At 32.2% G+C, this 72,089-nt stretch overlaps 5 protein-coding genes across 9 annotated transcripts in view; 2 read left to right on the forward strand and 3 right to left on the reverse strand.

Moving 5' to 3' along the window:
* Positions 1-1,209: 1,209 nt before the first annotated feature.
* On the reverse strand, positions 1,210-3,392 carry LOC108205351 (uncharacterized). Its single transcript, XM_017375286.2, has one exon. It carries the CDS (start codon positions 3,050-3,052, stop codon positions 1,397-1,399), a length of 1,656 nt encoding a protein of 551 aa, XP_017230775.1. The 5' UTR covers positions 3,053-3,392; the 3' UTR covers positions 1,210-1,396.
* A 5,343-nt stretch (positions 3,393-8,735) lies between these two features.
* Positions 8,736-12,239, reverse strand: LOC108213136 (IQ domain-containing protein IQM2). The gene is made up of 9 exons (XM_017384881.2): positions 12,103-12,239; positions 11,141-11,610; positions 10,917-11,031; positions 10,763-10,828; positions 10,579-10,667; positions 10,379-10,469; positions 10,040-10,279; positions 9,825-9,926; positions 8,736-9,726 (listed from the first exon to the last, which is right to left on the reverse strand). The coding sequence occupies exons 2-9, from the start codon at positions 11,584-11,586 to the stop codon at positions 8,950-8,952; spliced, it is 1,926 nt and encodes a 641-aa protein (XP_017240370.1). The 5' UTR covers positions 11,587-11,610; positions 12,103-12,239; the 3' UTR covers positions 8,736-8,949.
* Positions 12,240-29,134: 16,895 nt separating this feature from the next.
* Positions 29,135-35,685, reverse strand: LOC108205259 (glucan endo-1,3-beta-glucosidase 4). Of its 4 annotated transcripts, XM_017375142.2 has the most exons (7): positions 35,481-35,685; positions 35,330-35,386; positions 34,792-34,889; positions 32,803-32,907; positions 30,740-31,987; positions 29,633-29,660; positions 29,135-29,528 (listed from the first exon to the last, which is right to left on the reverse strand). In XM_017375142.2, the coding sequence occupies exons 4-7, from the start codon at positions 32,864-32,866 to the stop codon at positions 29,363-29,365; spliced, it is 1,506 nt and encodes a 501-aa protein (XP_017230631.1). In that variant the 5' UTR covers positions 32,867-32,907; positions 34,792-34,889; positions 35,330-35,386; positions 35,481-35,685; the 3' UTR covers positions 29,135-29,362. The 4 variants fall into 4 exon arrangements, with proteins under 4 accessions (XP_017230631.1, XP_017230632.1, XP_063935219.1 ...); XM_017375143.2 differs by lacking the exon at positions 34,792-34,889 and having other exon boundaries at positions 35,481-35,680; XM_064079149.1 differs by lacking the exon at positions 32,803-32,907 and having other exon boundaries at positions 35,481-35,677.
* A 3,895-nt stretch (positions 35,686-39,580) lies between these two features.
* LOC108204722 (probable CoA ligase CCL12) lies at positions 39,581-51,195 on the forward strand. 2 transcript variants are annotated; one of them, XM_017374303.2, is made up of 14 exons: positions 39,581-39,957; positions 41,546-41,675; positions 41,762-42,021; positions 43,337-43,538; positions 43,831-43,871; positions 44,836-44,964; positions 45,071-45,144; positions 45,270-45,490; positions 45,745-45,839; positions 45,916-46,132; positions 46,399-46,524; positions 48,353-48,451; positions 48,908-49,114; positions 50,768-51,195. In XM_017374303.2, the coding sequence occupies exons 1-14, from the start codon at positions 39,692-39,694 to the stop codon at positions 50,879-50,881; spliced, it is 2,181 nt and encodes a 726-aa protein (XP_017229792.1). In that variant the 5' UTR covers positions 39,581-39,691; the 3' UTR covers positions 50,882-51,195. The 2 variants fall into 2 exon arrangements, with proteins under 2 accessions (XP_017229792.1, XP_063935239.1); XM_064079169.1 differs by lacking the exons at positions 39,581-39,957; positions 41,546-41,675 and having other exon boundaries at positions 41,877-42,016.
* A 13,424-nt stretch (positions 51,196-64,619) lies between these two features.
* Positions 64,620-72,089, forward strand: part of LOC108204846 (DEAD-box ATP-dependent RNA helicase 11) — a 10,123-nt gene continuing 2,653 nt past the window's right edge. Inside the window, exons 1-6 of the mRNA XM_017374488.2 lie at positions 64,620-64,727; positions 64,948-65,892; positions 65,991-66,074; positions 67,939-68,181; positions 68,704-68,871; positions 70,802-70,915. Coding sequence (XP_017229977.1) covers positions 65,158-65,892; positions 65,991-66,074; positions 67,939-68,181; positions 68,704-68,871; positions 70,802-70,915 — 1,344 coding nt within the window. The 5' untranslated portion in view covers positions 64,620-64,727; positions 64,948-65,157. The remainder of the gene's footprint in view (positions 64,728-64,947; positions 65,893-65,990; positions 66,075-67,938; positions 68,182-68,703; positions 68,872-70,801; positions 70,916-72,089) is intronic.

Raw genomic sequence — 72,089 nt, forward strand, 5'->3', positions numbered from 1 at the left:
AACAGGTGCTTTCAACTTCTTTCAATTAGCAAACTACTCACTATACCGATTAATATACACCCACATCTTTCCCCCTAACATAATCAAAACACTCCCATTTATTTACACCAATGATTTATAGGCCCAATGCAGCTGTTAAATAGATATTCCCCTGCGGACCTAAAAGAAGAATCCAGAGAGAATTAATATGAGTACTCGCAGGAAGCAGAAACAAAAAGAAGATGCAACACTAGGCCCTGTAACCTGCCGAGACATTGTACACAATTTTAGCTTTACATTCCTTCTTGATCTTTTTTCAATAAGCTAACAATATTTGCTGCATTTCTCTGCAGAGAAGCAGGTAAACAGGGTATTATAGGTGTCCTGGGGGTGCCTGCATTGCAAAAGATGGTATACTAAATCACTAGTTTTCTAATTAATATGTCCCCTTCGAAGGCACTTCAGTGCAGGGACGAACCTAGAATTTCTCAAACAGCGAGTGCCTTTCTAGGATTTGAAAAAGACTGACAATATTCTCGCACAAGCAATCACACCAACTATAGTATCACGGGGGTGGGTGCCTACTAGAAAACAACTACTGTCTATAGTCCCAGATAAACACAGATTATTCGATACTACTAGTGGTTATAATTTCTCACTACCATACTTCGCAGCAAAATATATCAGAAATAATAATAATAATAATAATATTCATATCCTGTTTCAAAAAAAATAAAAATAATATTCATTTCCACCACTCCAATTTTTAGAAATGGATTTCCAACACCAAACATGGTGCTGAGGCCTTACAGAATGTATAAATAATAACCAACACCACAAACACTTTCCACCTGCACAGCTAAGAATTTGAAACATATTTTCCAATATTTCCACATGTACTAGTTCAGAATCTTGTCAAAAAACTCAAGACATAGAATTCAAAACTTTGCCTATTTTTTCCTTTAATGGTCAATGTCATTGTAATTAATTTACAGTAGCAAATCTGAAACACAAGCAAAAATATGGTAGGTGCCTTAGCCTTACCCTAATACACACACACACACACACACACACACACACATGACACATGTATATGCTGGAACCTGAATACCAAACTCACTCAAAGCACTCAAAGTTGAGGAATATTAACCATGCTACATGCTCCGGATATAAACTATCTTTCTAGGACAGCATTCAAAAATGAGGGACAATATTGGAGAAGAGAAGTAGTTGACAGAAGTGAACCATCATGTTGCAATTAATGAACAAACAAATAGTACAACAAAGCATTAAAAATTAAATACAGAAAATTTGTGCAGATCAAATGTTACTATTATATAAGTGAAACAACATACGAATTTGGCAAAATAATATCTAAATAAACATACAAAACCAAAAGAAGATGCCCCTGACGTTTTCAGCATGTATTAATTCCATCCTTGCAATCTTTGGTCAAGTTATAAAATGTTTCCACCCGCGTCTTTGCCCTATAGAGTACCTCAGTGTCTACTTCAACTCTCATATAACCATCGAAATCAACAGGGTGGCCCCCATTTAACATCATTGTTTCATTATACCATTCACTTGTATTTCCCCATAATTTCTTGTAATCGTCAAGCAAATGAACTTTGTAGTGAGACCTCAATTTATCGAAGTGATTATAAAATGGTTCGTTGGTTGCAATATACAAGTTCCTCCAAGGTTGAATAACCCCTTGCAACTTTGCGACAAGGGCATCTGGCATTGTATCAGCATCCAAATGCGGCCATTTTTCCTTATTCTGTGCTTTCTCTCCCCGAACAACATGAACTGCATCAAAATCCCAGTCCATTTGTCCACTAATCTCAGACACTATATTCATCAGTCTCTTTGATTTCCACAGAGCATGCCATGGCCTCTGAATATGCTTTGCAGCTGGACCTTCACAAACTCTGTACCAATAATTTTCTGGCTCAGGAGCATCAAATTGCCTCCAGATAATCGTGCTCTTGTCATTCTTCAGTTGCATTGGCGTGACTTTATGACTCACAACCTTTCTAAGAGGAATTTTCTTCTTATGAGACTTATTCCATCTTCTCCAATCTCTAAGGAAGTCGCTCTCCTCTGCAATTGATGTCACCTCTTTCAAATGTTCAAAATCATAATAGAACCTAAAATCCTTTCCTTCCTCATCCTTGTGACTTGTTGAATGCGTTGCCGACAAGCACACACTCAAATCCATCACAAAAGTTCTGTTCAAGTACTGAGCCTCCCCAAGAGCACATAAAAAGCTCCATATATAATGATTCATTTCTTTACAATAATCTCCTCCACGTGAGTAATACAAGTACCTTCCCTTTCGAAAATCTGTATCTGACCCCAACACCGGAATCGTATCATTAATCTCATCATCACGGAATGGTGCAGTAACCTTACCTCTGTCACCTCTACTAGTGCCATTATCTCTCCTTCTAGGTCTACGGGCGTTTAACCCGGAATGCCAACCTTTGGCACCCACAACTTTATAGGTACAATTCTCACCATACCCAATTCTAAACCTCCGAAAATCCCTATACTTCCTCCAAGACTTCTCTTTCTTATTCCTAAACCTCCAAGCAACATCACATTCACCAGATTTACCCCCATCAACCGGCACCTGATACTCCAAAAACACGATCGACTTAAACAACCTCATATTAAACTTCTGAATCGCAATCAAAACACCACGATCAGAACAATTCACTACATTCACATCCTCGCAAGCCCGCGACAAGTTCTGAACACTCTCCGCCGACTTCTCAATGATTGCATCAGTAAGCGGGATCGTCATCGCAGCAGGCGATGCTGATGGACTAACAGCAAAATCTTCCCCAGTTTTAAGAACCGATGTGTCGGTCTGGAATGTAGCGTTCTCAAATTGAGTAAAGACCCTAGTTAAGGCTCTAGAGGATTCCCATGGATCAGGTGGTTGGTATACAATGGCAATCACAGTACATATTAGAACTGAAAACACAAAAACTGAGAAACAAACATTGCTTATCACTTTGATCAGGTTTTGCCCAATTGGGTCAGTTGTAGGATTCAGCTCCTTCATTGATCCAAGACCCAAATTAAATTCAACTCACAAAACACACAGTAGGCACAAACAAATATATAACAGTGAAATCAAGTGTACATAACAAATGGGTTTGTTTTACTTACCTCTGAAAGATTGAATCTTGAAAGTGTGTTTGAGCTAATTGGTAGGTGTTTGATTTTTTAAAATTACCTTTTAATCTGGAGAATTGAAATTGATAAGTGCCGAATGGAATTGTTTGAAAAAGGTTGGATCTTGAAAATGAAGTTTAGGGGAGAGAGAGAGAGAGAGAGAGACTCTGAAGTCCCGAGGCTTTGAGTAGAAGTGAAGCTAGGCGACTGGTGAAATATCAAGATCAAGATTACGAAATATCATCGCTCGTCGAGTATATTTTTATTGTTTCGGTTTAAGTAAATCTTATATAATTAATATTTTTTAAATAATTTATTTAATAAATGTTTCTAATTATTTATTTAATAATTATTATAAGATAAAAATTATTGTATTAATAAATTTCCAACAAATAACTTTTGGACATAAATAATTTACATGACTTAATAAATGAAATAAAATACCATAATATATATAAATGTGACTTGTATTATATTATGAGCTATTATAAAGAGTAGATTAAAGAAATATAAAAAACATTACTGTTTTTGAGTTTATTTTTTGATTTTAATATCTTTCGAAGTATTTGTGAAAATACATTTTATAATTAAATTAGTTGTGATTCTTTTTACACAATTTGTAATTTAATACAATTTTTTCCCCGCGAAATAAGAAGTAAGTTTTTCCTTTTTATTTTCACAAACAAATAATTTTATTAACAAAAATCACGATCGGAACTCAGCCGGGACAAATCCCGAACTGTTAACCACAATCTGATCGTGAAATAAAGGATTAACTAAAATAATCGTTTTATTTTCAGATATCCTAACACATAAAATATTCAAATTATCTGATCCGAAAAAATATTATACTGACATACCAAATAATCCAACTTACATCACCTATAAAATCAATAGTATAATAATTAACCTTCACACAATCATGATATGTAGCCCAAAATTCAAAACTATCACTGATATTGAAACTACAAATATCCCCGAAATATGAAATTTTTGTTGTGAAAAATGAGTTCCCGCGATATTCACTACCGTCTCAGAATCCATGTGAGTTTTATAAACACCCAAAATACCATATGATATTTAGAGAAACTTCCGACAACGAAAGCATGTACAAAGCATGAAACATAATATACTAATATCCCGGAAATATGGGCACGAATAATAACTCTGATAACAAGGCATTCAACAAGATCTTATATATTTTGGTAAAATTGAAATATAAAAAGGAGGAGGAGAGATCGAAAATCACTTAACAAAAAAATGATGAAAAACGGAAGGATTCTATGTATATAATCATATTACTTTATTGACAATTTATATAATCATATTATCTTATTGACAATTTAAAGAACCTGCCCTTTCTCAACGTATTTCTTTGGAAAAAGACTTCGATTTTTCCTCTTTTCGGATGGTAAATATTTCTCAGAACATGGAGGGATGAAGATTTAGTAGAGACATAGAGAAAAACCTTTCTTCCATCAAAATGGATTTTCACTTTTTCAGTGACGGACGAAGTAAATTGTAGTTATACGAAAGTTGATCTTGGTTGGACCAAGTTTGTATTTGATTCTAACATATTTTTATCAAAAATAATATAAAATTATAATTTTACAATTTTGAGAATGTTTTTGTTTGAGTTAAATATTTTTAATTTGTTTATATTTTATTTTTATTTAAATTAAGTATAGTTATATTATAGAAATATTTTATCCTCTATATATAAATATAAATAAGTATATATAAAAAAAAAGTGGAACGAACTTTTTCTGGAAGCCCATGTGTCATCGAAAAGGATTCACGTTTAAGCCCTAACTGATGCTCTTGTGCCATGAGTTTACACAATCGTGCTTCTTTAATTAGGTTCATGGGCCATCCCAAGTAGCCCCTCTGGGGTCATGACCCTGGGCTCTGGTAACTGGGCTATCTAACATATACTCCCTCCGTCCCAATCAATTCTATACAGTTTCTTCTTTGGGATGTCCCATCATTTTTATACATTCCCAAAATAGCAACTTTTTATAATATAAAACACTACTACACCCACTACATTCTCCCACTATCTCCATTTTATAATAATAAAAATACTATTACACCCACTAACTTCCTCCACTATCTCAAATCTATTATTAAAAAATATATGGGTCCCACCACTTTACCCACTTTCCATTTAACTTTACTCATTTCTTACACTTTTTCTTGGTCTCCGTGTCCAATCCCAGTGTATATAACTCACTGGGACGGAGGGAGTACCTATCACCCATATCTTGTCTGATGGAGCCATTGGTAAATGGTAATCCACCTCAATGGTATATATTTGGGAAGGAACCTGCACTCACATTAATATTGTCTCAAAATATAGTTATATAATTTATTTTTTAAAATATTCAGAAAAAATATTTAAAAATAAGATTTTAGAACTATACTTAAGAGTAATAAGAGTATTAAAGTGAATGCTGAACATTGATAAAAAAATATATAGAAATGAACGGGACGGAGGAAGTACCATTTGAGACGTGTTAGATTATTGTCCTCCCATTTTGTATGAACAATCTACTTTTTTGAATCTCTTTTGAAAGTATTTATTTAAGTTTTCGACAATAATATGTTTATAAACTACACTTATTTAACATTCATCAACTTTTTTTTGTTAAAATTAAAGTTTTTTATTAAAAACTGTGCTAGACGGCTAGTCAAAGAGAATCATATAAAATGGGACCGATGGAGCAGTGTTTTAAAATTTGGTATCATTGGAGTATCTCCTAGAGTCTCCAAGTTGGCTCTTATATATAATACAAATTATATAAATCTTATGAAAAGTTAGTTCATATTTAAGAGCGTCAACTCCAATAATAATTTAACTTTTTTTTATTTATTTTATTAATATATGAACAAAAAAAGGGAAATTGGTGGATGAATAAGAGCGAATACTTTTTTTATTAATAAAAATAAATTAAGAGTCTTGTTACAACTTCCAAAAAGAGAGGAGTTATTGGCTCGAGTTTGTAGAAAGGTTTTAAGAGCTGTATTTGAAACAAATTTCTTTAATTTTTTTCACTTAAAATTTATATAAAGAGTCCGTTGAAGATACTTTAGCCGGCTCGAAATAAAACGCTGCCGCTCTCATTAATTTGGGGTGGGGTGGGGTGGGGTGGGTGGGGGGGGGGGCCAAGCTGAGAAGTTACTGACTAGAGCAACTCCAACAATTTCTTAATCCATTACTCAAATTTAATATAGAATATCGGATTTTAATAACTTAAACATCAATACTATTTTCATCTGCAACAATATTTATTATATTCATTTCTTATATAATATTTCCTTCATTCCATTTTAAGCATTTAGTTTGACTTTTGAATGGTGAAATTGACCAAATTTTGATTGAAATTTACACATATAAATAATTTTTAAAAATAAAAAAAAATTGTGTCATAAAAAGTGCTAAAGTGCCATGTGTCATGACGTGGCATGACAAGTGCCATGTGTCATGACGTGGCATGACACTCTTGTTGGCTCTCCATCGGAGTGGAAGGAGTGCCAAGAAAAGTTGCCAATTTTTGGCACCATCCTAAAATCGAAAAAAATGTATAAATCATCCTAAAATTATTTATTTTCCTATCTTGTTATAATTATACTTGTACAAATATGTGACAACTTTGGGTGCCAACCATTGGAGCAAATTTTGATGTAAAAGTTGCTAAAAGAGAGAGGAAATAAAATAGTAATATTTTTGATAATTAGCACAGCTCATCGGAGATGCTCTTATGTTGCTAAGGGGTGAATAACAGTCCAGATCCACTAGAGGTTACATTATTTGCAGCACATAAATCACCCAATTAAAATTAGCTACATATCTGTCACGTCATTAGGAGAAAAAAAATTTGAAAGAAGAATTTGAGGTACATAACGTTACTCGTAAAATATTAATTTGTTTTATGACTTCGTAATAATTATGCCAAAAATTAGCGTTCGTCAGAGATACTCTTACGCTGCCGCTCTAAGAATTGCAAGCACAACCTCATTGCCATATGATGAACAACAGAAAATCAACTCAAAGATTTTGTGTCAATCTTATAATGGGTCTGTCAACTACTAATACTAATCCTCTAAGAGACATGGCGTTGGGTCAGGCTGTATCTGGTTTTGTGTTCGGTTAACAACTTCCTACTATGTGCTTAAGTGACTAAATGCATGAACTTGTAGATTATGTTCTGTTTCGATGCTTTCTGTATTGCAGACAACGTTTTGTTCCAGATCTGCATGCCTCTTTAACTTGATAGATCCATAACTAGTGCATAAATCATGCATCTTAGTTCCAATAATGTGATTTCAGAAATGATTGTCTAACATTGTAGATTAGATTCCATTCAGTACATGTCTGTACTTTCGGCAACTAATGTACTGGAGCAATGGTCCTGGTGGAACTTCAGAACAGGATAATGTGCTCTCAGCATTGACCATGCAGAGGTAGATTAACTTGTGATGCAACTCTGATCACATGTTCATAAATCATGACCATTATCAGTTAAGTACTATACTAATCAAGTACATCGACAAGTACGTATATGATCTGTTATGGTGCGTTGTTTTCGCATTTGTTTAGTGTGGAATTATTGGTGTCACGCGATTAATTAGCCGTACCAGTCTTCAACAGGCTGGAGTACTATTCTTTAACTGATATAATCTCTATTTCTACTGCACTACCAAGAGCGGTATAGTCTGCTTACATATTATCCGTGTGAGACACAGACCGGACTAGACTTAACAGACTGGACCGGAGGGGGTCAAGCTTTAGACCTAGCTTGGTTTGTTTACAAATTTTAACCCCCTCCAAAACAAACTGATCTATATGAATGTGACAACCCGGGTCAAGTCCCGAATTTCAAATCTGAAATTGAGCTGAAATAAACTGGCTCAAATACAACAAACTTGGGTAATCCACAAGCACATCACAGCCCAAAAAATATCATGATTTTGTTGGTGCAATTGTTAGTCTTACTTATGTTTATATACTAAACATAAGTAATACTAACAATTATCGACATGCACCAGGGTGTTACAATCACTTTTGATTCAAGTGTACTAAAACCTAAAACTAAGAGACCAGATCTTACCATGCCTCTATCATTGACCGAGTCATAGACCACAATATGTAACTTAAAGACTCTAAACTTATTGCCCATATTGACTAATTTGAAGCAGTCATGATGCAGATATCAAAATACACCGAGGCTCCAAGAAATCTTGATGTATAGTCAACAAACAAAAGGGTCAAAACATTTTGTCACCCTGACTTTACAGGAGGATAAGAAATAATACAATATGCCAGATTTCTCATACTTGTACCTCACACATTACCTACCATAAACAAGCATTCAACACGGTTTGCCAGGATTCAAAGATGGCAGAAGAATGAAGTATAGACAACAGCATGGCAACCCTAGACTGATCTCGAGGTCATGACTGAAAAAACTATTAGCGGTGCCCTACTTGTTAATCGCTTGCCTTATACATCAGCGTAAACCATAAAATTTGATAATATTGCTAATGATGTAGAAATATTTACATAAGCATCTGTTAAAATTTAATTTCTTTCATTTGAATCAGTTGGTACAAAGGAATACAAATTACATCCGATTTGTACTAGAGGGAAGTATCAAAAAATGTGTACATGATTGAGATTGACAAAAATAATCAAAGAATTTCCTATGTATAATGAATGATAACTAATTTCTACATTAATTTTTCTATTAACATAATATAATCAATTGATGAACAGTTTACCAGTCATAAAACTTCACAAGGTTCAGAGTCTGAATTTCTTGAGTGTTCTTTACAAAGACGGGAGCTTCTGGGGGTGGTAGTGCCCTGAATTAGCCCGCTGAAGCTGCTTGATGCAAACTCCTGAAATGAACTGCTATTTGATCTAGAGCAGGGAGCGCTTCTTGGAGACAAGTTCACCTGCTCCAAAGCGTGAGACTGGAGCCCCGAGGGATAGTCTCTTACGCAGCCAATTCGAGGTCCAGCTCCAGTACTCCATTTGCAAGAGAGCTGCTTTCCCAGTTGAAATGATTTCATTCGTTTACGAGAATTTATTCTTTCTAGTATACATTCCTTTGTAACAGCCTCTTCAATCGGTATACTTTCTTTCTCAGTGAATATGTTTTCATTTGCGATCTTCATAATTTGCTGATCATCAAATGATTCTTCCGCTGTCTCATAACCATCCAATTGCATTGGTAATTCTGAAGGAGAGTCATCAGAGCTTAATTTAACTGCATGCTGGCCACTCTTTGCTATCACACTCAAATCATCCCCGTTCGTTATTTCAGTACCAGGCAATTTTACAGAGAGGCTACCAGACAGATTTAGTGTGGGAAGTTTCAGAGTTGGAGAAGCTTCTTTCACCATTGAGTTGGTTTTTCTTAAGAGAGACTCTTCTGCATCAATCTCTTCTGTAACCAAAAGATCCTTCCCAATATTTATGTCTTCATCGGATGAGTTGCTTCTTATGTGACTAATACTTGTTATGCCAGAGGAATCTTCTTCATCTATTGGATCCATCTGATTACAAAGTACAAAAGAAAATAGAGTAAGAATTCACACTCGAGATATTGCAATGTATTAGTGTGATATCTGAAAGCAGAGTGAACTCAATTTACCTGAACATCCGAAATATCCACAACATTCTCCTTTAGAAACGAAACGAAATCTTGGAAGTTTTCAGGTGTTGGCCGGTAATGACCACTGTGAGGCCAGACAGCCTGTTTATTGAGAAACAAAACAAACTCAATTAACAAAAAAACTTTACATTACCATCCACAATCAAAAATTAATTGAATATGAAAAAATACAAGATAGTTTATGGTCTCTGTACCTTAAGAGTACCATCTTCGACCATTATTCTTCCAGCTGCCAATGTGGCACCTCCAGCAAGAAAGCTCGAATGCTGAAATGTCCCTTTTTTCTTTATCCCAACATATAAGGTCCTTGATGTGCTGAGGACGAAGATCCATTTAGAATCTTTTGTTCCTTTGGTGGTATCAAGGAACTCCCCTGTTTGCTTAAATAAAAACTTTCCACCCTCTATTACAACTTCATAAGGAAGTCGTTCCATCTGCAAGAGCAAGAATCCAAGGTCCATAAGCTAATTTTCAAAACCTTAAAGAGATTTATTAAAATATAATAATATGATCAGCGGAAAAAAGAGACTCACCGGACCAAGATATTTTATGCATTGCTGCTGAAGTTTTGATCGAGGGCATTTTTCAACAAGATTAACTTCCTTCCCTTCTCCAATATCAAGCCTGCACAATGTACAGAAGCGTGTGATTATTAGAAGAAGATAACTATATATCTGAGTTTCAGTTGAATATAGAATGATTTTTCTTTTATAAATATTTATCAAAAGATTACCAGTAGAAGAAGGGTTCAATGCTTTGAGAATGCAGCCATTTAACGTAGTAAAAGTGAAGATTGTGTCCATAACGATGTCGTGGATCAATCTGTTACAAATTAGAAAGATGGGATTTAGGTTAGTGAGAATTCTATAAACCAACCACCCTAACATAACTAACACTGTAATTGACAAGTGACTTACAGCCTCAAGCCAGTGCTGTAAAGCAAGTTTGCGTGCTTTGTTATTCTGCGACAAGCCTTTTCCAACCTGAAATATATAAATAAATTAGTGTGAAACTCTCAAATTAATGACATGAAGATGTAGTAATAAAAGAAAATTAAATTTCAGAATCTACCTTCGCGGCTCTAGTTCTTGCCCTCGACCACCGGGAAATGGCAGTCTCGTGCTTTTCTATATCAAAGAAGGAAACTGAACTATGTTTCAGTTCCGCAAAATCTAGTAACTTCCACCTGTATTCATTAAAATAGAATAATCAGGAGAAGTAAATCAACACGAAACATACATCAAGAACATCAACAGATAAATAAAAGTACAGTTTCGAGCAGCAGGAAAATATACCAGCTCTGCTCAATTAAAACTGCACAATCAGCCAGCTTTCGTCTAGTCCGAAAGCTTTTGTACACTTTCTGCAGCTTTATCGCTGCCTGATGTTTGGGATTGCTCGAGTTCAAAATGGATGACCTTGTCATTTTCTCCGTAAAGCTATCAGATCTTTCGGATAGCTTACTGATCTCGCCAGACAAGCTCTTCTCAGGAACAGAAGCCTTAAAAGAATTCATTATATCGCTATCTCCGCTTTTAAAGCTAACAGATCCTTCTCGCATCCTTACAGAACCCACCGATTGCATAATGGTAGGCTCATTATCTTGATCCTTGAAGCTAATTGACCTGACTGGAGTCCTTGTTTCATCATCTCCAAAATCAATAGACTTGACTATAACAGATTCAATGCCGTTCTCTAGATCAGTATAACATGCAAGCGGACACGAAAATCGTATTCCCATATGACTTCACAGCAAATTTCCAGCCTATATTAAAAACACATTCCACGTTAACAGACTAATTCTCCTAAAATCCCGAGAAGTCGAGAATTTACTAGGATCGTATCGTATTCTAACGGTTCACATAATAATGTGAGTAAATTCCGGATAAAATATTTGTCGGCGAAGCATGCATATTTAAAATAAAATACACAATCAACTACACAAAATCCAAATAAATTATATCGCGGAAGGTTCGTTTAAATTTCAAACATTACTCTAGCACCCCACAGACACAATGGTCTAGTCTGGTGTAGCAATAAATAAAGATATATAAGACAGAGGCATATGCATGAATGAGCTGTAAAGTTGTTAGAACTAATTAAGAGAGATAAATTTCAAAGATCTGAAACTATGCACTAAACACAAATCAAAGATACAGAACACTAAGATATCAACAACTCTAGAAATATTTTCTAGCCCGACAGTTTCGAAATCCTGATTCCGTAACTGTAACATAAGAGTAGGATAGAAGAATACCTTAGAGTGTGAGAAACGGAGAGATGTTCTGATTTCTGAAGAGTATATGTAAGTATAAATGTGTGTGTGTTTTGAAGGTGAAAGAGTATGAGAGAAATGGAGAGGATATGTTGAGGTACCGTACTCTTGGTTGTATTGTGAAGTGTTTATATAGGACTAGGAGAGAAGTAGGAAGAGGGGGGAAGTGGCAGATAGACGAAGTATTGTAGTGAGAGGAAATGTAGAGAGAGAGAGTGTCTAAGCACGTGGAAACGACTTTTAAGCGCTTGCTCCTTTTCTATCTTTCGCCTTGTCTCCTTGGGGTGCAAACTTTTAAGGTCTTTGAATCGGTGTTTAAACTTTCCAATTTTATTTCAAATTTTATTGTGCAAGACTAGAAAGTTTTTGTACACGGTTTTATTAAGAGAATTTTCTTTATCCTCTTAAAATTTAAATTTAGTTGCAATATAAAAATTTTATTTAACTGAATTAGCATCAAGAGTATTTTCAATGGCAGTTGAAAATGACGGACTAAATTGGATAAGATACCATACAAAATTTTTGAACCTGCTAGACATTTGTTTCGATAATATATACTCCCTCTGTTTCAAAATGTATGACGCTTTGATTTTTTACACGTAGTTTAAAATCCTTTGACCATGTACATATATTTATTATTTTAAAATTTTTATTTTTTTAAATAAAAGTATATAGTCAAAATTTTAGAGTATAATTTTTTAAAAAAGAAATGATGATTCCAAGTGGTTAGTCAAAACATTTTGAAATGTACGTAAAAAATCAAAGCGTCATACATTTTGAAACGGAGGGAATATTAAAAATTGATATGTTATTATTATTTAAATAAATTATATTATTTTAATATAATAATAGGTGATGTGCAGTCTTGTTACTATACAGGTTGGGTCAAATATAACATGACGAGGCTCACTAATATTATAAATAACAATAATGTGGAGTTGAATTTTTTTATATAATATATATATATATATATTATATATTATATATTATTTATATATAAGAATATATGGATCTCAGTTATAAAGCTTAAACGGATCTCTCAACATTGATATGATTATCATTTTTCGAATATTTGGATGCTTTTATTTTTCACATGTATTTCTTAGGAAAATCATGACATGAAATGAAATTTTAAAACTTATATTTCTCTACAAACGGCCAATTCCTATGAGTTAATTTTAGTAAAGTGAAATTTTTATATATATTATCCTTAAGACGACAAAATTTATTCAAAAGAATAATTTTAGATTAAACAAATTATACAAATTGGAATCATTGTATTTATTATTATAAGTATTTTGTAAGAAGGTTATTTTTAAATATGTGTGGTTCTTATAAAATACAGAATTGTTAACATGGATTTCTACTATTAAATCGATTATTTTCATATAAATTATTCTTATAAAAGTTTGTAGCGTATTCTAAAACAAATACATTACCATTCTTTTTATAATTATGTGTAATTATAAAAGCTAAAGGACGTGAAGCTACTTGTTTTATATAAAATTTGCCGAACCAGAAATATTAATATTTTTATTATATTAATATTATTACATATATATCAAATAATTTATTATTTGATTGATTGCATGTGTAAGATTTGAGGATATCAATATTTAAGTTGAAAACGAATACTTGAAATAAAACATATAAAAACACTGGAATTCATGTCAATCAAAAAATACAACTACTCGTATTTCGTGATTCATGGTTTGAAACCAATTTTTACTTGCATACAAAGTTAAGGGGCTGACTTTGTGAAACGACTTCAGTGAGTCATACAAATTTAGGAGTAACCGACTTAATTACTAATTGTTACAGTAGTTATCAAATAAATAACACCAAAATTTCTAGGAAAATATTCCAGGGTCTTACTGAAAAGGTCAAGTATAGAGACGCATCAGAGTTGCTGTTACTCATAAAAATGCAATCGCCACTGCTTATGCAATAGGAAAAGAATTTGAGCTCCAAGTAACCGGGTAGCGTTTCCTGTCTTCCAACTTCATGTATTTCACTCTCAATATGTGTCACACTCATCAGATTATTATAGTGTTTTAGAGTAATTTCTTAGAGCAAGTCCAAGAGAAGCCCTATAACTTGTCTTAAGTTATAATTTAAGGCACTTGATGAAAAATGTTGATCCAAGAGTGTCCTAGTGATGCCTTATATCACTAGGACAATCTCTTCAAGCCCTATTAATAGGGCACCTCTCTCCTTGCCCTATCCAATATTTTAATATAAAATTTTATATCCACCCTCTTTCTGTCTCTACTTTATATTGTGTTTTAATGATGAAAGGAAGACTTTAATAATAAAATATTAAACATATATTGAAAATAAGGCACATTGTTGGAGTTGAACTTACATAACCATGTCCTAAATCACTAGGACACCATATTTTATATTATATTTGGGGCTCTAACTAGGACATTGTTGGACTTGCTCTTAAAGCACTAGGATATACAGTAATTATAAGGCAATTGGATGACATTGTTGGAGCATTGATTTGCTTCACTTGCCTTAAATTTTGATTTAGGACATCAATATAGTGCACTCTTGGACTTGCTCTTATACTACTAAGACATCCACAAGTGCCTCATTTTTGACGCATTTCTAAACATATCATAAAGCAATTTTCTTATTAAAATATTAACTCCCATCATTTCAATGCATCTCTCTCTTCTTATTTTTTCACGTCCCTCCAATGCTAATTCAAATAAATTGTTAGTTTAATAATAAGACACAATTATAAGGTATGTTATTGGAGTTCATGTATCAAAAAGATGTCCTAAATTACTAAGACATTTTTTTTTATTATATTTATAGAGCACTTGTAAGAGCAAGTCCAACAATGTCCTTGCAATTCCCCTATTAAATAAAAAATTATGTCCTAGTGATTTAGGACATCATTTCAATATAACAACTCCAACAACATGCCTTATTATTGTGCCTTATTATTTAAATAATAATATATGGTTAGGCATCGTTGGGCTTGCTCCTATTATATTTCTTGGCTCTCATCATCCTGCAGATAAGAGTAAAAAGCTGAATAAATCACAGATATATATATATTCAATTCAAATACCATAAAGCGTGAAAGAAAAAAACTAAAAAGGATGGTGGGTGCGGTGGAGTGATGTTTTCGCTTGCGTAGATAAAGTGTAGGATGTCTATAAGTTGGTGCTAAACTATGGAGTATTATATATAAATGCCAGTAATTTAGTTCTCTTTGGGTGATTTATTAATTATTATATTCGAAGCCCCGGTTTGTGAAAGGGAAAGCCAAAAGTAATCGAAACTTCATGCTATCTTCAACAAACTGACCTACTCGTTGACTAACAAATTTAAGCTTTTCATTTAAATGTTTGGTTTGATAGACAAGTCGCAACTCGCACCATCTCACACATATGAATGGGGTACACAATTAGGTCCACCCAGCTTTTACGTGATAAATATATTAAAAATATTCACTCCTTTTGGAGAAGAATGATTTATAATTTTCAAATATTTCGATATTTCATTTTTTTGTTTTGTTAAAAAATATGAATCTCTGTAAAATTAAAAAAAAGCAAAAATTGATATTTACAAATGTTCTTTCAAGTGAAAGAATTGTCTCGCTTTTTTGGGAATTTCCTTCTCTATATTTTACCCTTTTTCACTTCGTGACTTGGTTTTTGTGACAAATGTCGTCGGATAGAATCAAACGAAGATCATATCCATCAATTTCCTGCTATAGAATCTTAGCGATGTCTCCCAAGTCAACTGCGTGTATACGTATGTATGATAAATAAATATTATAGGAGTATACATTTGGTTTTTCTCTTGCATTGCCTTTTAATTTCGACGTAAACAAAGGTTTATGTGTGGACAAATTAATCAGCATGGTGGTATTATTTCTTGCATGCAATTTGATGTCAAACATTGGACAATTAATACGGGAATATGATCTTTTCATGATTAATGAGCGCAATTAACAGAATATTAAAATTTGAAATTGTGTTTAGATTAGTTATTTTGTGATAAGAGAAGAAAATCTCATTCCTATTTGATGGGTAAATCATCCATTTCACACTCAGTGTAGTACTCATCCCTAAATTCCTCTTTGTCATTTACGATTTTCATTCAAATCTATCATGCAAACGTCCCTAAATAGACACTTGGCCACTAAATATTTGATATCACATTTTTGTAATTATACCTAGGGGTGTCAAACGGATAATTCGGATACGGATCTGTCTGTATCCGGATCCGGATCCGAATCCGAAAATCCATATCCGTATTCGTATCCAAATCCGAGATTTTTTAAAGGATGTTATCCGAATCCGGATAGATCCGGATTCGGATAATATCCGGATCCGAATCTGATTTTTAATCAGAATTTTTATTTTTCTATTAAAATTTCTAAAAAATCATAAAAAAATAATAAAAATAAAAAATTAATTTTTAAAAACTGAGTAAAAAAATTAAAATCATTAAAGAAGGTTTATATTAATTCAAAAATTAATTCTTATTTATCTTTCAATATAAATTTGTTATCTTTAAAATATTAAACTCACATAAAATTATGATATATGTCTATAATATTTTAAAATTATACAAAATTTATATAAATATATTATTTTATGTATACGTATATAAATACACACATTATATAGTTATTGAATAATAATAATAATATTTAATATTTAATATCATATATATTTAATTTCGGATTCGGATATTATCGGATACGAATATGCCTATATCCGTATTCGTATCCGGAATTGTCGGATTCGGATGCGGATAATATCCGCTTTGTCTCGGATACGGATAATATCCGCTTTATCTCGGATACGAATGCGGATTTTTCGGACGGATATCGGATTTTTCGGACTTTTTTGACAGCCCTATTTATACCTTTTTAACAAAATGTGGTTGCATAATTTTCCCCAAACAATAATGAGATGAGAGAAAAATGAGACGTCAGAGTGTCACTGATCAATTACTGATCAATTGTGGATCATAAATGAGCTTCATTGGTTTGGATTGACTAAAGGTAAACAAAGATGTTGTGGTAGAAATTTGATACATCTTTTTTTTTTTTGCTAAATAAATTTGATACATCTTATTTAATATTATGTCGATTCTCAACCGTCTATGTAATTCTTTAGTTTGGATTGACTAAAGGTAAACAAAGACGTTGTGGTAGAAATTTGATACATCTAATTTAGTATTATGTCGATTCTCAACCGTCTATGTAATACTTTAGTTGAGCCTTAGTCTCGTTTTACAAATATTCTTTTATACAAGAATGAAGCAGAGTCTACATCATCAAGTTGGAAAAAAATTGTCACTCTATGGTACCCTCGGTCTTATAAGAATGTTTGATACTTTGCCAAATATTTATCTATCATGTATTTATTTACAGGATAACAAGTCGAAATGGAGTTGTATGAGTGTCAGGCTCATGAATTGTTTGGATCATTTACATTATGTGTCGTATCAAAATGCAAGTTTTTAACAGTTTCCACTTAGCACAGTATTTGTCTAGAGTTTTGATGAGAGTTTTAATCGACTAGAATTATTTCAAGAATATTCAAATATATTTACACTATACGTTCGTGTCATATGATGATACTTCTCACCTTATAAACTGTGTGGAATATCAACTAATATTATATCACTCTTATCAGATAATAATTTTTTACGCCCTAATGTCAACAGATTCTTAATTCGTTTTGGTATGCGAGACACAATTAACAGACTAAAATTATGTGGACTCTGTAGTTGTAGTTCGAGACATATGACAGAAGAAAAATCTATTTAACAAACATGATAATGGGACTAATCCTATAGTGATTTTTAAAATGACAAAAAGAGGCTCATAACAGGATATGATAGTGTGACTCGATTTAAAATTTCATCCTTGAGAACATATCTCTTTTGAATTAGTGAAACACAATCTAGTGATCATCAGTCAAATCTGTGAACAATAATATAACATAATTTATTTTTTTAGTCATAATAATATAACATAACTTCTTACAACGAAAAATGCCCTGTATCAAACAAGAACGATAACAATGAGAAGTTTGTGTTGCAAGACTAGGGAAAAGAAATCCAACTTGAACTCGGGAAGAAAGGGGGAGCTGAGATGATTTTATAGCAAAGTTTCTACCGATTAAAGTTGATTAAAGTTGATCATGATGACAGAAATTCTCGCACTTAAACTTCAAAACAATAAACTTTTTGATAGGAGAACATGGATGAGAGGACTGCCACAGTTGAAATTCTATAAACTTGTCAAAAACAAAATTAAAAAAAATCACATCAAAGCAAAGATATGTCAGATTTATTTGGTCTAGTAAATATTATGTTTTTATCCAAGTAAAAATAAGTTTTAGTGATTGTTGACGACTATACAAAATACACATGGATATTATTCTTACATTTAGGGACATATGCTTACATTTAACGACATATCATCTCAACTTATTATTAATCACATAAAGAATATTAATTTAAAAGCTATCTTACATGTGTGTATGATTAAATTAGATAATGAAACACAAGTTCGTTTCCGCTTTATATCAAGACAAATTTCATCCTCACAAGAAAATGGAGGGAAAAAAAATAATAAGACCTTGACTGGGTCATCATCGTTAATTAGATTATTTAAATCAAATTGATTAGAACTGTTAAACTAAAAAATTTATATATTACTAAAATCATATTAAGAGCCTAAGGTTCGAATCTGATTATATATATATATATATTATAATATTTATATTATAATATCTTAAAATTATGAATATATAATATTCGAATCCAGTAAATAACATACTAAAATTATATACTTACATATATTGGTTGTAAAAATGTAAGTAATTTATTTTATCATATTTATTTTAGTATAACTAACATTAAATTATATAACGTGGCAAAAAAACATTAAATTATATAAATTTTTTAGAAAATAAATAAATAACACAGCAACAATGACACAAGTTATGAGTTAGCGGTACATAAAAAAGAAGTTATAAGGTAGCATTATCTCACATATCAAGAAGGAAAACAAATTAAAAACGACTGTAGTAGTTTTTTTTTTTTGTTGAAGAGGATCAAGGGTATCCTAAATCTGAACTCAAAACTCGAAAGAATCTGTAAGGATAGAGGGATTTAAGTATTTAACTAACCCATAAATACTTAATAGTAATAACGGTTTTTCTATGGTGTGCCCATGGGCACATGCTAAGCGTGGAAAATTTTGTGCTTGAGAGATTTTGATTGGCTCCTTTCTCTTGATAATGGTGGACCCCCCTGCAAATACACCAACCACACCAATCAAAATCTTCCAAATACAAAAATTTCCGCGCTTAGCATGTGCCCATGGGCACACACTAGACAAACCGTAGTAATAAATCTACTTTGAAAAATGCATATAAAAAATAAAAACAAAGATCCTACTTGCAATGATATGTAGAGAATACAGACACAAAATCGTCATATCCAACTGTCATATGTTTCAGATCTCTATGCAATGTGATGCAAGTAGCCAGGGGAGAGTATATGGGGCCGTTTGGCCAAGCTTAAAAAAAGTGCTTCCATACTTAAAGTAAAAAAGTAGAGTACAAGTGAGAAGTAAAAAAGTTAATAAAGTGTTTGGAAAAGAAGCAGAAGCTGTGAGAGAGAAGCTAGCATTCTCAGCTTCTTAAAAGTGCTTCTACTTTTTTACACAAACGGGTCAAGAAAAGCAGAAGTCAACTTCTTTGGAAAAGAAGTACTTCTGTGACGTTGCCAAACAGGCCCTATATCTACAACTAGTTGTTCAATAATTTGAATTTTAATTAGTGTAATTAAGAAATGGGGACAAGTGTAGATTTGTAGGTGGTAGATGGGTACTTTGCACCGTACAAAGGGCTTAATTATGAGCTTCAAGGGGTCATAAACATTTCAATAATAAGTCCAACGTGTTCATCTGCTATTAAACCACGTATTCTTTCTGTAATCCTCATTCATATCTCTGCTTGTGTGTACAGCTGTGCTGCTTTAAAAGATCTAAGCAAATTATATATCCCACTGAATATACATAATTGTAAATAATGCAAAAAAACTTACTTTAAAAATAAAGAAAAGGATCAACATAAAATCGTTATTTGTGATAATTATAATATAGATAATAATAGTTAAGTAATAAAATATATATAATGTACTTCTTCTGTTTCATATTACATGACCACTATTGAGAACAAAAAATTGTTTCAAGTTACTTGTCCATTTCATTTTTTAATGGAGTGTAGTCAATATTTATATTTCCAAAATGAGTTTTATACCACACTTTACTAAATTATATTTCCTAGATCAAATATATGCCACATATTATACTTGGTCAATGCAATAAATACAATAATAAGTGAAAGATTTCTACAAAAGTTGGTTTTTCTTAATATGCGTAATTTCTTCAAAAGTGGACATGTATTATGAAACTATAGGTACTAGAAATATTTCTCTATATGTTACTTAATAAATACAATTTTAAAATATGTCTTGTATACCCTTACGGCAAATCCAATCATGACCTAAAGTTCCAAATTGGGCTGGTTTTAACCTGAAACTTCCCAACAATAATCTAAATTTCGTTCCAAATTTAGGCTGGCATATAATACCGACATAAAGGCCGGCACTATTCGCCGGCTTCAATCTTTTTAACAATAAAATATTAACTTTTTATATATTTTGTTAATTAATTGATTATATGTCACCATTAAATAGTTATAAATCATAGGCGTATTTAATATTTTACTTATTTATATTATATATATATTAATTGTGAAATATAATAAGATTAAACATTCTTAAATTTTATTAAATTCAAATTAACAATATATTAAATATAAAAATAAAGATTACAGTCGATAAAACTTAATTGCAAATACAATTTACACGAAAACATAATATAAAGTCAAACTTCGAGAGTCATAATACAAACTAAAATTTCCATTAATCAAATAAATTATTTCCAGATCCTTCAAGATGATCATAATTAAGTTTATATTAACACGAAATCTTATAGATTAAAAGAATAATATAAAGACAATTAGAAGAATAAAATTTTGTTTAAAATTTGGACCCCAAGATTTAGGTTGAAATGTTGAAATGGAATATAATTATGTCCAAATTTGGTGTTGGAGATGGCCTTAATACCCTTTTAATAGATATAATATTTATATTTATAGTGATTCTCTTGATGCTATAATGGAATAAGAAAAGGTCGGAATTTATAATTATAAATTATCAACAGAAAACTATTTTCTCAATCTTTTTTATTTTGTTTATAAATGAGTCCGACATATGTATATATAAATAAAATATACTATAGATTAGTGTGGCAAAAAAAAACGCATAAAATGATATGATCGATTGGTATTTAATTATAAATTAAGTATGCTATAGGATGTAGTTAGTTTATATATTACAAAATTTATTATTTTAAAACATTAAAAGTTATAAAAACAATTTGAAAAAAATATGAAAAGTAAATTGGGCGAGAGGGTGTAATGATTTTAATATTCTTTAAATAAAATACTAGGTTTAATAGAGATGGCGGAGATGCGGTGTGAAAGTGATGGAATTGAGTTGAATGGAGAGAAAGGGACAAAAGGATACAAGCTGGATGGCATGCAAGTGAATTAAATACATACACCTGTGTGTCGGCAACATTGCCACCCTCTCCGGCCTCCGTAGTCAGGTACACTCAACACTTAGTTCGTCTCTTTTCTTAATCTCTTTACCTTTCTTCTGAAATATTTCCGCAAAGATGCTAAGTGGAGAGTATTATGGCCTTTCGGGCAAGTTTTATATTTCAAATTTAAGTACTTCTCTTTAAAAGTATATATTTTTATAAAATTTTTAAATATTAATATTAGGAAAGTATTTAATATTTATTATTTAATAAAAATAACAATTAATTTCAATAAAATATATAATTTTACTACTAATCTCCCGGAAAAAATAAAGTTAGACATACCGCTCTTATATTGGACATAATCCTTATATATATGACCAATATAAGATATGATCTTGAATATTTATGATCAGGGGATACTTTTTATACTATAATTAAATGTTCTTGGATTGGCAATATTTGGAGGGGTTTCTAAGAAAATATTATATACTCGATATATGTTCTAACAATTTCATCGATCATTAAATTAAAATTAATCATTTGTATGTCATTTCATTTGAAAAAATAATTGAGAACAAAATTTGAGGTACTACTTTATTTTGAGACACAAACAAAGTTCTTTTTTTCACCAAAACTAATTTGATATTAGAAAATATTATAAAAAATGTTTTTCACCAAAATGTTTCACGCGGTTTCTAAATGATTTTGCCGTGGTAACCGTATTCTTGTCGTAGGAGTGTTCTGAATTCGTGTTGTCATAGTCTATAATGGTATTACATGGGGTGGGGGAAGGCAAGAAAGAGACTCCAGCGGTTAGTGTATTGATGGTTGTTGCCAAACGTCCCAGTTTGATATCTCCGTTTCACATCATTGTCACCCATCATCGACAAACGGGAACTGTTTAGGTAAGTTTTATGTGAATAAGGCCCTGGGCTAAGGTATCTTAATATTATATCACACACTATATTATTTATTGTGCACTAAGTCGGGGTCTTCACGGAAACAGTCTCTCTGCTTTAAGGGGAGGAGCAAGGCTGCGTACATCTTACCCTTCTCATACCCTGCTCTAAGCGGCTGAGTATGTTTGGTTTGGTTTCTCGTGAAAAATGGTTTTATTGAAATATATTTTCATGTAATCTTTTTCATGAAAAATATATGTTAAGAAATTATATTTTTCTCGAAAATGTTTTGATTGAAAAAAAATTTGATAAAAAAAAGCTAATTTAATTTTACTTTAATTTTACGGAAAGAACATTTTCATTAATAATTTTTTTTTTTGCATTTTCCGAGTATATTAAGACAAAAAAAATTCAAAAATACATATTGGAAAAAAATTCTCGAGAAAAGTATTTTGCAAAGCTGCTCGATTAAAATTTTGAGTGAAAAGGTTCTCGAAATAATTCCTCAAAGTTTTTCGGAAAATTTTCCTAAAAACTTTTCCGAAAAATTTTCTTGAAAGGTTTACGAAAATTTTCTTCTAAGAAAAATTCTTCATTACATACTCTAAATAAGCTCATTACCCACCTATCACACCCAAGAAAGGCTATTCAAATTAAATGATTCATTTAAAGAACCATAGCGAAGAGTGTTATTTAAAGAGAGAGTAGTAAAAACAAGTAATGACCAATACCTCATATTTATATATGAAAAAAACTCTATGCATACAATATCATTCATAGAATAAAATCTTGATTATAAAAAAAAGAGTTGAGCCAAATAATGCAAGAAACTACATTCTATTACTGATTAACAAGTCCTTCCGATATACTCTTCACCGAATGCTAAAGCCCGCGAAAGCATGCACAAATGAAATGGTGTAAACAGGTTGGAACAAACAACGAGTGGAGCACCGACTAATGACGATAGCCGAAAAGTAGGAGGGCAGAGTAAATATACAATCCACGTCCACGTGTGCTGGGGACGTACATTTAGGCGGCAGTTTATGGTCAACGACGCTACTTCGCTTTTGACCTTTTACAACACACACTCACACACACACACTATTTAGTTTTGCTATTTTTGTGTTTGACGTGTTGACCATTGTAGTACTCCAACTTTGTGTGTTGCCAGCTAGCTGGTTGTTGAGGTTGTCTCTCTTTCCACATCATATACAGCCTGCATGGTCTTGATGTTCGACCTAATGGTAATGGGTCGCCTCAGTCAAAGCACAGCTTAGTTACTTGGCCTCCTCCACTTCAGTTAACCCGATTAGGTCGACCAAGTTTACAACAGTATCATTCTAGCTATTCTAGAGATGCTTGTACATGTTACAACTTACAGCTCTCTATTTCGATGGCTCCCTTGGAATTTTAGCAGGGCTCTCAGTTGAGTTTGCGAACGTAAAAAAGGCCCAACAAATCAAAACTTTGCAAAACTGACAGAGCTCAAGGGCTTAAATGTCAGTTGTGGTCATCAAATCAAAGTGCAATTTTTTATCTGCTTAAATATACAATTTTAAAAATAATAAAATTTCAACTATATCCACTACTTTCTTCTCCTACTAATTTTATATATTAACTATTAATACTTTTGATCATTTTATTCACTTTAGTTCATCTCCGTGCTACATCCAATATGTATACTATCCAATAGCACAAAGAACTAATTAAGATATTCACCTCCACTAAATCCTGTTTACTTTAAACCGAGCTCCCACGAGCCTTCTTCGACGACCTGAGCTGAGTAAATATATAATTGCAGAAAAAAAAAAAAAAAAAGCCATTTGCTCGGTTCATCATTTCAAATGCAAAACTGTGCTGAATAAATTTATCTCTAATACTGGCCGATTGAAATGAAGAAGTGATCATACATTTTTCTATTGATTGTTCTTTGAAATACGTCAGCAATTTTATATCTTTTGCATCCCTATTATTCTTACTTTTTATTTTGTATAAATATTCGAAGCTCTTTCTCATATTATCTTCAATTCCATTCATTCACACCATTCACCAACAATCTCATCTCCAGAAAAGCTGATATATCTTGATGCAAGTCAATTTGATATAGAAAGGTGTCCTAATGTTTTGCTTATAGATAGGAAAATGTTAAATTCAGGGGTTTAATTCAAATTCTAGAGCAGTATACCATACCATCCTTGACATTAACTTTCTAGAAGAACTTATTAGAACATTACACTCTTTTCTTCTAGAATAAAAATTGGATCAACTATTGATCTAAACAATTCACAAAAATATTAATATCCCCATTTATATCAAGAAATGCTAATTTTCTACAAAATCACAATGCTTCAATCTTCGGGACTTATTTTATGTCCCATTTAGAGATCGGAAAAATCAAGTCTTTCCTCATTTTGGGACCAAAATTTAAAAAAACGAGCAAGACGTGATTAAAAAAATATTATACTTAACATACATTTAAAAATTATTTACGTTTTTTTTTTGCTAGAAAAAAATTATTTACGTTAACATATGAATTTCGCGAGAAATCTTCAAATAAATTATAAGGATCTAATATAATATTGTCTTCTTCGAGGACATGGAGTGTAACAATCCGTGTACTCAAACATGTTAGTTTTATCTCAGCATGAACAACTACTGTGTCCTGTATCTCTAGACACTACGTTTTAGTAAATGGCTTCTCTTGCTATCTTAAAAGTTTGGCTCAAGCTGCATGTTTTATGTCAGGTCTTATGGAGTGGTTTGATATTGTTTCTAGATTTATTTCATGTGATCTTGCTTTGGAAGTGTTTTAATATATGCAAAATACATTTATTTCAAAATAAATAAATATGCCTATCATCAATCCTCCATTGAGAATGTATGGCAATAATAGGTTTGACCTTCTCATTCCAATCATTTATCATATGTGCGCAAGGAAAACTTAAAATTGTTTTAATCTGGTCAGAGCATATAAGTTTCATTTTGCTAGATCTAACCAACTCTCATTGCTTAAATAATACTTTTATCACAAAATGTGACACCTGAATATTTAATTCTCTAATAAGTAAATTATTATAGTCATTAAGAGTTCGAATTTTCTCGCGATTTAATCTACTGAAGTCATTCTCAATGGCCATACAAATTCTTTCTTTCATTTTTTGAAAATCTTCGGTTGAAACTTGCAAAGATTATTCCAATTTAACGTGTGCGCCTTCTGCTCTAGATGAGACGTGATGCATGACAAACCTCTCCTTATGTATAAGTAGTGTCTTTTTTATGTATTTTATAGTGTCTTGTTTTTCTTTATACACAACCACAAATTTAGACCAAGTTTTAATATATTTCTCTTCGGTTTGAAAATATATCAGTACATTCCATTCTAATAAAAACAACTTCCAATTCTTGTTGCTTATCAATATAGTTCTTACATTTTATCAAAATATTTTTTTCAATATGCCAAAACAAAGAAAATTTTTAACTCTAAAGAATACGATCTCAATAGCATTCATCAAGGCTAATTCTCTATATGTTACGATCAAAGAAGACTCACATTCAAGTTCTAAAATGCCTTTAAATTTTACCAAAGCCCAAAAATAGTCATCACATTTCCAACTCTCCAAAAGGCAAAATATGAATAAAACGATATGTCAAAACTTGACATTCCTACTATATCAAGTAGTGGCATCATATATCTATTTGTTTTGTAAGTATAATCCATAACAAAAATAGTTGGATAGCTCCTGTAAACGTGATCAAGATTGGATGAGAAAAAAAAAAGTCGCTTAATCTTTCCTTTATCATGATGATCAACGTTAATTATAAAATTACCTCAGCCAAGTTCGTCCAATAAAGCTTGAACTGAAGTTCGACCAACCAACTTTTTTTTTATCTTGAACTTCATATTTGTAGTAGTCAGCGGAACTACTTTTGTATTACTGTAACATTTTCTTATTGTAGTGCCGAAAGAATTTAATAAGTCTACACATCAGCTCTTGTCATTCTTTCAATGACTAAAATTTGTTCTTATGATAATTGGTTACACGAATGATGACCTGATAATGCTCATGATTGTGTAAATTATTTTCTATTTTCAGTTTTCAGAACTCATCAACTTGTCTACCGCGAAGTTGAAATGGATAATTAATTAGTCGAGAACCTGATTTTCTCTTTCAATCCTCAACAACAACGTTCAACATATTGAGATAAGAACCTAACCTGTCACAATCTAAAACAACATACTTATCTTTTCTAGAACACTTGATGGATAGAGCATAGTTTTGTACCAAATAAATATCTTTTATAAAACTGATAAGATCTTCCGGGGACTTCAAAGATGTACTAAGTAAATGTAATTGCATCTCTTCGTAATTAATGTAATCAAAATCTCAAAGTTAAGCGAGCATTACATTGAATCAAAAGCAATCCAAGCTTCTTTTTCAAGTGTAAAAGTAAAGATGTAAAATTACCTTCAATGAGCGAATTTTCAGAAATTTGAAGATTTGAAGATCATCTAGAGTTGCTTGAGATACATCCTCCATGTCGCTTCCCGATTAGCAATTGTGATGAAAGTAGTGTTTAAGATGTATGTATATTAGTATATTATATAAAGGACATAACAGTATTTTAAAAAATTGCTTTAAAACTTAAAATAAGTTCTTAATATAACATTTCTTATAAATATTACAAATAATAGAATTCGAAGCGATTCATACCATTATTTTGTTTTGGACTTCTGATTTTAGTTAGGTTAAATGGATAATTCTTTATTGAAATATATAACAATTTTCAGTTGAATCACTATCCCAAAAAATTCAATTAAACACTTGATCGAGTGAAACATTTCATATGGGTTTATGTCATCTTTCTCGTTAAAATTTTAACTAAACCGAGTGACTTGGACTATGACCTGGCGGATCCCCTGCATCTTCTTCACATCATGTCTTTTTCATACAGTTCGAGTTCACGAAACTCGTCATCTTCAATTAGAAATCCGTATGACGCGAGTCCGAATACATACAAATTAGGAAATACTTTTAGAGTTTAAGGTCTTCTTGTTCTATTGTGGCCTCTCCTTTTGCAGTTTGAACAATGCATCACCCTTACCTTGTCTGGTCAACTTAGCTCAGTTGCCTCTGGGTGCACTTCCATTCCTCCCTTTTCCTATGTTTTCTTAGACCTACCTCTCAGTTGTTTTATAATTGGAGGATGCAACACTTCATCCCCAGAAAGGTCTCCTTCTTAGCACCTCAAGATAGTGTGAGTAGCATTTCATGTATGTCTCTTTTTTAAAACAATGAGCTACATAAGAATATGGATTAAGTCTCATTCTTTGAATAACACATACTCTCTCTGTCCCATTTAATTGTATACGTTTCTTTTCAACTGCTCGACACGCATTTCAATGCTCTTATAAAACATAGTTCCGTAACTTATTTTTGAGATTTTCTTTTTCTGAATAAAAATATAACATTCAAACTTTAATTCAGAAAAAGAAATTTTTAAAAATAAATTACACAACTACATTTTACATGAGCAATAAAGTCCGTGCCGCGTCCCCGTCCCCCAATGTATACTACTCAGGGGGACGGAGGGAGTATAGTATAAGTACAGGGAAGATCAATTAACTCCCAAACCTACCGGGAAGATCAATTAACTCCCAAACCTACAGCTGCATGTTCTTGTAAATTCAGACATAATCTTATACCTCTATTTAACTTGAAAATTGTGTATGTCACCTAGAGAACACTATGAGCCTGTTTGGAAATTAGATGTTTTGGACAAAATTAGAGGTTTGAGGTGTTCTAGAGGTTTGACCACTAGAATAAGCTAATATTAGTGTTTGGTAGTTAGCAGATTGAAATAAGGTTTGGATCCAAAAAGCTAATTTTGAAAAAACTACTTTTGAGAAGTTTTTTGAGTTAGAGGTTATGGTTTGTGTCAGAAAAAGCTAATCAATCAGCTATTTACCAAACAGTTTTACGAGAAACCACTAATTCAATCCGCTAGTCAAAACATTTATTTCAATCAACTAGTCAAAACATTTAATTCAATTCGCTAACAGATAACAGCTAATTCCCAAACAGGACCTATATTTAGCACATGCTTTCACATTAGCAGTCTAGAATTTTCTTAGCCCTAAGTAGGGTGATACAATCAAATCCACTCATCTCGATCTCTTTTTTATGCAACCTCTCCATTATCATATCATGTACTTCACTAGCATGTCAATGAGAGGCATGAACCTGATTTTGATACAATTTATCTTCGTCCAGACAACATCACTCGCCATTTTTTTAATTTCTGACACTCAACTTATGCACCTCCCGTTTTTTTAAAAACCTTCGACTTTGGACTATTATACTTACATTTCAAGCAAGTCATGAAAGCACCCCCATAGTATACAACTAGTGAATATGTAGACGGCCTGAGAAACTGCAGCCAAAGACCACACTTCTATTTTCAACTGCCTTGTATTAATGCATTCTTTTCAACTCAAATTCTCTCAATATACAGACATGCATGCTAGTTGAGTACAAAACATCTGTCGTATATTAGAATCTAACAAATAAACAAAAAATTGGCATTTTTTGTTTAGGCCTTGATCGCGGATGAGATTTCAGCGCCCTAAACCAGCCCTACGACTTGCCATTATATCTCAAGAACACAGAATTCCACAAATTTAACAATCACAAAAGATATGAATATGCACATCTACCACTAAGAAAGTAACAAACATTGTTAAAAGAAAAGAACCAAGCACAGGAATATGAAGTTTCGAACTCTGTCCCACAGGGCTCACAGGTCCAAATGCAGGTGGAGTAAAGCCAATTGAGCTTGAGTTTGAACTGCCAAGGAAATAATCACTTGTTAGATGCCATATAAATCAAAATATCTATAAGCCCAATTGCCTTCTTGCTTCATAAAATAATGCTCTTAATTTTTAGCTCACCTTCCTGTAAATATGCAGGATCCATAACCTGTACAAGGAAATTCATAATTACTTAAAGGTTACTGAAGCATAAGATATGGACAAACTTAAGTGCAGCCAAATAATAATTACTTGATCATTGCAACGGGAGTAGGAAAATTTCTACAGTAATATGCACCGAAAATTGAAATTACTATGCTTTATCCTAAAAAACGGCCAAGAAGAAACTGGTAGTTATTAAAGGATGAAGCATGCAATATGGTAAGAATGTAAATATCTCCTCGGCACAAATAGGTTAGAATAACATATACATAAACTTAATAAGTACGTCACAAGAATTGAGCTCTTGACTACTGTGAAGTTTTCTGAAAGTATCACTCTGAAAAAAATTATGAAAACTACACATGAATCAATCCTCAACTACTAAAGAAACAAGAATGAAAAGATACTCCCACAACTTCTACCAATCCTAGTAATTAATCCCCAACCATCACTGCAAGATTACATCCGCAGAAGAACTTGCTGTCCTTTCTATCCTAAAAATAAAACCCTCCTACCATTCCTATCAAATCACGCAAAAAAAACACTGCCCCTGATTTTTTAGCTAGTTTAAAAAAAATTATTAGTTGTAAATTTTATTTATATACTTTATTACATGATTGATGTATAAAAAAGGAATTATAGAAAAAATATGTTTATCAAGTAATGTTATAATCATAGGCAAGCGTTGGTGATTTATAACCTCGTATCATTGCCGTATGGATGGAAACTTTGGTGATTGTAATTTCAAGACTAATATATCTACAAGCATACAGTTTAGTGAAAATATATCGATCAAGTAGACCTTAAACAATGAATGTATACAGATTTAGATATTTATTTGTGTGTTTACAGCGTATAGAAAATTGTTCAGCCTCCCCCAAATTAGATTCCCAACCCCTGAAAGGCTAAAAATAAACTAAAGATTCCAGAAATCCAAAGTTAGTTATCTTTTAGACAATTAAGGAAAAACATATGGGTCAATAACAAGTAAATGTCCAAGGAACTTAAAAAAAGGGAGGGGGAAAAAAAGTTTTTGCAATGCAAAAGTTTAGAAAATAAGAAAACCATAAAGTTTAAATGACTTACTGGGATCATTTTTAGTTGTCATGGCAGTACCATCGAAATCGCAGGTTCCACCTACGCTTTTCATTTTCTGATAATAGTCATTGTAAGCATAGGAAGCATGATTCTGTAGAGTGTTAGGAAGATAACATGGTTGCCCTGATTGAATCGCAGTGCAGTTGGCCTGGCCTTGTCCACAAGCCCAATTAACTCCACTCTGCAGTTTATTGGAATCTGCCCCTTGCCTTGCTACACAAAAACCTACTGAAGCATTTCCAATATTATTGTCTGAAGTACTCAGACTAAGTGGATATACAGAACTCCCATTGGGAAAGAATGCACCCCAGTTTCTCTTTGAAACGGGTCCTGATCTCTTGTCTTCATTAAACAACTCATAAATGTAGGCATTGATGGGGATGGCGGGCTGACTGGGAGGACCAGAATCATTTAAAACACGATGGATCAAATTATTGTTATAAGTTTCTGCATTGTCCACAGTAGCATCAGGCTCATCAGCGCCACCAAACCAAGGCCACCCAGATTCTGTTACAACAACAGGAATAGTTGAAGTATTAAATGCTGCTATAGAGTTATAGGTGGCATCCACCATAGCATCAAACATGCTATCATAATGATAAAGCGTATTTGGGTCAACTATTTGCTTCACTGATGTCATTGGTCGGAATAGTGCATAATCAATCGGGAAGATGCCATCGTTGATTATGTATCCATGGTATGGATAAGCATTTAACATGAAATAGGAGTTTGTGTTTTTTAAAAATTGAAGTATCTGAAAAATTGTGGAGTTCCACGATGAATTAAATGTGGCTGTGGAAGGAGGAAAAGGCTTGGGGATAAGGTCCATTGATTGGGGGGCTGAAACTTTTATTTGATAGTTCAAATTTGACGCAACTAATGCTTTGTGAAGATAATTCATGGCAGGAACCAAAACAGGGGCAGCATTGGGAATCGAAGTAAGTACTTCACTCCCAACAGAAATGGCTGTAATATTGGTTGATGGCAAGTAAGCTGCCACATTTTTATTTATCCAGGCTGCTGCTACTGATGCGGATTCACCAATTCCCAGTACCTCCTCATTAGTGACACTGACCATAACTTCAATTCCAGTGTCTGACAGAGCAGTTAGCATGTGAGCGTCAGCATCAAAAAGGCGTACATGAGTAATCTGATTGGCTTTAATAATGTCAACCACGTCAGATGCGGAGGGTAAATTGGAAATATCAGTTCCAATATTTATTCCTACATATCCACCTGCAGTTCACAAACACCAGTAGCCAATCATTATGTCTCTCTTTTTATTTGCTGACAGACATCATTAGGAATGTCATACATAACGTAACACATTGACATCTGTTTAGTATCTAAACAAATCTGATAGGAATATAAAATAATATATAATATTCAATGTTATGGAACCTAGCAGCCTATGATTGAAGAGAAAATGTGGGACTTTCACATTCAAAAGTTTATTCTTGGATTGGTTATTCAAGACAGGTATAAACACAAATTTTAAAACTCTAGCGGATATATGAATTCTATATAAAGTTGTGTTAGTGTTTAATAATAACTTGTTTTCCTTTGTATATGATATTATGAACGGTTTTTCTATGGTGTGCCCAAGGGCACACACTAAGCACTAAATTTTATGAGTTTGGTGCATTCTTATTGGTCATGTAATCATAAATATGGATGGCCCCCCTGCATTTACACCAAACTCCACCAATCAAAATCCACTAAACCCATCAAATTTAGTGCTTAATGTGTGCCCTTGGGCACACACTAGAAAGACCCTATTATGAATTATAATAAATTTGAAAAAAAACTAGGATTACTAATCTCATGTGTAAGAATAATATGTCAGAGTTTTTCAAGAGCTAGAAGGTTTCAATCTCAATGTAGCAGATACAATATTTTGAATTTGCCTGACCAAATATACTAGAAGACACATGTGTTCCTACAATTCCACAGATACAAGTAAAATAAGAATTACATATTGAAATGGTCGGGTGACATTAGATACATAGAAAGATCGAGAAGATAACAGAAGTACAAGTTCAGTGATTTACCAAGTGAGCCAGATAACATGCAAATAATAAGAATGATACATCGGGTCCATATCCTGAGCATCATCCACTCTGATAAACACTTCGATCTTAACTACACCTCAAAACCTATAACATTTAAGCAAGTATATATATCATAAATATGCAGCATAAGAGATAATTCTATATCTCAATATTTCCTTTCATTGATAACGAGAATTATGATCATAATCATCTTATGATTATGATCATAACCATAAGATAATGGCTTCAGAGTTAAAACTGCATACGGGCACAAAGACCCATAGAAACCTTGCTTAGTTTGCAAAAAATATTCCACCCACAACTTTTCACTAGCATTAAACGTCTGCAGATATGATGGGTAAATAACAAAAACGAAAGAACAATATTACATGATTTAATCTATACAAGACAGATTCTAGGCTCTAAACGGCGACCAAGAGCAGGGGCGGATTTAGTAAGAGGCACGGGGGGACACGTGCCCCTCCTAAAATTTTTTTTTACATTTTTTCACCATTCTAAATTTTACAAAATTACAGAAGTGCCCCCCCAAAATTTGAAAATATATAGGTGTTTTCCGAAAATTTGCTTGGTGCCCCCCCAAATTCCGTCTCTAGATCCACCCCTGATCAAGAGAGTACATGCATAGAAAAAGTAATTATTCTATAAGGTTCTCTAAACCTTTAACGGCTGCTGATGTGAAAGAACTCAAGGGCTTCAAAAATCATCCAAAACCATATTAATTATCTGGGGACAAAATAGGCTAAATTTCCGTGGACTAACCAAATGTCACAATCTAATACTATTGCGTAACTTCACCGAGTACAATTAGTAGTGTCTGCTTCCCATTAATCAATATTCATATTACTGATATATCTCGCACATCATAATGGATAAAACTTATAAATGGAGCCAAAATTCATGTCAGATTTACTGAATAGCCTAACCTAACACCTTATGCATTCCACATTACAATATAATGTGTATATGTGTTACTCGCATATTTCTGAGAATACGCAGACTGAGTACCTATCTATGATGGACAAGTTGGTTTAAAGGGGAAGATTAAGGTTGTACAAAACACAATTCTACTTTCTGAAATGTTTTAAAATGAGTGGTCAGAACCACCTTTTAGTTCGCTAGTTGAGACTTGACAATGTAGAACAATATCAGAGTTGAAACACTTAAGAGAATGCTCATTTAATCTTAGACTGCCATTTTATAATGAACAATACATCAGAATACCAGTTTGATATAAATAATTATAAGAAGCAATAAAATAACTTCATTACAACTGAGAGATGGATAATCATGACATTGATTATCGACTAAAAATATCAAAGAAATAAAACAATGTCTTATTTTGCAGTTAGATTTTCATTGATTCCACGGTGGAGTTAGATTATCGAGTCAAAAAGTAGATACTCTGTCAAGGAAAATTCAATGTCAACATGTTCAAAGGAAAGGGAGCACAAACATATAACCATGTGAGAATCCGTACCAAATACAATAGCATTGGAAAACTGAAATGCATTAGTGAAGAACAGAAAATGCATAAACACTACGAAATATATGTTGGGAAGTAAGAGTTGGTAGGTTTGAAGCTCCTTATAAATCAGAGATCATACTAGTGGGGTAATTAACTCTGTCCAGTTAATCCAATTTCCAGCAAATGAACTAAATAAAGAAAAGCAGCTAAACAGAAGCAACAAATTCATTCGCATACACCCACTGACCCACACTAAACTACAATGATTCGAATTTGTGTAGATCTTGGAGCACAATGTCACAAGTTATAATCAATCAATTGCAGAACCAGACAGCACCAAAATCTTAACTTTAGTCATACCCAACACTTTTCCATCCTCAACTCATGTATAGCTACTACATCAATGCTGAGGACAAGTAAAGTCTAATAGCTAACTCCCACAAGCATTAATTCAATAGTTTCAAACTAAACAGAAGCATATAGAAAAGAGAAAAAAGAAGAACCTGATCTAAAAAGCAGAGGGAATGTGAGACAGAATACTTGAAAGAAGTTGGCTACACAACAGTCCAGACCAGACCACTGTGAGAGAGCTAGCAAGACCCTAAATGCAAAAGCCAGCACATTTGTCCATTTCAGAGTAAAGTAGAAAAGAAGGCCACACAATCTCACAAAAATTACCACAAAAGTAGAATACACAAATAAAAGATACCCCAAATAAACTAAACCCCTCAGAGGCTCAGAGTATTCATAAGGTGAAAATAACAAGACTTGAAGTTGTGCAGAACTCCATTATTAAACTGTGACCTACCCTACCATGCAAGTAATTACATGTACTACTATGTAATACATATTGCAAATAACCACAGAGGAACAAGTTAAAATGCATAAACATAAACTATGCATAATTATTTAAGTTAACATGGCCATTGGCCAACATGTTTCATTCAATTTATTTTTTAAATTCAGCCGATACTTCCGTCTTTCCGCATATAACCACAAAGAAAACAATAATACACCGAGAGGCTAAGAAAAACACGAAACCTGTGACACTAGCAAGCAGCTGAAGCTGAATCCAAAAGGGGTACTCTCATGTGAACCCTGAACAGAAATATATAGTAAAAAATGTTAAAAAAATTAGAGTGTCGAAGTGGGTGACAGCAGAAGAAGGAACAAGTGTGCGCGTTCTGACAACCTCGAGGTTCGTGCCGAATCTGTGGTCGCAGCTTCTGGCTAGTGGAGTCCCATTTACTAGAACTCACTTTCTAGATTAACAAAGTAAGAGCATCTCCAAGGGACTCTCTAAATGAGCTCTTAACTTCAAATTTAAAGAGCAAGTCAAGAAATAGAGCTCCAATGGGCTCCTTGAAGCTCTTTAAAAATTTAAGAGCCCATCATCTCTCCTCTCTTTTAAAGAGCATGTAAGAGCTCTTAACAATTTTTTCATGAATATAATATTACTTTCCCTCCAATTTTACCACCAACATTTCTCTCTTTTTTACTATTCTCTCTCATTTATATGAATAAAATATGAATAAGGAGCAAGTATAAAGAGGAGCATTGGAGATGAAATCTTTTTTAATGTCTTAACTCACTAGGAGCCAAATATTATATTATATTTTAAAGAGTGATTTAAGAGCACCATTGGAGATGCCCTAAGGACGCATATGCATAAAAGAAACACAGGGAGCTGAGAAGTCATTTAGGCTGAATATGGGTACCTTTTTTTTTCCCCTGGCAACGCTTTTTATAAAACTGTATGTAATTATTACAACTACTGTTTTATTCTAAGTCACTTTATTATTTTTCCTGTCTTTTTATTACCGTGCTCATCATCTTTCTCCCGTTCACACGATCCTTCGAGTTTTTTTTTTGCTTGTCAAGTTTTTTTTTTGCTTGTCAATAGGCTATAAGCTTTTTCATTCTTTAGTTTGCTGGGCTGCATGCCTGCATGGAGTTCAAAAGATGGAAAAAAATAACAAAGATTTGGAAAAAAATTGGACAAATAACTTGTTTGGGAACATGCATCTTGATTTCATTTGAAATTCATGATGTTCAAATATTACTCCCTCTGTTTGGATATATTAGTCCTTTGACTTTTTTACATGTACTTTTAAAAATTTTGACTGCATACATAAAATTATTATTTTTTTAAAAAAAATTTGTGAATAAAAATATTAGTGATATATTTTTATTCACAAAAGAAAAAATTTGAAAATAATAATTAAATGTGTGTGGTCAAAACTTTTAAAAGTACGTGCAAAAAAGTCAAGCGACTATTAAATCTAAACAGAGGGAGTAGTATATATGGACAACCATTCCATCTAAAACCTTAAAGTGTTAAAGGAGCCCGATTTTATACTTATATTTCAACACCCCCACGAAATCCCATTAATTGGGTTGAAGAGTGGATCACGGGCGCCCATTCCCGCAAACCTCGCTCTGATACCATGTAGAGAACCATTCCATCTAAAACCTTAAAGTGTTAGAGGAGACCCCTTTATGGATCTTATACTTGTATTTCAACAATATAAACTTTGAGAATTCGACAACTCAAATCTCATCACTTGAAATACATCACTTAAAATGAAATGCACGTTTCCAAACGCCCTCTTATATTAATTATAATTACGGTTTTTCTAGTGTGTGTCATAGGGACATGCTAAGCACTAAAAATTATAAATTTGACTCATTTTGATTGGCTCTTGTTTCTTAATATCCCCCTACAAATATAACAACCACACCAATCAAAATGTTCATGACACACACTAGACAAACCCTTATACTTATTACACTCATTAAACATTATGTAAATTAAATAATCAATGATATTTAATATTCTAAGTGTTCAGAGATATCTTTGCGTATATTTCAGTTAAATGATAAATTTTATTTGGATGAAAAGAATTCATGTTGCGGTTATTGTCCTCTATAATACAACTCATGTACAAGTACGTAGATCATATGAAAAAAAAATAATTCTAAATGTAAGTGTAATAATCATATTAATTATGATATTTTTGTAATAATGAGTTTATTAGAGACATTTACAGTCAAATTTTTGAGTTTTTGCTCTTGATTATCATTAAATGTAGAAAAATAGATAGATAGACAAGTAGAATTTAATTAATCAATCACTAGTAAAAAATATATGGCATGATATCAATCTACTTAATGAAAATTAAATATAATCAATTAAAGAAATATTAAATACAATCAATATACTTATATAAAGGAGAAGCGAGGGGCGTGTATGTGGCGTCTCTCACATTGCTCCGTTCTATTTTTCAAATTTTCTGGAATTTTTGGATGAAAAATATCAAAAATTAGAACTGCCTTTTTTAGTTTTGGGTATATTAGAGCCATGTTTCAGAATCTGATTTTGTTTCAGATTATTTATGAAATATAGTAGTTTGAAAATTTTAATCGGATTTTGTTTCAGATTATTTAATTATGGGAAAGAGTAGCACACAAGTCTCTCTGCACCTATAAATACGCATATAGATCGTAGGGTTTTAGATCATCTAAATGCAACCTCCTCTCTCTCAATACCACAACCCCACCTCTCTCTTTCTGATGATAGTTCTCTTTCTCGATTTCTAACTTGGTGGTGCCGTTCTTCTGCAATGATAAGTGAAGGCTGTTTGTACAATATTATCAAAGGTAGTTATAGACCGTCATGTGAGAGTCGACAAATCCAAACACGGGAAAAGAATATAGTGTTGACACGATATTGATGGATGATATCAATAAATTAACTATTAATGATGTATGTTTGTTCGTTATTCTTTTATAATATTCGTTTTGTTCATCGGACATGTTTGTTGTTGCTAATTTTTGTATGATTTATTTTGTATACAGAATAAGATTATTCATGCAACGCTTCCACAATATCTGTTTGCTCGGTTCAAGTACTTTTTTTTTTACAAATGCAAAAAGATTTTATTAACTTAAATATAATATCTTTTAAGTGAAGGTTGTTTATACAGTATAAAAAAATAAAAGTTATTGCAACTTGCAAGCAAGAGTGGTTATAGACCGCGATCTCATGGATTAAAATTGATGTTTTTGCGGACAACCAATTAAAAAAAAAAGGAGGAAGGAATCACTAATAAACCCATGAATGGATTAGAGTTTATACGTCCCGAGATGATTAATGATTTAATGTTCATACAACTATAACATAATGTTTATGCCTATTAAAATTAGAGATGGTTTCGGAGTTGAATCTCACCTATGTTAAATAGAACTAAAATTAAGACTTGTCGTGTTTTGAATCGTTAATTACATGTAGATTTTTATTTTCATTTTTTCACTCATTAATCATAGTCCAATTTTACAATTTTATATATTAATATTAGTATTGCATCGTGATGTTTATAATATAAAATTTATTTATTTTCTAAATATAATTTTGAATTATTAATATAATTTTTATAAACTGCCGCAAAATTATTTTATTTTATAAATATTAATATTAAATCATTATTATAATTTTTATAACCCGCCGCAACGCGCGGCTTCTCAATTAGTTCAATTTATAAACTGAAATATAAATCATGAGTAAATTTAAATAACATCACCGCATCCTAATTCCTACATCTGAACCACGGCCGCCTTGCCGGTATCACATGTCTAGAGATGAACCACCCCGTCACCTATCTCGTATAAGTCAAGAGGCTAAATTTTGAATGTAACGTCAGTTAAACAAACGGAGGAAGCTTTTAAGCCTTTATTTAAATAATAATAATAATAATTCTCTTCTCCCAATTTTAAATCGTTTCTTTTTTGGATGTTCCGTCCATATATTTTTTATATTTTAAAATTTACTAAATATAAAACTCTACTATTTAATATACTATTCTCAAAATATATTATTTTTGTATTATAGTCAATATCATTAGGACACAATATTTTTATAGATTCAACAAATTTTATAATTTTTTATTGATCCCATTCAAATTATACGGAGTAACCAATACTCCCTCCGTATCTTTTTTCTTTTCCTATTTGTAATGTCGGTACTGTTCATAACATGAGACAAATTACTAATTTACATCTAATCTATAAAACTAAATATAGTCATGAGTGATCTTGTTAGATTCGTATTCACGAGTACTTTAATATGGTGAAGTTTTTATATTTAATGCTACTACGAAATGAAAGATATTAACGATCAAAAGTGTGTGTTGGCAAACGTGAAAAATACAAACAGGAAAAGTATTTAGGGACGGAGGGAGTAACAGAGATGCTCGGATAGTTTAGTGACGTCCTGCATCCTCTATCACGTGTCCCAACAACCTTTCTTTTATCGACCCACCAACTTCACTCCCATTTCTATTTTACTACCAGTTTCAACTCTTCAAGTGGAAATAGCAAGAATTTTAGAGAGAGAAAGAGAGAGGGATGGGGATAAGCATAAGTGAAGTGGGAGTGAAGGAGTTGAGAGAAGCTGGATTACAACAAACAGAGGCTGAAAACTTATACAACCACCTCAAACAAGCAATTTACGCAAGCAACGATGATCCCAAGGAGTTGTGGCGTGCGATCACGGCTCGGAGGCTGCTTAAACCCTGGTTCCCTCACGCACTGCATCAACTCGTCTACTATGCTGTCTATCATAACTACGATGCCTCTGTTTCTGGTCCTCCTCTCTATTGGTTTCCCTCTTTGTAAGTTCTACTCGCCTCCATTTATTTGTTGTCATGTCCAATCATCATTTTTACTCCCTCCGTTCCCTGAATTGTATACATAGGACGGGACGCGTTACGCACTTTAATACTTTCACTTTAATTCCGTAACGTAAAGTGTAGTTTTATAACTTATTTTTTTTAAAATTGTTTATCTAGTTTTTAGCGGCCTACTTAATTGCAATCGATAAGTTGTTTAATTTCTGTTCAGGAGCGGAAAGGCTAAAATGAACTGTGTATGTTGTTTTTTAACTTGAGCTTTGAAGATCTTATTTTTGCGATCCATGAGTTCCATGGCTTATTTCCTAGTTTTACCTGTCCCGGAATTAGAGTTACAGTTACTTAATTATACTGCTGAGTTTAGTCCGTGATCGCCTGGTGCACGACAAATTAATAACAGGAGTTTATGCACAATTAGCATGAAAAATGAAGTGTCGGGTTCACATTTGTGAATATCAGATTTTCATTTATATATTATGAAACTGATAGTTATACTACACACTGTATTTGACAGAAAGCTTAAGTAGATAATAGATCTGTTCTTTTCATATCAAACCAATACATAAAAACACGCAATGTTTAATGCGATAAGGATGTAAAATATATTCTGTCATTCGCACTTGCATCATTGCATGGCCCATCATCTGCCATGTAGAAGAAAGCGGGGCAAGTTTGTAAGGTTTTTATGGAAGCGTTTAAAGATATTGCAGAATAATTGGCAGGAATGATGAGTTTAAAAATTAGCACAAAGATAATGAGCTCAAAGTAGCAACTGTAACAAGGTAAAGATATGGAACTTTGGTCATGATATATTTGGGAATTTGCTATCCTATTACAGTTTTAGCGTTTCTGGCAACAGTTAACTTTGGCTTCACTCATTGTAACTTTGCTCACCACAGTCCTTTTGTTTGGCTTATCTTAAAAAAAGATAAATCAACTTTTGCAGGTAATATTGGTTTATCATATATATGGACAGTTTGGTTATTTATATTTGAAATACAAATATAATTTCCAAACATAATATTGTTTAGTCAAGTTGAATTATAATAAATAAATATTTCTTCTTATAACCTCTTACTTTGATTATACATTATAGTAATCAGTTATTAAAGTTTTTTTTAGCGGAAAGGCTAAACAAAATAAATTCTGTTGGCTGATAATAGGCCAGAACCAACTTGATCCTTGATATCTTGATTTAAGTTGAACTTATAAATTGTTTTTGAATTTAGCTTTGCTGGACATTTCCAGAGAGTATCCTGATTTTTTGCATTCCTTGCATCTAATGGCTTTTGTAGAGTTACATTTGCCTAATTTACAATTGATTAAATTTCATTATCGCCTGGTATAAGATAGTTTAGTAAGTCTATAATCACCTTTAAGTGTGAAAAAAGGATCACATTTGTATTAACTATTTTTTACATTTCAAATTTCCCAGTCAAAGGCTAGCATAATAAAATATTATGTCACTGATATTCATTTGAAATATATTGATTTTACACATGAAAAGTCTAAAGTCAGTCTACTGCTTCTGTTGGAAGACTTATAGATTTGTTATATTATTTGTTTTCAGAAACGAGTCCAGCTACACAAATTTAGGTCGACTTATGGAAACTCATTGTCCAAAGCTTCTAGGGTTAGAATATAAGAATCCCATAGCAAGTTTTACTCAATTTCAGAGATACTGTGTTCAACATCCCGAGGTCAGTTCTTACAAGGCTGTGTTGAGGAGTAACTGCTTGTGAAACATCAAGAAAAACATTTTAATATCTGTAAATATTGTTTTCAGGTTTACTGGCCGTTGATTTTAAAAGAGCTTTCATTATCATTTCGTGAAGAGCCAAAATGCATTCTAGATACAACTGACAGAACAAAACGTAGTGGATCATGGCTTCCTGGTTCGGTTCTGAATATTGCAGAATGTTGCTTGCTGGCAACCAGTCATCCCAAAAAGCAGGAAAACAGTTTGGCAATTGTATGGAGGGATGAAGGTTTTGATGATTCCAGTATCAATTCCATGACACTAAGAGATCTTCGTGAGCAAGTAATGTATGCTATGAGTTTCTGTACCTCTATTTTTTTTAAGAGTGTTCAATTTTGTATATGATTGCGTAAGTGCAGCTAGTTAATAACCACTTTAATGGCCATGCAAGGGTTAGAGCACACATACAAGAAAGATTATATGAACCTTTCTGTTATTTAGAGTTCTTGCAATATAGTTATGTTTCCACTTTCCAGGCTTTGACCTTCTTGATTTATGTATTTTAAAGAGCAGCAAAGACGACTTCAGACTATTTACAACGAATTTAAAGTAGGAGCATAGAATATAGTATAAGCTATTTGATAAAGCAAATTGCTATTAGTTTTAGGCATAAGGAATTTAAGCTGGCATGTCACCACTTATAAGCTATAGCCTCTTTAGGTGCGTATTAAATTACGTATTTGATCAAAATTTACATGAAGAAATATTGAATTTTTTCGTCTAAATTTTCTCTGTATAATTTGTTTGTCTCTTAGTATTTTCCATTAGCATGTTTCTGCAGCTCTACCTAATCTTTTATATCTTCTCTGTCAGATACAGTAAATTCTATTATTTTCCGAAATTCTCTCTATTCTAGACCATTTACGAGAAAGTGTGTCTTCAGGAAAGTAATCATGACTACTTTGATTGTTTACATTTGGGGAAAATGCATTTCTGATCTAAAATCTTCAAGTAGCAGCAAGCCAGCAATACAACATATTAGGGAAATAGAGTAGCAACCACAAATTTACCTGATGCAGTAGGGACTAGCACACAGAGACTATGTCATGAGTCGTAGAGCTAAAGTTATGATGTCATCATGCCATATACTCCCTCCGTCCCGATTTTCTAGCCCCCCTTTCCTATTTTCTTTGTACCAAAAATCTTGTCCACAATATGGTAAATTAATGTTAAACAGTTTAACTTTTCTAAAAAAAAACAATTCAAAATTTTGGTAACATACAGCTTATTTATTATGATGGAATAAAACGTGGGTTTTAACCGAGGACAAGAAAAGTGGGACGGAGGGAGTGCTGATTAATATAGCCACATCATCTATTATCTCGTGGTAGTGAGGCAGTACCAGCCTCTAGGCAGACTTCAATTCAAGTTCTTTCTTGAAACTGCATAAAGGCGATTATTTATCTAATCAATAAGCAGAAATAATTTATTCTCCTTTGTCAAGAAAGTCTATGAAAAACTATTTGGATATTTCAATTTACAATGTGTGATTTCCAAGTACTACTACCATTTTCACTTCTCGTGGCTAAAAGTATATTATGTTCATATGTTTATTCATAATTTTATTTCTTGACGTAATTAGTCCTGTTTACTACCACATAGGTTAGTAGCAACTGCACTAGATGCAATGTTCTCAAAGGGAGATGCAATAGCAATTGACATGCCAATGACAGTCAATGCAGTCATCATATACTTGGCAATTGTATATGCTGGATTTGTCGTGGTGGCAATAGCTGACAGCTTCGCCCCAAAGGAAATTGCCACCCGTTTGCGGGTGTCTAAGGCCAAGGCCATCTTTACTCAGGTAAAAACATAAACAGTAATTATACTCTTAAATATTTCATGAAAGTAGCATGTTAAATTGATAGTACGTATAATTAGGCAAAAAAATTACATAAAAGTAGCACATTTTTAATTAACACAAAGTTTAGTAAACGGGGTGAAAGCAGGGCTGCTGCCTGCTAGTGCAGCATACTGTTATCATCTTGGTTTATAATCTTAGGAAAATGAATTGATTCACACTGGTCTGGGTAATTTTCTTACTGTATATGGTTGGTACATTCTGAATACTGTTTCATTTTTTTAAACAAATACAGGATTGCATTGTTCGGGGAGGCCGACAATTTCCTTTATACAGGTAAGTTTTTTTACATTAATATGCTATGTATGAATATTAGAATTGATTGAGGATTGCGATATATCAGTCTTTGTGCTTCACTTTTGTGTGTAACATTTTTATTAATCTAGCAAGTGCAGGTGTTACATGGGTAATCTTACTTAACTATCTGATAGTTTTATTATATGTCCGTAACAACCGTACACACTCTTATGTCACGTGTATGCTCATGAGATCTTGCTAATCCAATAGTAGGTTTAAGGCTGTATTGATGAGTCCAATTTAAAAACTTGATGAAATAAGGTTATATGACATGGGTAAAACATACTCCGTAGTCCGTATTATATATGAAAACTCTATCATATGAGATTTACAAATTATAGAGTTAAATATCAAATTGGTCACTGAACCAGAGACCATATATCATTTTTTATACCAATCTCAACGGAATATCATTTGAATCACTTAATTTGTATAAACATTATAGCTAGCGCTTAAATTTAAAAATAAATAAATTCTATGTAAATGATACCACTAGTGTTTGCTGTACTCTTTTGAGGACATACATATATATAGCCTTGAAGCTTTAATTAAGATAATATCATAAGAGCACTAACTATTCCCTGGCAAGGACTGTACCGTTCAAACGAAGACATCACAGCATCACTTGTAACCATTGGCGGAGCCAGGATCAAATGTATAAAGGGACACCATAACCCTAATCACATAGTTCAGCTGGGGGCACTTGTTAATAATACATGTGAGACCCACAAAAATATAGTTGTTTTTTTGAAAGTTGGAGGGGCACGAGCCCCCTGGTGCCCTAATGTGGCACCGCCACTGCTTGTAACCTATAATTTTTGAACACATTATAAATAATAATAGCTTTCTTTAAGAGAAAATAAAGTGTGTAATAAGTTCCTGTAAATATAAACTAGGTAACCAATTTTTCTTTTATGTTTTATAATTATCATTCTATATGCAGCCGAGTGATCGAGGCTTCTCCTTGTAAAGCAATAGTGGTTCCTGCTATTGGGAAGGATGTCAAAGTTCAATTAAGAAAGCAGGACTTGTTGTGGATTGATTTTTTATCTAGTGTAGACTCCTTACCCAGGTACTTGCACCAAAATGTGGCCTCTCCTGTTATAAATCTCTGTTGTCAAGTATTTAGTATATGCACTTCATCCTGCCATATTTAACAATATTTCATTATATGGTAGAGAAAAATACAGCAGTGCAGCCTATCTACCTGCAGACTCAATGATTGCTATACTCTTCTCATCAGGAACAACAGGTGATTAATGTTCATCAGTAGATTATTTCTTCTCTTAAATAGTCTTATTTTTAAGTTTTCTTGTTAAACCCCCCAAAAGTCTCTATAAATATTCTTGTTTTTATTATCTCTAATATAAATTTCAGGAGACCCAAAAGCAATACCATGGACTCAAATATCTCCCATTCGAGCTGCTGGTGAGGCTTGGGCACAAATGAATCTTCAAGCAGGAGATATCTACTGTTGGCCAACAAATTTAGGATGGGTAATGGGACCGATTTTGTTATTTTCATGCTTGTTGAATGGCGGAACTCTTGCACTTTATCATGGATCTCCTTTAGGCCGTGGGTTCGGAAAATTTGTCCAGGTTCTTGTTACTAACTACATGATACACAATTATAGTATAATCATTTACGTTGAAATGTTTTAGGAATTAGTGAGGAATAACAGGTAAAGATACCAGGCTTTATTTCCACCCTTATGGATTAGCATCAGAAACACAAAAATTTTTGGTTTCTTTGAACACTACAAACACCTTGTCCTCCGCACTTTGGGATTTAGTTCTTTGCTACCAACCCTGATGTTTTTTTTTGTTTCTTGACTTGAATGGGATTAATTTAGGATGCTGGGGTAGCTGTTTTGGGCACCGTACCAAGCTTAGTGAAGACTTGGAAGAGCACCAAGTGTATGGAAGGCCTAGATTGGACAAATATTAAGTACTGTATTAGCTAAACTACAAAATCATACTTGTATAAAGTCACTAGAAAAGCCACTAATTATCGACAGCTGCAGATCATTTGCTTCTACTGGGGAAGCCTCTAATATTGATGATGACCTCTGGCTTTCTTCTAAGGCTTACTACAAACCCATTATCGAATGTTGTGGAGGCACAGAGCTTTCATCATCCTACATACAAGGAAATTTTCTGCAACCCCAAGCATTTGGAGCGTTCAGCTCTGCTTCAATGGCAACAGGCTTTGTTATTCTTGACGAAGATGGTTTTCCTTATGTAAGATTATTGTATATAAATTTAATTTTAATTTGTATGACTGACTCACAGAGCAGAAAATCCCTGGTATGGGATTCAGATATAAATATCACATAGAACGGGAACATATTACAGAATATGTGCGTAAAGCAGACAGTTTTTATGCTTTAAAACTAAATGAATTTAATTTAATAATTTAATGGAGAAAACAGAAGTAAATGAAGGACAAAACAACTCAAATAATAATAAACTGTATATAAATATTTCATGCGTTTTTTACTTTACAGCCTGATGATCAAGCGTGCATTGGTGAAGTGGGCTTATTTCCTCTGTACATGGGAGCAACTGATAAGCTGCTTAATGCTGACAACGAGGAAGTGTACTTTAAGGGAATGCCAGTGTACAAAGGAATGGTATGCACTACTACTCTGTTTCCTTATATTGTGTCAACATTATTTTATATATCTCAAATAGCATTACCTCGTTTTGTCACTAGCTGCTTTAGCAATGTTATGTGACATTGCTTGGTCAATAAATGTTAAAATTAGTGTTATGAAATAGGAACTCGGTTCGATTCAGTACTTGGAATGAGTACCCGGGGTCATAGGCTCTAATTTAGAACTTCACAAAAATTCATGAGTCCGATTGAATATTACAATTGAGCATTAGTCGTTAGCCACTTAGCCCATATATTATGTTGAGTCTTTAATTTTTTGCTTGTTTTTTGGGCTTTTTAAAATCTGAGTTTGACCCGATTTCTCTGACTTTGACCCAAGTTTGACCCGGTTTTACTCAAAACCGGGTTAATATCTAAGTACAAAATCAGCGGCGGAAAGGTCCGATTTTACTTAAGTAATGCACTAAGTTATATATGAAAAGACATCGAATAGAAACATAAAATGTGTGTGTAAGTGTGTTGATGTTTTTATCTTTTCAAATACCTGATGATCCACCTCCTAAACTTCTTTCACAGAATACTTCAGCTCTGTTTCTGAGTTCTAACAACTTTCTGTCTCGATGACCTGGTACATGCACAGACAATTGTTAGACATTTTTATTCAACATAGATTGTTAAAATAACTGACACACATCCATATAGTAAGTCTCTACTATATATTTGGTTTCATTATTTTAGGATTTAAGATTATTTAACTGAACTTGGATCTTCCAAAATTCAACTTATCATTGTTGATGTTGCTGGTATTATCATTGTCATCAAGTCTGTGACAACCATCATCTTCATCGTCAGCATGTTCTGCTGCACAATAGCATGCACCAATCAGCAATATAAAAATATTTACATTATGTGAGCTTCTGTCTCGAAAAGATTTCTGGATCTTCATATATAAGACCACCTTAAAAAAAATACGCACACACACACAGGGAGAGAGGGAGGGAGGGATCTTTATAAATCTCGTATGCAACCTATATAAATAACTGTTGTTGAATACAATCAGACTTGCTACAACAAATATGAATGCTACTTTGGATCCACTTAGACTTGTAGTTGACGCCACCAGTGTAGAAATTGATCAAGAGAAATCATGCAATCAGATATAGATAGTTAAAAGCAAGACAATTATGTGTGGTTAGATCTTTAACAATTGACATCAATAAAACAACTCAGATATTTGAATCACGGAAGTTACCTTTTGCATGGAATTTAAAGATGCAGTACCCTCTCTCCAATTGTACTTCTCCTTTGAGACAAGAAACATACATTGCAAAGATCCTTCCCCCCTCTAGAAATTTATTTTATTCCCTTGCATTCCATGCCTAACTGTTAGGATCGACCATGAGGTTTATTTCGAACCAGTGACCACCCAATAATGAAACCATTGCATAGTATTTATTCTCACGTCTGTATGATCATATTCTGCTTGTCTGTATTTTTTTCAGACATAGGCTTCGCAAATTAAACACCTTACCTAAAATAATCCTTCAACCAACATGAAATTTATCTCATACTCGGACTGGAGACTGATTTCAAAAAGCGGGTACGAAGATGACTCCAATCTCCATACTGACACTTCCCCCGAAAATCTGATTTAATTTCACAAAATAAGTTGTATAGATATGCGAGGGATGGTTCCATTCCAGCAATTACCACACTTAAGGCCACATCCTACTTTTAAGAAAGCGGATATATATAGTTTAGAGTGATTCAAATATTAAGGCACGCAATGTAATCAGTCATGTATCTCTAAGAAAATTAACCTGGTCATTTAACATTATTTCTAGAACTTGAGGAGACATGGAGACATCCTCAAGAGAACTATCGGAGGCTATATAGTTGTACAGGGCAGGGCTGATGACACAATGAATCTTGGTGGCATAAAGGTATCACATTCTTTTCCCTCCCATCTTCTAACTGCAGTTCATGTGCCACACTGTTAAACACCTTAATTAAACCGCAAATTCTGTTTATCAGAAAATTTTAGATAAACTTTGCACTGGGTTCGGCACCTGTTTTGTACCTAGTAATGAGTCTGATATGGAAATTTAAAAAGAATGAGCTATACATGATCTTAAAAATTTGAATGTATGGTAATTATATTCCATGATATTTCGTGATATTTCAAGTGGTGGATAACATTTACCTTTGAAGTAATCTGTATTTTATTAATTTTACTTCAAATTAATTTGTTCTATTATGCAAACTACTAGTTATATTGCGTATCAGAATTGTTTTATGTAACAGTGAAAGTATCATTTACCAACAATATAATTTGTTCCGCTACTGATCATTGAAATTCTTATACATTCTAGAATTTTCTGATGTTGTATTTGATGCAGACAAGTTCAGTGGAAATTGAAAGAGTTTGTGATCAGGCAGATCAAAGTGTGCTGGAAACTGCGGCAGTGAGTGCTGCACCAGCAAATGGTGGTCCAGAACAGTTGGCCATTTTTGTGGTCTTAAAGGAAGGGTATAAAAGCAAACCAGATATGTTAAGGTTGAAATTTTCAAGAGCCATCCAGACTAATCTTAACCCATTGTTTAAGGTTCGTACCCCTTGTTAAGTTCATTAAGGTAGTAAGTAGGCTTTATCTCCTTCCAACTAACAGGTATATCATACTGTTGTAGGACTTTTGCACCTTATAATACATCTCTTGTTTGAAGTGGTGTCTTAGTCAGCCTATAAAATGGCTAGTTGCAATTAGGGATATTTTCAAAAATTGTTAGAGCCATAGAAGATACTCTATTCTCTATTAACGAGTGACATTTAAGTATGGGAATCAGTCCTAAGTATGGCCATTTAACATGCTCAATTTTAGTAGTGAAATCAAACACCTAGTCATATATTGCTGAAACCCCGGATTCATTTCAGATTTGGACCCCTTAAAATGCTAGAAAGATGACATAGTGCTAGGTTGCCAGATTTAATCATTTGCACGAACATCTGTACAGGTACAAAGAATGACTTGCAACTTTGAAGGAGCAAAATCTGAGATTTTACCTATTTAGCTGTTTATTATCACCAACATGACAACATTGTCATCAACATCATTGATTCTATTAGATAACAAATTGTATTGTTTAGTTATTTGGGTTTAAGGAGTGGATCACTAGGTTTTATCTCTTTTTTGTTCCACCGTAGCGTCATCTAGGTAGGTTCTCTCCTATTTTTTTGGTCCACCATAGTGCAATTTAATTAATGAGAATATTGGGGTAGGAGGGTATAAAATTCGAGACCTATCCGGACCGGAGCTCTAATACCATGTCAATTTATGAGGTTTCCTAAACCCTCGAGGTGTTACTATTAGGAATTGGGCTTAATAGGACTTTATTATATTATCAACACAGTTGCATAACTTTTAACTATATATTTGATCAGAACACATAAATTTTCCTCAACATACTTTCATGAACTTATAAAGTAGATGTTTATGTTGCAAACATATACTCCCTCTGTCCCATTTAATTGTATACGTTTCTTTTCAACTGCTCGACACGCATTTCAATGCTCTTATAAAATATAGTTCCGTAACTTATTTTTGAGATTTTTTTTTCTGAATAAAAATATTACATCCAAACTTTAATTCAGAAAAAGAAAATTTTAAAAATAAATTACACAACCACACTTTACAGGAGCATTAAAGTCCGTGCCGCGTCCCCGTCCCCCAATGTATACAACTCAGGGGGACGGAGGGAGTATATATTATAACATTCTCAGACCTCAGACGAGTTTTGATTGTGAAATTGAATTTATTCGCAGATTCAGACATGGAACCCTTTTCTGATCACTTTACAACTACTTTAATATACCAACCATGTTTGATCTCTTTAATTGACAACCGCACCTCCCCAACTAAAACTCCACATGATACACTCGGACCTTCACCCTGCATGTTATCTTCTTTTCAGGATACTCAGCCTTCATTTGATTCGCAGATTCCACAAACGTCCCTGTCCATCTCTCAAGCTTTTCTGCATCATCTTCTCATGTTCCAATCCCGACAACTCCAAAATACCCTTTAAATTGGAGAAAAGAATTTTAAATCCTAAAACTGATCTGTGGATGAAAATTATGAACTCACAAATGCGGCTCTTAACTTTTGGATAACTAGGAAACTCATTAAATAGAGGTCGGGACTTCTTCAAGAACTCTGGTGAATATATGTTTTTATTAATAAATTCACTATATTAATTGACAGGTGAGCATTGTGAAGATAGTCCCGGAGTTCCCTCGCACAGCTTCCAACAAGTTACTTAGAAGGGTATTGAGGGATCGATTCAAGAAGGATCTTGTCTTGCAGAGTAAAATATGACCAAGTTTTACAATAAAAGAAATATTTTAAGATACAACTTTATGTGCTGCAGGGGAATTATAATAAGGTTACTGCAGTAATATGCTAATATATTGGTGACATGTAAATTTCAGATGCAAATTTAAGATTGTTGTGGAGGTTCTCTTCGGCTTCTCACTGCTGAGTAGGCCACTAAGAAAATTTGTAAGCCTGCAGTATGTGTTCTTGTTATAATATGATTTGGATCTTATTCTGCATATTTACCGACAATAAACCTCAATTGATTTGGATCCTTTGTCGCATATTTGCTGACAATAGAACTAGTCTTTGACTCATGATATTATTGTCTGCGCCTTCGATTACGGGTATGTTTAGCAACCACTTTTCTTGCCGGCTTCGGGCTTATAAGTCGGAAGCAATTTTTTTATATCTTTTGTATAAAGAAAATATGAGCCAACCTCTAATTTATAAATCAGTCAGTTAGCTTCTTTTAGTTTTTTTTTTTTTTGGGAAGTATGACTTTACGAAATGTATGAAAACACTTAGAAAAAGATTTATAATATGTTGTTATTATATTAGTACTTTTTATATCTAATGAACTACAGATATAAAAAATTATATTCAAATATATAATTTAATTTATAAATTACTTTTCATCTATAACGAATTACAAAGATTGCAAAAAAAAAAAAAAACTAATATTAATATCACAAAACAATATGAAAATCAACTAAAACCAGTCCAAAATCAACTAAAAGCAACCGAATCAAACAAAAACAACCGACATAGTTTTATGATTTATTCTGTCTGTACTTCTCTCTTCTTACCTCCTTCACCTTAACAATCCACGGTCGCTCCATCTTCACTCTCTCACAATCATTCCCTCTCTCTTACCGTCGCGCACAACCACAACTAGCAAAGTCACAGTGGCTCCTTCATCCCCCGACTCCAAAACTTCAACAAGACACCAATCTTATTCACAAATTCAAGCAATTTAACATGTTTCAAAAATCCAATTAACACAAAAGCCCCAATTTTATGAACCCTAATTTTCTAGTTCAACATACGTGTGACTATATATATGTATATAGAGTCATACTATAATACAAACCAAATTAACCTAAAAACTAAAAACCAGACTGCTCAGTTTTTTATTACTATTTTTAATTACAAAAATCACTAATTTGTACATAACATATCACTAATATATATATAGCATATCTCGCGAATATAAATATATATGCCAACATTCGAGAGAGGGACTCCTTATATGGAGTTACGTAGTGCGCCACTATAAATCGTCAATTTTATTATAAATTCTGTTATATAATACATATAAAACGTGATTCTAATATTGAATACTATAAAATAAATCTATTTTAAGTAATTTAACACTTAAAATTTGATTAAAAAAAGTATATTTTCGAAACTGATTCTACAACAGAATAATTCTGGATGATTATTATTCTGTTATAGAATCATGTTGAGATTTTGCATAATTTTAGATGATCTTTGAAATAAAAAAATTGTATAACTTCGTTTTCGGTTTAATAATCATAATTCGCAATTATATTTCATAAAAAATATAATAGAATATATATTATTAATATATTTATAATAGTGTGCTACGTAACTTCATATAAGAGGATATGCTATGGAGTGCTACCCTAAATATATATACACATATATATGCGACGTATATGACCATCATCTTCACCCGAACCATAATAACCACTCTTACCATCATTACCATACGTTTCTGTGACTTGCTACCATCGCCTGCCATCACCAATAGTCACGGACACTTTCCATCATAACTTACAAAAACTAACGACTACTTACCACCATCATACACTTCTTTTACGGCTTGTTACCATCAAGAACCTTCCTAAGATTGAAATTGATCATCTATGATCGATCATCAATAGTTTAGGTAACTAGATTTTCTCAATTTTGAATTATAAAATCGTTCTTTATATATTGTATAAAAACAGTGATTAGTGCAGTATATATTAGTGATACCCGCAGTTATAAATAGTGGTAGGGAAACTGGTTTTTAGTTTGTATTTAAGAGTTTGTTTGTATTTGATAACTTGCCTATGTATATATAAGTTTATATAAGATCAAGATGTGAATATTTAGCAAAAAAAAAAAAAAGATTGAGATGTGAAATAGTTTTGATTATTATTGGAAACAGAGATAAAATGATGGGAGAATAGTGAAACGGGAGATCTCCTTGAGCGTACTTTTGAAAGAGAATGAAGGGAAAATGTATAAATGCAAAAAGAATCAGCGGACCGTATTCTTACAAATAAAATAAAATATAATGTTCTTTGCACAATTTCTCTATATATTAACATCATAAGAAATTTGGTAATAAAAAGTTACTAACTTGAAAGAGAAAAAAGTTATTAATAACTCAAATCACGTTAGTTTTAACAAATTAGTCATGTCAGACAAGAATTGTTTGAGGATATTATGGGCTCTGTGTCCAACATCTCCTCAGTCACATAAACATGAACACAAGGCTTGTATCGTGCTAAGTATGAAGAAATAAGGTTGCACCTTCTCTACAAGCTCGGGTTTTTAGCGCAGTGGTATGCACCTGATCCTAACAATTAATATTCGAGCGAGGTTGCGTGTTCGAAATCCAAAGAAGGCACTAACGTCCCCAATTTTAATTTACCAAACTTGAACTCGAGTCGTCATTTGTGATCGTAAATATTAATTAATATTATTAAAGTCGAACATTCAAAAACTGGATCATGACAGTCAATTATTTATGTGCGTAATATATTTCTAAATATATAATAATATATGTCATTCCCGAATCATTCACATGATCCTTGAAAATAATATCCTAAACACGAGGCCGAATCATTCACATAATAATATACGTTCGTTTGATCCTTAAAATTGTATTTGAAGACCCAATGTATATATACGATTTGTCAGAAATAATTATTAACTAAAATTTTCAAAACCTTCAAATAACACTTTCTTATATAATTTCAATTATATTATACCAAACCCTAAAATCTATCTCGACAATAACCGACCTCTATTCACATTCACAAAAGTGTGCATATTTTATCATTTAATATATATATATATATATATATATATATATATATATATATATATATATATATATATATATGTATATATAACTATGAAACTAAATTTGAAATTTGCATACAAAAATTTACAAATAACTTTTGGAAATATTAAAACAAATTATATACTTTTGAAATCACAAATATCTGTTTAAAAACTAGCTGAGAAGCCGCGCGTTGTGACGGCCTATAAAAATTATATAACGATTCGATATTAATATTTGTAGAATAAAATAAAATTATGGTGGTCTATTAAAATTATATTAATGATTAGAATAAAATAAATTTTATATTATGTACTTGATGCGATACCAATTTTAATATATAAAACTGCAAAATTGGATTATAATTCATGAGTGAAAAAATGAAAATAAATTTCTACATGTAATTAACGATTTAAATCACAACGAATCTTAATTTAAATTGAATTTTTTTTTTTGGAAAATAATCATGTTCTCACTAATATTGTCACCTTCCTCCAATTTCTTTGGATTGGTTGTGCACAGAAACATCAATATCCAATATTTTCCTGTATGCAAAGTAAATCATAAAAAAATTAACAACAACCAACATGTTCGATCAACAAACCAAATATTATAAAAGAATAACCAACCAACATATATCACAAACATTTAATTTATTGACCTTTTCATCCATCAATATCATGTCAAGACTATATTTTTCTTCCGTATTTGGGTTTGTCGATCCCACATCTGACAAACTCTTACTCCGATCAGCCAATTATATCTATCGCTATTAAAAGGCATATGGAATAGTGTAACAGTGTAACTCATTATTGTATTAGAGAGAAGATAAATAAACACAAAAACATTGTGTATGTTAAATTTGATGACGTCTGGTCTCAATTTATAGGGATTGATTTGAGTAAAGACCGGATTATCAGAAATATATTCTATTTTTGATATACGCTTTCTCCAAAAATATGGTCAGTCTTGAAAAGAAGTAAGTCTTTTTTCACATCAAAATAATTGAAAAGAAGTTTCAAATTTTGATTTGATATTTATTAAGGGATATAGTTTTTTATTTTTGATATATTGCAAAAGGTAATTTTGAAACTTTCTTCCAATATTCCGAAACTAAAAAAGTTAATTTTTATTTTTGATAGTTCTGAAACTTGTTTCTAATATATTCGAAATTAAAAGTAGTAGTGTTAATTTTTGATATTTTTTATCCAAAAATTTTAGAAAATTAGAAAAATCGAACCGAGCAATCTGAGAGGCACCACCTACACGCCCCATACTTCTCCTTTATATAAGTATAAGTTGAGAAACCGCGCGTTGCGGCGGCCTATAAAAATTCTATTAATGATTCATGGTGAAAAAATGAAAATAAATTTATACACATAATTAACAATTTAAAGCATGACGAATCTTAATTTAAGCTCGTGGGTTTACCCAGTGCGCACCCGAAGGGTAGCGGCTGCGGGTCCCTACGTTAAAAATAATAATAATAATCTTAATTTATTTTTTTTTGAAAAGTAATCATGTTCTTACATTGTCACCTTCCTCCAATTTTTTTGGATTGATTGTGCACAAAAACATCTAACTTAAATCTGTGAGATACCGGTCTATAACTACCCTCTTAAAAGTTACTTGAACGGAGCAAACAGATAATGCATGCATAATTTTTTCTAGTATACAAAGTAAATCATATAGAAATTAACAATAACAAACATGTTCGATGAATAGGTTTGTAGTATTGAGAGAGGTCGTTGTGTTTAGATGATCCAAAACCCTACGTTCTATACGGGTATTTATAATTGCAGAGAGACTTGTTTGCTACTCTTTCCCATAATTAAATAATCTGAACAAAATCAGATTAAAGTTTTCAAGCTAAATAATTTGTCTTTCCCATAACTAAATAATATGAAACAAAATCAGATTAAAACTTTCAAGCTATTATATTCCATAAATAATTTGAAACAAAATCAGATTCTGAAACTTGCTTCTAATATACCCGAAACTAAAAAAGGTAGTTCTAATTATTGATATTTTTCAACTAAAAATTCCAGAAAATTAGAAAAATAGAACGGAGCGATGTGAGAGACACCACTTGGACGCCCCTCGCTTCTCCTTTATATAAGTATACTAGTGAATAAAGCCGCGCTTCGCGGCGGCGTTATGATTTTTTTTATAATTTTGATACGAATTAATATTATAATTGCATAAAAATTATTTTGAGTCATGTTCCCGTTAAACATATCATTAATAAAGAAAATATTATAATAATTATAAAAATTTGTTTAAGTGACCCTCTTGTCAAACACAATACTAATAAAAAAAATAATTTGAATCGCCCTCCCATCAAAGATAATATTAATCAATAATTATTATAATTATGATAAAATTAAATATAATAATATAGATTAAAATAGTTTGAGCTGCTCTCTTGTCAAACACAATACTAATGATAAAAATAGTTCGAGCTGCTCTCTTATCAAACACAGTATGTTTTATCATTAGTATTGTGTTTACTTTTTTATCATCAGCATATTTCATAGAACAAATGTTCTGCAAATTAAACATATTTTATAAAAAAATAATATTATAACTTAGATAAAAAATTATTTTAGCCGCTTCCCGTCAAACATAATACTAATAGAAAATTTATTATTATTTAGAGAAAAATTAATTTGGGCCGCCCTCCCCTCAAACACAATATAATCAAGAATCGTTTACATTATAATAAAATTATAATTATAATCGGATAAATATATCCAATTTCATAGATTTTAGCTATTATATTTTTTTAAGATTTCTGTTTTTTAATTGTTTAGAATTATCTCTCATTTCTTTTAAGATTCCTACGTATTTCTTAACTACTTAGAATTTCATAGATTTTAGCTATTATATTTTTGTTAAAATTCCTATTTCTTAACTACTTAGAATTATATCTTTTTTACGATTACTGTACTTTAGCTACTTTACCTATTTTCTTTCAAAAAAAATAGAAAAATTAAACGGAGAGTTTCTAGAGACGCCACCTAAAGCCACGCTTCGCGGCGTCGTTATAAATTTTGATATGAATTAATATCATAATAACATAAAAATTTGAGTCATCTTCCCGTTAACCATATTATTACTAATAAAAAATATTATAATTTGTATAGAAATTTGTTTAAGTGGCCATCTAGTCAAACACAATACTAATAGTAAAATTAGTTTGAACCGGCCTCCCGTGGAAGATAATATTAATCCATAATTATTATTTTTATGATAAAATTAAATATTATAATTTAGATCAAAATTAGTTTGAGCCGCTTTCTTGTCAAACACAATACTAATAACAAAATATTATAATTTAGATATTAGTTTAAGTCGCCTTACTGTCAAACACAATACTAATAAAAATTATTCTAATTATGATAAAATTAAAGATTATAATTGGATAAAAATTATTTTGAACCGTGGTACCGTTTTAACAAAAAAAAATATTATAACATAGATAAAAATTATATTAGCCACTTTCCCCTCAAACATAATACTAATAGAAAAATTATTATTATTTAGATAAAAATTAGTTTGGGCCGCCTCCCGTGCCCGTCAAACACAATACTAATCAGGAATCATTTACATTATTATAAAATCAATATATGATTCCTAATTTATGTATCCTATTTTTTTTTAATTATTTTTATTTTATGATTCCTATTTATTGGTTAAAAATTATTATTCTTTTATGGTTCTAATTTTTTTCTATTAGTTTTTTTAATGATTAATATCTTTACAATCCTTTATTTTTTATACGAAATTTTAAAAAAATTATAAGACTAAATCGAAAATAAAAATTGTACGTATTACCCTAGAAATCCTAAATATAAATTGTATTTTATCTATGATTGTTAGTATAAATAAATATAATCCTACTCCTTTTAGGATTCATAAATAAGAAAAGAATTGTATTGCCTTTAGAATCCAAAAAGAAAAGAGTTGTATTAATTTTTGGAATCCTTGAATCTGATTTAAGAAAATAATTGTATCATCTTTAGAATTCAATAAGAAATACTAAATAGAAAAGAAAAGAATTCTATTATCTTTAGAATTCAATAAGAAAAGAGTTGTATTATTTTTTGAATTCTTGAACTTGATTTTTTGAATTATAATTATATTTTTTTCTCTCCGAAATTTAAGAAAAATTAGAAGACTGAATCGAACGATTCTAGAGACGCCCGCATCCTCCTTTATATATATATACTAGTGAAAAAAGCCGCGCTTCGCGGCGGCGTTATAAATTTTTTATAAATTTTGATACAAATTAATATTATAATTACATAAAAATTATATTGAGTCATGTTACCGTTTAACATATCATTAATATAAAATTTTGTTTAAGTAGCCCTCCTATCAAACACAATACTAATAAAAAAAATTGTTTGAACCGCCCTCATCAAAGATAATATTAATCAATAATTATTATAATTATGATAAAATTAAATATAAGAATATGGATAAAAATTAGTTTGAACTGCTCTCTTGTCAAACACGATACTAATAACAAAAAATTATAATATAGATATTAGTTTGAGTCGCCCAACGTCAAACACAATACTAATAAAAAATTATTATAATTATGGTAAAATTAAAGATTATAATTGGATCAAAATTATTATAATTTGTGGTCCCATTTTAATAAAAAAAAATACATTATAATGTAGATAAAAAATTATTTTAGCCACTTTCTCGTCAAACATAATACTAATAGATACTTATGATAAAAATAAATTTGAGCCGCCCTCCCCTCAAACACAAAACTAATCAAGAATCTTTTTTAAAAATTTTGATACGAATTATTATTATAATTGCGTAAAAGTTATTTTGTGTCATGTTCCCGTTAAACATATCATTAATAAAAAATATTATAATTTAATATAAATTTTTTTTAAGTGGCCCTCGTGTCAAACACAATACTAATAAAAATAAAAATTAGTTTGAGCCACTCTCTTGTCAAGTACAATACTAATAACAAAAAATTATAATATAGATATTAGTTTGAGTCGCACTACCGTCAAACACAATACTAATAAAAAATTATTATAATTATGATAAAGTTAAAGATTATAATTGAATAAAAATTATTTCAAGATGTCGTCCCGTTTTAATAAAAGAATTACATTATAACTTACATACAAAATTGTTTTAGCCGCTTTCCCGTTAGACATAATACTAATAGAAAATTTATTATTATATAGATAAAAATTAGTTTGGGCCGCCCTCCCCTCAAACACAATACTAATTAATAATTTTTTTATATAAATTTTGATACGAATTAATATTATAATTGCATAAAAGTTATTTTGAGTCATGTTCTCGTTAAACATATCATTAATAAAAGCTATTACAATTAATATAATTTTTTTTTTAAGTGGCCCTCCCATGAAACACAATACTAATAAAAAAAAATTGTTTGACCTGCCCTCTCATCAAAAACAATATTAATCAATAACTATTATAATTATGATAAAATTAGATATAATAATATAGATAAAAATAGTTCGAGCCGCTCTCTAGTCAAACGCAATACTAATAACAAAATATTATAATATAGATATTAGTTTGAGTCGGCCTAACGTCGTCAAACACAATACTAATAAAAATTATTTTAATTATTTATTTTAAGTCATGGTCCCGTTTAAATAAAAAAATATATTATAACTTAGATAAAAAAAATTATTTTAGCCGCTTTCCCGTCAAACATAATACTAATCGAAAGTTTATTATTATTTAGATAAAAATTAATTTGGGCCCCACTAAACACAATACTAATCGGGAATCATTTACATTATGACAAAATTATAAGGGGAATTATCTTGTATACTGTTTTTTCAATCTTATTTTCAAAAATACTACCTTCTCCAATCTTATTTTCAAAAATACTACCTTATCTAAAATCTTTCAAATATACTATCTTTTTGAAAATATTTTCCAAAAATACGGTGGTTGCATATGCAACCATATATGTAACTACAAATCCTGATTTCAAGTTGCAGTTTTCAAATGTCATTTTCGATTCCAAAGATGAGGTCGAAAATGACATTTGAAAACTGCAACTTGAAATCAGGATTTGTAGTTGCATATATGGTTGCATATGGTTGTATTCAGTTGCATATGGTTGCATTCAGTTGATTCTATTGTAATCTAATGGCCCCGCCAGGGGCACATCATACATCGGTTGTAACTTACTCAGTTGCATTTAGTTGCATATGAGGTCGCATTTAGTTGCATATGAGGTTGCATTCAGTTGATTCTATTGCAATCTAATGGCCCCGCCAGGGGCACACCATACATCATTTGTAACTTACAGTGCAACCTCATATGCAACGGAAACTGTAAGTTGCAACTGATGTATGTTTGCCCCTGCGGGGCCATTAGATTACAATAGAATTAACTGAATACAACCTCATATGCAACTATATATGCAACTACAAATCCTCAAAATGTCATTTGAAATCTGAAACTTGAAATCAGGGATTCAGTTGCATATATGGTTGCATATGCAATCACCGTATTTTTGAAAATATTTTAGAGAAGGTAGTATTTTTGAAAATAAGATTGGAGAAGGTAGTATTTTTGAAAATAAGATTGAAAACATGATTATGAATTAAAAAAAGCCCAAATTATAATTATAATTGGATAAATATATCCAATTTTATAGATTTTAACTATTATATTTTTCTTTAGATTCCTATTTTTTAATTGTTTAGAATTATCTCACTTTTCTTTAAAGATTCCTATTTGTTAACTATCTACAATTTCGCAAAATTTAGCTATTATATTTTTGTTAGAATTCCTATTTCTTAACTACTTAGAATTATATCTCTTTTACTATTTCTAACTTTTAGCTACTTTATTTATTTTCATTCAAAACATTAGAAAAATCACAAAAATTAAACGAAAAGTTTCTAGAGACGCCACATCATTGTCTATAAATTTTATAACTTTTGAAAATAAGTATTGTTTTTTTATAATTCATATATTTAATATATAATTAAAAATGAGAATTGTATCACCGTACAAATCTTAAGTATGAATTGTATTTGTTTTGTTATTGTTATTTTGAATAAAATCCTATTTCTTTTACGATTCCTAAATAAGAAAATATTGTATTACCTTTACAATCCTTGAATTTGATTTTTAGGTTATAATTTTATTTTTTATTCGAAATTTAAGAATATTATAAGACTAAATCGAACAATTTTAGACACTCCACGTATAAGTCTATAAATTTTATTTCTTTTGAAAATAAGAATTTTATTTTTTTTATAATTCATATATCACCGTACAAATCTTAAAAATGAATTGTATTTATTATGTGATTGTTATTTTAAATAAATAAAATCCAACTAATGACAATCCGGAAAACATCAAACGAAACCCATCCCTTTCTCCAACTTTAATCGGGCTCGGCAAGAACCTCTCTGTAGGCAAGAACCTCTCTGTAGGCAAAAGAAATCCAAAGCTAAAATATATATACAGTATATGCGAATAAACCACAAAGCCGAGTTTGCTCCGCGATATTATCTGGGTAGCCCAGGAGCTTAAGCAGTAGGGTAGTAAATACTAAATATATCGATTCAAAAATATCGCGACGAAAGAATTGTATCATCTTTAAATTTTAATAAGAAAATTTTTTTTATTATTTTTAGAATCTTTTAAACTGTTTTTTTTTTAATTCTAGAGTATATTACCTTTCGAATCCAATAAGAAAAAGAATTATATTATTTTTAGAATCCTTAATCCCGTTTTTTTAAGTATAATTATATTTTTTTTCATCAGAAATTTAAGAAAAATTAGAAGACTGAATCGAACAATTCTAGAAACGCCTGCATTCTCCTTTATATATATACTAGTTGAGAAGCCGCGCGTTGCGGCGGCCTATAAAAAATTAATATTTGTCGGATAAAATAAATGTTATATAATTAAAATCTTGATGTAATACCAATAATAAGATATAAAATTACAAAACTGGACTATAATTCATGGTGAAAAAATGAAAATAAATTTATACATGTAATTAACAATTTAAAGTACGACGAATCTTAATTTTATTTGCGTTTTTTTTTAAAGTAATCATGTTCTTACATCGTCTCCTTCCTCCAATTTTTTTGGATTGATTGTGCACAAAAACATCTAATTTAAATCCGTGAGATAGTGATCTATAACTATCCTCGCTTGTAACAACATTTATTTTTTAATATTGGATAAACAGCCTTCACTTAAAAGTTGCTTGAACGGAGCAAACAGATAATGCATGAATAATTTTTCCGATATACAAAGTAAATCATATAAAAATTAACAACAAACATGTCCGATGAACAAAACAAATATTATAAAAGAATAACCAACAAACATACATCGCTAATAGTTAATTTATTGATATCATCCATCAATATCATGTCGAAGACTATATTTTTTTTTTTCATGTTTGGATTTGTCGACTCTTACATAGCGGTCTATAACTACCTTTGCTTGCAATAACCTTTATTTTTTTTAATACTGTATAAACAGTCTTCACTTATCATTGCAGAAGAACGGCACCACCGATTTCTCACCGAGTTAGACATCGAGCAAGAGAATTATCACCAGAGAGAGGTAGGGTTGTGGTATTGAGAGAGAGGAGGTTGTGTTTAGATAATCCAAAATCCTACAATTTGTAGGGGTATTTATAGGTGCAGAGAGACTTGTAGGCTACTCTTTCCCATAATTAAATAATCTGAAACAGAATCAGATTAAAATTTTCAAGCTATTATATTCCATAAATAATCTGAAACAAAATCAGATTCTGACACTTGCTTAATACACCTAAAACTAAAAAAAGTAGTTCTAATTTTTGATATACTTGCAATCTGTAGGGGTATTTATAGGTGCAGATATACTTGTGTGCTACTCTTTCCCATAATTAAATAATCTGAAACAAAATCAGATTAAAAATTCCAAGCTATTATATTCCATAAATAATCTGAAACAAAATCAGGTTTTGACACTTGCTTCTAATATACCCAAAACTATAAAAGGCAGTTCTAATTTTTAATATTTTTCATCCAAAAATTCCAGAAAATTAGAAAAATAGAACGAAGCGATGTGAGAGGCGCCACATACACGCCCCTCGCTTCTCCTTTATATAAGTATATTGATTGATATTGATTGATGATTGATGAGTGATATATTGATTGATGATTGATGATTGATATTGATTTCTTCAAACAAATTAGTATATTTTTAATTTTCTTCATATAAGAAAATTTACCCATAACAACTTAAGGGGCTGTTATTGTATCATGATTTTCAATGACTTTTATTGACTTTTAAAATCTAGGTGTATTCAATCAAGATTTTTAAATACTCTTTAAAAGTAAAGAGGTATTGTATCAGGATTTCTAAAAAGTCTTTCAAAGTTTGAGGTATTGAATTACAACTTTTAAAGAGTTATTAAAAGTCAGTTGTTATTCAATATATCAATGACTTTGGTGGAAATATATAATTGATAGACTTTTAATGATTTTCTAATGAAAATTGCATGTATTTTTTCAGAAAATTGTCAGGCCATTCTTGAAAAGATTTGACATGACTTTTATCTTCCCTCAATTAACCGGTCGCTCCAACCCAGGGTTCATCCTCTGCGAAAAGTCTCTTCAATTCATCCTCTGTGAAAAAAGTTCATTTTCTTCTCTATTATGATTTTCTATTATCATTCTGTGTTTTTACATACATATAGATCTACTTGCTTCTACTCATGATTTGTAATTTATACAGATTGTCGAAGATCTCAATCTTGTTATAAGCATACAACGAATATTCAGCTACATTCAGAGCCTACCAGGCATATATGCCATGCAAAGGCCATACCCACCAATTAAACATCCGTACACCTTCAAGCCTAACAATCCACAAACAATCCACATATAGTGACTGAATCAAGTGAAGCAGAATTCTGTATCGACGAGAAGCACTACTGACTACTTAAGTAGACCAAAAATGTTGCAGTATTAAAGGCAACATGATCAGTCTTCCAACAACTCTACGTACTTGAGCTATATCAGTCCGTTTATGGTATCAAAACACATCATTATTAAATATGAAGAGTGAAAAACACATAATTCTCGAACTCTAAAATCTGTAAATTTATAGTATCAAAAGTGAATACGAAAATCTGATACAAGGTCACAATTAACATTATGTTTATAAATATGATTCAGTAAACAGTATTATAGTATATAAACCCAACTTGGGTATATCAGAAGATCGAGAGGGTATAACAAAAGGTCTAGAGGGTTTCAGAGAGGCTTTATATGATTTTAATAAAAGTCTATTAAAGTATTTCAAAGTTATGAATTTGTAAAAAAAAAGTCCGTTAAAGTTTTTAAAAGTCATTGTCTCGGGAGTCATGAATTGTTTTTGAAATCTTAAGAAGTCAACGAGAGTCATTAAAAGTCTATAAAATCCATTAAAGTCATCCTCCCAAATTTGTCATTAAAAGTCATGATACAATACCAGCCCCTAAATTTAGATCCCGATTCTTCACTACAAAATTTATCAGAACATATAAACTAATTTTCGAGTATATTAAATTATTTATTAAAAATTTCCTAATAATACAACTACTTCCTCGATTAACATATATTTTCCGAGGAAGATACGTATAAAGAAAAAGATATTTATGCATTTGGGGTCTTTGTTGTTTCAACGACATTTCTGTAAAATTAGGGTTTCATTCAACTTTGCGCTTCTCCTTTTGTACGTAATCATCTCCTCCCTCCTCTTTGTATATTTGTCGTATCTGCTCAACGTTTCTGCTGTCGTTTACATTTACACATACACACTTTTTTTTTAATTAATTTTAATTCATTAAAGAACTGCATTTTAATTTGCTATTTGTTTCAGTCCTTGTATATATATACATATGATGCTTAGCTTTTGTTGACATATATGTTGATGTATGTAAAATGGTGATCAGGGGACTTTGATATTGGGCTGAAAGAGAATAAAAGTGATTTGACAAGATTTTGTTTGATTTTGGTAGTCATTTAAGTTGCGGTGATTCGAATTTATAAAGATTTGATATTTGGGTTTTGAGGTGAAGGGTTTTGGGGAATTTAGGGAATTTCTTTTGGGGGTTTTTGAGGTCAACTTTCGAGGGGTTTTCGAGGTCAATTTTTGTTTGACTATGCCAACTTCATGGGCTGATTCTGTTGCTGCTGCTGATAACGCGGCGGCGGCTGCTGGTGCGTCTTCTGGTGGTGGTCGGTCTGCTTATGTTCCGCCCCATCTTCGTAACAGGCCGCCACCTTCGTCTGAACCACCTGTTTTGGCTCACGGTGGTCCAAGTTCTGGTAATATCGCGCCAGCTGGGAATCGTTGGGCTGCGCCCAGGAATGATTATGGGAGGTCTGGGTATAGTTCTGGTGGTGGTGGTGGTGGTGGTCGTGGGGGTGGCTGGAATAATAGGAGTGGTGGCTGGGACCGTGGGAGTGGGAGGGATCGAGAAGTTAACCCATTTGGTGATGATGAAGGTGCTGACGTTGAACCTGTAGAGCAGGAGAATACCGGGATTAATTTTGATGCTTATGAAGATATTCCTGTGGAGACGAGCGGGGATAATGTGCCGCCTCCGGTTAATACATTTGCAGAAATTGACTTGGGTGATGCCCTCAACAAAAATATTCGGAGATGCAAGTATGTCAAGCCTACCCCTGTGCAACGGTATGCCATACCGATCTCTCTTGCAAACCGGGATTTAATGGCTTGTGCTCAGACTGGGTCTGGGAAGACGGCTGCTTTCTGCTTTCCAATTATCAGTGGAATTATGACAGGTCAGTTTCCACCGAGAGCGCCACATATGTCACGGACAGCGTGTCCACTGGCTTTAATTTTGTCCCCGACAAGAGAGTTATCAATCCAAGTAAGAGTCTTTAGTTCTATAATTGGTTGAGAACTATTCTGCTTCTCTTATGTGTTTTTGGTATTAAATGTAACCCCAATGTTTGATTTCATTTGCAGATTCACAATGAAGCACGGAAGTTTGCATATCAAACCGGTGTTAAAGTAGTTGTTGCTTATGGAGGTGCTCCTATTAATCAACAGGTATTATATCATACGGGTTATGATGTGTGACATTTCTGCAAGTGCATTTACGTACTAAATTATGTATCCTAATGTCATGGACTCATAGCTAATCAGTTTATTGTTCTTAATATGGTATGCTGAATTATTATTGTTTTTTGCATAAATTGCTCAAAAGGAGCACGAAATTTGTGTGTTCATGCTAATTGAATATGGCCCCTTCTCCTGTAATCTTCTTGTCCCATTGATGAGCTCACAAGAATGGCAATATTGGGAATTTGATATAATTTCTTCGTGTAGATGGATGCCTGAAACAAATTGATGGATAATATCTCAAGTCAATAGCCTCTTTATCCTTTTTATGAATTCAATAAACTGTTCATGGTCATGATATTAAGTTACAGTTTCCTCAGATTTTTAGGAGATGAGTCAAGCCAGCAGTATCGACGAAGGGGCGAGGGTTCAAGGCTTGTAAAAGGCAGAGTGTGTGAGTTTGTTCTTTAGCTGGAGACAACACAAGCTAAAAAACTAAAAAAATTGAGATGAGCAAATAGTTAATAAAAAAAAAAGTCTCCTTGAGTTGTATTAAATGCAAGAGTGTCACATGATAGAAATTAATGGATTTTTAGCATTACATAGAGATAATATTTGCTTTATCTTGCTTTTTCAGCTTAATTGATCCGTCTCAGATATGCATGATCTGGAAAAGCACTTACTGGATATTATAGGTAGAATTATTCAAGAGTGGTTTCAAAAAAGTTCACTGTAGTACTGATAGAATTGTGATAATAGATTTTTAATTTTGCTCAACTAATTAGATCCACCGCTGTTTCTTAAAGAAAGTAGTCTTTTTGTTGCAAGTTGTGAGGACGTGCTTAACTCCTCTACTAGTAAGAGGGAGTTAGTTTTTGGTGACATTATTACATGAATTTAATAAAATTATAAAAAAATCAAGGACATTTAGATAATTCAGAATCGGTATAATCACTAGTCCAGATATATTCAGTAAATCGGGACTAATGAAGTCATCATGTAAGGGTGTTTAAAGCTTTACATCTGTATCTAGTTTAATTATGCTCCTATCAATAGACTTTGAAATCTGAAAGAGCTTTCCAACTAGCCTTGCATTTTTCCTTATTATATGGCAGCGACAGTTTATATTTAAATTTTGAAAATGCACTTGCATGGACAGCAGTGTGTAAATATTGATGGTTTTAAAGTGATTAATAGTTTCTGTTATGGCAATCACAATAATATTTGATACTAGCATTGATAGTTCAACTGAAAGATTATCTTTACTACAGTATATTACAGCATGCAGACATCTTCTTTGAAATTATATTCTGCTTGAAATGTGATCTTGTGATTCCTTTATCTTAAGAGTCCTTGAGAAGTTTCCTAGCATGGATGCTAGGATTTGACCTTTAATATACTCTAGATGGTCTGTCTACCCATGGAGGTTCATAGAATTGGGGTCGAATACATTACTACAAGTATATGATAATTGATACAGTAACTTTTTTCCTTCAACGATAGAAGACAACTGGTAGTGCAACTGAAGGTAATATCATGACTTAAGCTTTAGAATTGGTATAATTGTATATGACCAGTTCTATTTAAACTTTCAAGATTTAATGATTATACAACTAGGCTTTGCCTTGAATTTTGTTGACATTAAATGTTTACTCTAATCCTTTGGGATATTTCTCCATTATCTTTTTCGTTTATAAAAATCGAAGTTTACACTATATCATCATTCGTCACCAATTGTAGTTCTATTATCCACAGCGTCATTTCTTTAAGGAAACTCTGAAGAGGTGTGGACATTCTTATCGCAAAGAGATTGTACTTTTCTATGTCCTGATTGCATTCTTTATACGTGCAGCTTCGAGAACTTGAAAGAGGTGTTGACATTCTTGTCGCAACTCCTGGAAGGTTGGTGGATCTGCTTGAGAGGGCAAGAGTATCATTACAGATGATCAAATATTTAGCTCTTGATGAAGCAGATCGGATGCTGGACATGGGTTTCGAGCCTCAGATTAGGAATATTGTGCAGCAAATGGATATGCCGCCTCCGGGTGTAAGGCAAACAATGCTATTCAGTGCCACTTTTCCCAAAGAGATACAGGTTTTTGTTTTGTGCCTTTTAAACTTCTCATCTTCAGCTGCTTTGAATTGCATGTGTATTTGTTTTTTAGCTACCATTCATGGATGTCTTGAAATTATAGATAATGCACCCATAAACTTTTCTAAAGAAAAAATGATTCCGAAAGGTACTTTAACTTCATATTGATTGTTTTGAGAAATCAATTGAATTACATCCATTGGGAAGAAGACAATTTAAATAAGGTCAAATCTTTTGAATTAGTGGGAGTACTAACAAATTGACACAATGTATTACAACGGACATGTATATATATATTGTATAAATATACGCGTCTTTAACTGCATACTGGTGATACCCTGCTGATTTTGGGACATGAGTTGAAAAAACCTTCTCCCTGTCCAGTCCGTGGTTCCTTGGAGCATTAGGATTTAGCTTGTTGACCAAACAATGCTTGCATCATCATTTAACTGCCAGTTTGCTATGATTTTGTCTTGGGCTCATGCAAGGCAGTTTCTGATTCTACTACTACTTGGTGACATGCAGAGACTGGCATCAGATTTTTTAGCAGGTTATATCTTTTTGGCTGTTGGAAGGGTCGGTTCAAGTACCGATTTAATAGTCCAGAGAGTTGAATATGTTCAAGAGACGGACAAAAGAAGCCATCTGATGGATCTGCTTCATGCACAAAGGGCAAATGGTACTCATGGGAAGGTAATAATTAGGAAATCTCTTTCTAAGTCTCTTTCGTGTTCTTTAATGTGCCAATAAACCTACAGCATTTTGTCAAAGCTGAAGTGCTCACTCAAAATTTTATTGGTAATATCTGTTATGGGGTTGTTTGAACCCATATCTCAGTTTCTGGGCATAGCGCAGTTGATGTGTAGCAACAATTTTGTTCTGTGCCTCTGTCTGAAGCCGAGGATCGAAAACTTTACTTTGATCAGACAATCCTACAACTTGTAGACCAATTAAAAAGAAGCAAATCTTATTATTATCTGCTCCCAATCATAATTATAGTAGTTCACTACATCAATTTCGAGGAAATATTACATCATAAATGTTAGTACATGAAAATAATGTAGATTGGTAGTCATTTAGATTACGCAGGGTTAGCTGACTACCATTACTAAAGCTAAACAAAACTTTGACAGGGTCGTTCTACTAAAACATCAAATTAATGAAAACGGGGAATTAATGTGGTGAAATAAAAATGGTGATGCTCTACCACTAGAAACAGAACTTGTTTTTTTGATGTTGTCTTCTCTTAGAGCAAGTCCAATGGTGGTGCTAAAATACATATAGCTATTGCTATATTATGAAATAAAAAAGTGATATTTGATGTTAAAATAGAACTTATACTCCAATGATAGTTCTAAAATAGCACCAAATTATCTAAGTATAGCTATATTTCACCCACCCAATCTTTAAATAACTACTTTATTTGTAAACATTACTTTAAATATTGATTTTCCCACTTGCATGCCTATGTGGCAATTATAGCAACATCTATACTTGGTTCTATGTTTAGCACCAAGTATAGCATTTTGCTACTTTGCATCCATGTTTAGCACCCCATTGGAGTGAGGTTTTTTGCTTGGGTGCTATATTATAGATATAGCACCACATTTATCATCTATATTATAGATATAGCAAGCCAATAGTTGCAGCGTTCATCGCAAAAGATATGTTCCTGCTTAAGTTGAGGTCTAGGCATAGAGAGAATCTTTCATGGAACTTATGCTTCCCATACGTTGGATCCATCTAAGGTTAATGCTAAGCCTATGGGAAGAGCTGAGTTGGTGTGAGGAGAAAAAATTAGCTCTATAGTTTGAATGAACAAACCATTAACTTGATGTTAGCCTCTCTCACAGTGTCGATAGTTGCAGCAATCTTTGTCATAGCTCCACGCAAGGTTTGTAATCCAAGACATTAGATAATACAAATACAATATTTTTCTCATGCTAGATATGTTTGAGCTAAGAAATAACATATATAATAGATCACCTCTATGTTTACTTTTGTTATTGATCAGTTAGTAATTATTTTTGTTGGTGGCAAGTAGCAACAGTTTAGAAAAGGCAGAGTACCAGTTGCTTGGTGGCATGTGATTAACTGTTTGTTCCTAGGTTTTAAGTAGTGAGGAACAGAGTTTTGTCAAGATGTTTTTTTTTTAATATGGGAGTTGTTGCTTATTACCTACACCTGATATTCTCTAAACTAGATTATGTGAAAATTTGTAATTATAAGGCAAGGTATGAGTATGATATCAGATTTTCTCCTACGTAGAGTGAGGTAGAGCTATTTTTGGTCGGGATAATTGTAAATATCTTTTGAGCTTATGTTTGCTTTAAGTTTGCGAAGTTCTAAATTGCTTTTGGACATGGCTCTATCTTTCCCAATTGGGTGTGTTATAAGATTAGGTTTACCATCATTTCGTCACCATATTAATGTTTTTATCCTATTACTATACTAGTGTTCTGATGCATATTATGTATAAACTGATTGGAGTATAAACTTATTACAGTAAAAAGAACTATATACTAATCTTGCAAGTATGAGCTAATTTACAACTTCTAGTTTCATTTATTACATCTGTTTTATGATTATTAATAATAATGGTTTGATCATTCAATATTTGCAGCAAGCTCTGACTTTGGTTTTTGTGGAAACAAAGAAAGGTGCTGACTCATTGGAATATTGGTTGTGCAGTAATGGTTTCCCTGCTACTACTATTCATGGTGATAGATCACAGCAGGTACTTCTGTTTGGTCATTTGGTACATGCATAGTTTATGTCACTTGCTGCTTTGCTTTCAAATTTCCCCTTCTTTTCAAATCTTTCGGGATGTTGGTATGGGTGCTATTTGTTTTGACAGTATTAGTGCATAGTATCCTTATATATCTTGGTTACAGAAATAGTAAGATTGATGGAATTGCACTAGGTGTCACTTCAGAATACTATGTTTGATATGTAAAAGAGTAGAGTTATTATTATTTTTTCATTTAATATGAAAGCGACAGTCAATAAAAATAAGGGGGGATCCCACTTTAATATGAGTACAATTATAATTTTAATATGATAAATTGACAGACCTTTAATCTCTGAAAAGATCCCACTTGCATACCCTAAAAGTACTCATGTGAAATTAATAGACTCAAATGAAATCTTATCTACAATAGAGATAGCTTAATGTATTTTTTAATCTTGGTTGTAAATGAAACTTATGAGTATCATATCAGTTTGCAGAAATAATTGTACGAACTCTTGACATGGAAATACTTAAATGAGGATGTAAATGCAGTTTATCAGCAAATGTTTTGGCAATGTGTCTGCAGCTTATTTTTTGAAAATCTGTTGGCACAGTCTGAATTTGGAACTACTGTACTGCTCATTATTTTCTCTTAATGGGTTTGCTACTGACTTTTGTACATTTCCAATAACTTTATGTTCTGATTTTGTACTGCAAATTTAACACAACAAAAAACCTATCTGCTGTTGTATGTCCATCTAATCATTGTGACTGATAGTGTACCTTCTCGTAGGAGAAAATGAGTAACACTCTCTAATGCCTTAAAAAATTTTGGACATTCAAAATTTTTTTGACCCTCCCCTCCCTTTAATCAATCATTTTATCTATATTGTAAAAGCTACATAATATTTCTTATGAAGCTTTTGCAACAAATGGAGTCATTTAAAAGATCGAATGGTACTTTGGTCAAAGATCATGAGCATGTGTGCTTTCCTACTTTTTACAACTATAGACACACATGATTGTCCTTTGTCCCCAGCTCACGGTAGAGTTGAGTCGATGAGGGTCCAACTAGTCAGTTAGTGGCTGACTTGTCATCGCTCGACTAGTAAAATGTATATGCATTTTAAGTAATTTAAATGAAAATAAAATGGGACACTGATGCCAATTATTTAAAAGA

This window comes from Daucus carota, chromosome 1 (genome assembly GCF_001625215.2).
Source record: "Daucus carota subsp. sativus chromosome 1, DH1 v3.0, whole genome shotgun sequence".
Classification (NCBI taxonomy): Eukaryota; Viridiplantae; Streptophyta; class Magnoliopsida; order Apiales; family Apiaceae; genus Daucus; species Daucus carota.

What these genes read in the sequence shown, in the direction of transcription:
- LOC108204722 (XM_017374303.2), top strand. Translation starts at nt 39,692, where the DNA reads ATGGGGATAAGCATAAGTGAAGTGGGAGTGAAGGAGTTGAGAGAAGCT. An exon ending in GGTTCGGAAAATTTGTCCAG is followed by an intron (nt 45,491 to 45,744) that starts GTTCTTGTTACT and finishes GGATTAATTTAG; the next exon opens with GATGCTGGGGTAGCTGTTTT. An exon ending in CTAGATTGGACAAATATTAA is followed by an intron (nt 45,840 to 45,915) that starts GTACTGTATTAG and finishes CGACAGCTGCAG; the next exon opens with ATCATTTGCTTCTACTGGGG.
- LOC108213136 (XM_017384881.2), bottom strand. Translation starts at nt 11,586, where the DNA reads ATGGGAATACGATTTTCGTGTCCGCTTGCATGTTATACTGATCTAGAG. An exon ending in TCGAAGATGGTACTCTTAAG is followed by an intron (nt 9,927 to 10,039) that starts GTACAGAGACCA and finishes CTCAATAAACAG; the next exon opens with GCTGTCTGGCCTCACAGTGG. An exon ending in TGGATATTTCGGATGTTCAG is followed by an intron (nt 9,727 to 9,824) that starts GTAAATTGAGTT and finishes CTTTGTAATCAG; the next exon opens with ATGGATCCAATAGATGAAGA.
- LOC108205259 (XM_017375142.2), bottom strand. Translation starts at nt 32,866, where the DNA reads ATGATGCTCAGGATATGGACCCGATGTATCATTCTTATTATTTGCATG. An exon ending in GACAACTAAAAATGATCCCA is followed by an intron (nt 29,661 to 30,739) that starts GTAAGTCATTTA and finishes TTCCTTGTACAG; the next exon opens with GTTATGGATCCTGCATATTT. An exon ending in TCCTGCATATTTACAGGAAG is followed by an intron (nt 29,529 to 29,632) that starts GTGAGCTAAAAA and finishes TTTCCTTGGCAG; the next exon opens with TTCAAACTCAAGCTCAATTG.
- LOC108205351 (XM_017375286.2), bottom strand. Translation starts at nt 3,052, where the DNA reads ATGAAGGAGCTGAATCCTACAACTGACCCAATTGGGCAAAACCTGATC.